At 30.2% G+C, this 72,089-nt stretch overlaps 2 protein-coding genes and 1 pseudogene across 2 annotated transcripts; 2 read left to right on the forward strand and 1 right to left on the reverse strand.

Moving 5' to 3' along the window:
- Nucleotides 1–25,027: 25,027 nt before the first annotated feature.
- Nucleotides 25,028–26,117, reverse strand: LOC130939701 (protein FAR1-RELATED SEQUENCE 5-like). Its single transcript, XM_057867791.1, has 3 exons — nt 26,103–26,117; nt 25,570–25,951; nt 25,028–25,344 (listed from the first exon to the last, which is right to left on the reverse strand). Exons 1-3 carry the CDS (start codon nt 26,115–26,117, stop codon nt 25,028–25,030), a joined length of 714 nt encoding a protein of 237 aa, XP_057723774.1.
- A 24,020-nt stretch (nt 26,118–50,137) lies between these two features.
- On the forward strand, nt 50,138–52,282 carry LOC130939702 (uncharacterized). The gene is made up of 6 exons (XM_057867792.1): nt 50,138–50,869; nt 50,972–50,995; nt 51,085–51,154; nt 51,254–51,648; nt 51,929–52,058; nt 52,104–52,282. The coding sequence occupies exons 1-6, from the start codon at nt 50,138–50,140 to the stop codon at nt 52,280–52,282; spliced, it is 1,530 nt and encodes a 509-aa protein (XP_057723775.1).
- A 29-nt stretch (nt 52,283–52,311) lies between these two features.
- Nucleotides 52,312–54,364, forward strand: LOC130939704 (uncharacterized; annotated as a pseudogene).
- The last annotated feature ends 17,725 nt before the right edge of the window (nt 54,365–72,089 follow it).

Here is a 72,089-nt window from a genome sequence, read left to right on the forward strand (position 1 = left end):
GTTCATGATGAGATGATGATGAGTGTCCGGATCATCACATTCATCAAGTTGAAGAACAAGTGATATCTTGGACAAAGAACAAGCGGAATTGAATAGAAAAACATAGTAATTGCATTAATATTCGAGGTACAGCAGAGCTCCACACCTTAATCTATGGTGTGTAGAACTCCACCGTTGAAAATACATAAGAACAAGGTCTAGGCATGGCCGTGAGGCCAGCCTCCCAATGATCTAAGAACTAGATGTCCAAAGATGAAAATACAATAGTAAAAGGTCCTATATAGAAAACTATAGCCTAGGGTGTACAGAGATGAGTAAATGACATAAAATCCACTTCCGGGCCCACTTGGTGTGTGCTTGGGCTGAGCAATGAAGCATTTTCGTGTAGAGACTTTCTTGGAGTTAAACGCCAGCTTTTATGCCAGTTTGGGCGTTTAACTCCCATTTAGGTGCCAGTTCCGGCGTTTAACGCTGGAAATTCTGTAGGTGACTTTGAACGCCGGTTTGGGCCATCAGAAAATACCTGAAATCACAGAAAAACACACAAACTCATAGTAAGTCCAGAAAAGTGAATTTTAACTAAAAACTAATAAAAATATACTAAGAACTCAAACTAAAACTACCAAAACATACTAAAAACCATGCCAAAAAGCGTACAAATTATCCGCTCATCAGTAACCCTTCATTCAATTATGAGGTTGAAACGTTTCATTTTTATTTTACATTTTTAGTAAATTAATAGAACAACATAATACTACCGAAAAAATGACAGGATTAGAAACAAATAAATGGAAACGGTTTTAATATAAAGTCTTACTAAAATAAAATAACAAACACTCTCAATGTATGAAATTCAAAATATCTTAAACTTAGACAAATTAATAAAACTCATATCATGAACATAATTATATGTTGCTCTGTCTCGAAGTATTTCTCAGTCAACAACAAAAATTTTAGTCAAAGAAGGAAAAATAGATGGAACAAGTGGAGAATTTACCAGAAATGTAGTTTTTAAAGAAATATTATTACCTTCACCACAGGTAATTTATGTTCTTAGTAAGTGTGTGTGTAGTTACTTCTTAGTACAATTCAGTCTACATACGGCTCCAACAATATACAAGGTAATGCAATTATCGTAATTAGAATGTTATTGATATGCCTATTATCTATCCCCTTCTTTGTTCTTCTTTTACTATTAAATAAAGGGAAAAAGTATATGCCTAAAATATTAAAAGGTTACTCTGAGATTGTAACGGAGATTATGTTTTCCATATTGAATAAAGTTACAAAAAATAATTTTAAACCAATGATAATAAATTAAACATTTTTCCTATATTCCAACAACAAACTCACAGGAGCGGAACCAACTGATGTTAGTAAAGAACAACATTGCAGGTACCTATCATTAGATTAAGAAACCGCACAAAATAGAGATAATATTGGATAATTATATATTTGAATGCTCTACAAAGGGTTTAATGGCTTCTTTTGTTATGCATGTGTAGGAAATCCAATCTCAAATAAAAAAATTTCAATTTTACATGTTTTATTTTTTTATTGTTAAATTGTCTTTCAAATATAACGAAATTTGTATTAGCATATGGTATATATTATTGATTTCTAAATTTTGTAGCTCTTCAAGGCTCAAAAATTTATTAATAAGGAGATGTATGAGGAATCGCTAAAGATTTTTACTCGGTACAAATTCGAAAATTACTTTAGGCTTATCTTAAAGTTTTTACTTATAGTTTGATCTATAATTTCCAAAAAAAAAGACATAATTATTTTTCTTCTTTACACTTTTTGCATGCAAACAAAGATTCTTCAAATATAGATCCGTACTTTGGCTCACCACTTAAAAAAAAGTCCCTAAACAAAGAAAAAAATAATTAATTATTGTAGAGGGTGGGGAATAATTAATTACATATACTTCATGCTACCACCGTGGTGTAGGTTTTAAAAAATAAAAGGTTACACATGCTACTAAACAAATTATATACAATTTAGAAACTTTTTTCATAATTTGTGGTTTTAATCAGGAATACATAATTGAGATTTACCTAGAAGATACATCACAAACAACATCTTGTGCGGTGATGATTTCATTCTGCGTGGTTTTCTTTTCCATCTCTTTCTTTTATGTTGGATTTAATCTTAAAAAAAACACATGAATAATGTCAGATTCAGTTTTAAATAAGTTAACAATCAGTTAAAATTTTATAAATAATTGCTAACACGTAGACATAAAAAAGGTATGGTATGGAAGGAATAAATGTAAAAAAAATTAAAATAAAATAAAATTAGTCACCAAAAAAATTATTAAAAAAATGACGTTACGAACCTCTTTGAACTACTCCTAGTTGCACAACCAGTCATGGTGCTGCATTATTCGTAACGTGAGTGCTGAAAAGGGTGGATAACAAAAAAAGATAAAACAAGTTAATGGGAAGGTTGAATAGTACCGACATTACTCTAACAGTTATTTATAATGTTTTCCATACTCGTTTGAAATTTAAAAAGTAATACTCTCTGAACAATAGGAGGTTTAAGTTAGATTTTTTTAAAAATTAATTTGACCACACATGCAAAATTTGTTACAAGATTTTTTTGGTGGCCTTTAACAATATTCAAATTAGAGTTACTTTTTGCACAAGGTGGCAAACCATTAAAATTTCAATTTAAAAACGTTGCCTTTCTTTCAAATTTTAATTTAAATTTTAAATATAATTTAGATGAATTAACTGATTAATTTCACCGTAAATTAAAATCTAAATTGATCATTTAATAAAAAAAGTTAAACATCCGTTTTTTATAATTTTTATCCTTTCTGAAAAATATATTCTATTAATTAACAAACGACTTAATTACAATATTATTATTATGTTTACAGATTACTGAACCTTTATAATGAATTCTATTTTGTAACTTTTTTTCTATTTATCCAATTTGTTCAAATCCTGTACTTGTTATTACTTAAAAAAACCACTGTTGAAAAACAAAAGTGTATACTATATTTAAAAGAGCATGATAACTCTAAGTACTTTTGAACACATGGCTGAATGCAAGTGGCATTCAAACTAAATTAGAAGAGCATTATAGCTTCAACTGCTTCATAAAATGTTTTTAATGAAATAATTTAATGTCAACTAATTTTAGCTGAATGAACTGAATTAATTTTTTTAAAATTTTAAAACGACGATTAAGTTATTATTTGATAACAATAGAAATTGATATATTTAATTTTTAGCATGAATATTTTTGGCATGAGTATTTAATTTTTTTGTTTTTTGTTTATATTTTCTGTTGTTGGTAGAACAAACAAAGACCCTTGGATCATAACTAACTAATAGGAGTTAGAAAAAATTGTAGCATATATACATTTACTTAAGAAAATAAAAAAATTTAACCCAATGAACCCAAAAAAATATGAAAGCAGGAGTTGGAGAGCACGGACGGCGAGCGAGATCGACGGACGGGCGACCGTAGTGGCTCGAAAAGAGGCTAGGGTTGGAGAAGGAGTGGCTGAAATCAATAAATCATTCACAAAGTTAAAAATAGCAACATCAGCACAGCCAAATATCAATTAATCAACCATAATTCCATAGCTAAAATCAATAAGGCAACACACAACCATAATTTGGAGGTTTCACACGTTGGATCGGATCGTTTTATTCGCCGATTCCCGGTTAAACAGAAAATAATGTAAACGTCGCTTTAAAAATAATCAACATACTTTTACCAAACTGCAATATTTGAATAAGATATTTTTAAATAAATTAAAAAAAACTGTCACTTAAATTAAAAATTGAGTGTATTTTTCAAGTGTGGAAAACATTATATAGATTGAAAACAAGTTGAATTTTGTAACTTTAAATTTGATTTGTACAAAATTCAATATTTGAAATTATAATTTTTGAATAAACGCAATCATTAGCCCTTATAAATTCAGCGTACGTAGATCATAGATAGTCAAAATTTTTATAACTTAGCTATTTATACGAGAAAATCTTAGTTAATTTTAACGTGAATTAACTATTATCACAAAAACATGGCTTCGAAGGGGAGAGGTAGGAGGCCGAGCAAGGGAAGAGATAGATCTACCATCAATGTCCAAAGCAAATCAACAGAGCCTTGTATAAACATCATGGACAAGAATAGGACAAAGCAGAGGAAAAGAACGCTGAAACAAACGATAGATACATCATCAAGGTAACCGGTCCAATTTTATTGTACAACTAAATATGATCGTTATATTATGATCGGTCTATGTGAATAACAGATCTATGCCAAATTTTGTGTTTTTCTTAACATTAATTTAATTCTTAATTATTATCCCATACTATTTAATATAATAGAAAAAAATTGTTTTATTATTTATTAGTACATATCTTTAGTACAAGATTTTAAACATTTTCCGAAATTTTGTAGATTATTTTTAATTACAATTTTTAAAACCTGAATCATTCTTTCCTGTGTAAATAATTATTTTGCAACATAACTCATGGAAAAATATATTAGATTAATATTTCAGTGTATATTTCGTAAAGAACGATGTAATCATTTTTTCAACTTCAAAAAGCTACACTACTCATATATGTTCCATGTTTATGACTACGAATATATTAGAATAAAAACTATTTATATGTTTATGCTTTCAATTTTATTATTTTCGATATTGTAATGCCTAAAAGATATAAATTGTATTTTTTAGTTAAAAAGAAAAAAATAAAGTACATTCTTTGTGATAAATTTTTTATACAAATTAATTTTCATTAAATTTTATGTATTCTTTGGAATACGATATTAAAGCTTATTAATTATTTAGTATCTGTTGATGCTTTAAATATATGTTCGTAATTTGTGTGTTATGTGCAACATTTAAAATACAGCTTTCATGGAAGTTTAAATATGAATAACAAGAAACAAAAGGAGGTGAACTTGCCCCTTAACAAGAACCAGTCTCAATATGTTGAAGCTCACTCACCACCAAACTACAACCAGTACGACCACCAGCATGAAATTATTTTTTCTAATGCAGTTGATAAGATGACAACAGCCATAACCTCTCCGACGAAAATCCTTGAAAAACAAAACCAAATTGCTTATCCATTGTACGCTGTTAATAGAACTAGATCGAAAAATTCATACATAAAAAATTTAGCTATTAATAATACGACAAATATTAGTAATTCAAAAACTTATAACAAAGTTGACATAGATAAATAATGAGCAAATTCATTCAATCCCAAGAATGTCATAAAACAGTCGTATAACCCACCCTACACAAATTCTTCCCTGGCAACAATTCGGATAACAACGCAAACGATGTTACTCTCAAGGAGCTCTTCAAACCAAATGTCTCCCTACGAAGATCATCTGAATTAGATTGGAATTCAAATACAGAAATATATATTGGTAAAAAGGGTACCTCATCATTTGCGTTGCCGCGGCGTTCATGTGGCCCAAAAATTCCACAGGTATGTATATAAAAACATGAACTTGTATTGTGATGACAGTGTTTAGTATTACTATTTTTAATTTTATTGTTTAATTACACATGATGATGGCTTTGTGTTTGCAGTAGATACCTATTAGTTATAGACCACTGGAGGACATGATTCTAACGACGGATGAGCTTGCTTGTGCCGCTTATATTTTTGGCCCGGATTTAAGGTTCCAAGTAAATCAGTAAATCCTTATAACACTATTCGATTTGATGCAAGTCTATTTTATACTTTGGTAACAATTTTCTGAACTAAATATTTGCATGTGTATTCGTAAAGGGATGAAGTACTAGTGTCAACTCGTACCTCATATGCAAATAAAGAAAGTTTAGTCACGTTAATTCCAGGAGAACAAGTCATTCAAGATGTAAATATTTATTTTTTATTATTTAACATGAAAAGTACAAAATGTTAATGTTATGTATCGTAAAATTAAAAATATACTAATGTATTTGTTTGTTGGTTATAGATTCCCTTATTTGCATTCTCACACAAGGGCATAAAAAGCTTAACAAATTGCCATCCTTATGGTTTCTGCCAACAACCTTTTTGGTAAGTTTCAGTACAAAAATACCCCTAAAAAATTTGTATTTGATATTTTATTTGGTTTAAGCTTCAAGCAGCATATGAATAATTTAATGTCATATTTTTTTATGATAATATAGTAAGCAACTAGCACTTACATGATCCAGACCACCCAATCAACTAAGGGAACAATATGCAGATAACTACATGTATAAGATTGAGTACTTGTTAAGGGTAAGTCCTTTAATTTTTAATAAATAAAATATGATTTATTTTAATCCAAATTGTATGTTTATCTTAATAGTATAGACTCACAATCCTTATTATTTTGTAAATAAGTAGATTTTTGTCCCCATCAACGACCTCAATGAGCATTGGTTCCTAATGATCGTAGACATGAAAAAAGAAAAAATCTTTGTGCTTGATTCTTGTAAAATACCAGACAGAAACTATGGTAGGCTATTATCTGTTGAAACCATGGTAAGTGGTTCAGTTTGATTTTTTTAAAAGTAAAATTAGTTTTTCAACTTTTATTCTTTATTAATTTTGAATGTTTTGTATATAACGAAAAAAACACCACATCGTTGAAATTACGATTTGAATTTATATTTTAATATCATTGCTATATTTGGTTTGTAAGTGATTTAGTAGTTTGTTTAATTTAAAATTAAGGCTCGTAAGTAATAATATTTGAATTGGTAGCTCAGACGGTTCCACGATACGAAACTTAGAAATCTGAGGTATAGTGATTTTACTAGAGTTATAGAAAGATTTGTGTTCTAACATTCGTTCAATGAATATAGCCTGTGTGACATAAAATATGGTTGGATACTGTGTAGTGCAAGCAATGTAACGGGTTAATTTTTATTACCTGTCTAAAATGGTTAGATTATAAAAAATTTATAAACTATTAATTCGATATTAGTGTTAACAAATGAACCTTAATTTCAAATTAAACAAACTACTAAATCACTTACAAACCGAATATAGCAGTGATCTTAAAATACAAATACAAATTCAAATTGTAATTTCAAACGATGTGGTGTTTTTTTAGTTATATACAAAACATTCAAAATTAATAGAGAATAAAATTTGAAAAACTAATTTTACTTTTAAAAAAATCAAACTGGATCACTTACCATGGTTTCAACTGATAATAGCCTACCATAGTTTCTGTCTGGTATTTTACAAGAATCAAGCACAAAGATCTTTTCTTTTTATCTCTACGATCATCAGGAACCAATGTTAATTGAGGTCGTCGAAGAGGACAAAAATCTACTTATTTACAAAATAATGAGGATTGTAAGTCTATGCTATTAAGATAAACATACAATTTGGATTAAATAAATCATATTTTATTTACTAAAAATTAAAGGACTTACCCTTGACAAGTACTTAATCTTATAGATGTAGTTATCTGTATATTGTTCCCTTAGTTGATTGGGTGGTCTGGACCATGTAAGTGCTAGTTGCTGATTATATTGTCATAAAAAAATATGACATCAAATTATTCATATGCTGCTTGAAACTTAAACCAAACAAAATATCAAATACAAATTTTTTCGGGGTATTTTTGTACTGAAACTTACTGAAAAGGTTGTTGGCAGAAACCATACGGATGGCAATTTATTAAGCTTTTTATGCTCTTGTGTGAGAATGCAAGTAAGGGAATCTATAACCTACAAACAAATACATTTGTATATTTTTAATTTTACGATACATAACATTAACATTTTGTACTTTTCTTGTTAAATAATAAAAAATAAATATTTACATATTGAATGACTTGTTCTCCTGGAATTAACGTGGCTAAACTTTCTCTATTTGCATATGAGGTACGAGTTGACACTAGTACTTCATCCCTTTACAAATACACATGCAAATATTTAGTTCAGAAAATTGTTACCAAAGTATAAAATAGACTTGCATCAAATCGAATAGTGTTATAAGGATTTACTGATTTACTTGGAACTTTAAATCCGGGCCAAAAATATAAGCGGCACAAGCAAGCTCATCCGTCGTTAGAATCATGTCCTCCAGTAGTCTAAAACTAATGGGCATCCACTGCAAACACAAAGCCATCATCATGTGTAATTAAATAATAAAATTAAAAACAGTAATACTAAACACTGTCATCACAATACAAGTTCATGTTTTTATACACATACCTGTGAAATTTTCGGGCCACATGAACGTCGCGGCAACGCAAATAATGAGGTACCCTTTTTACCAATATATATTCCTGTATTTGAATTCCAATCTAATTCAGATGATCTTTGTGGGAAGACATTTGGTTTGAAGATCTCCTTGAGAGTAACATCGTTTGCGTTGTTATCCGAATTGTTGCCAGGGAAGAATTTGTGTAGGGTGGGTTGTAGGACTATTTTATGACATTCTTAGGATCGAATGAATTTGCTCATTATTTATCTATGTCAACTTTGTTATCAATTTTTTAATTACTGAAATTTGTCGTATTATTAATAGCTAAATTTTCTATGTACGAATTGTCCGATCTAGTTCTATTAATAGCGTACAATGGATAAGCCATTTGGTTTTGTTTTACGAGCATTTTCATCAGAGAGATTATGGATGTTGTCATCTTATCAAACAGCATTAGTAAAAATAATTTCACGCTAGTGGTGGTACTGGTTGTAGTTGGGTGGTGAGTGATCTTCAACATGTTGAGGCTAGTTCTTGTTAAGGGGCGAGTTCACCTCCTTTTGTTTCTTATTACCCGTATTTAAACTTTCATGAAAGCTGTATTTTAAATGTTGCAAAAAAACACAAATTACAAATATATATTTAAAGCATCAACAGATACTAAATAATTAATAAGCATTAATATCGTATTCTAAAGAGTACATAAAATTTAATGAAAATTAATTTGTATAAAAAATTTATCACAAAGAATGCACTTTATTTTTTTCTTTTTAACTAAAAAAATACAATTTATATCTTTTAGGCATTACAATATCGAAAATAATAAAATTGAAAGCATAAACATATAAATAGTTTTTATTTTATTGTATTCATAGTCATAAACATGGAACATATATGAGAAGTGTAGCTTTTTGAAGTTGAAAAAATGATTACATCGTTCTTCACGAACCATACGCTAAAATATTAATCTAATACATTTTCCCATGAGTTATGTTGCAAAATAACTATTTACACAGGAAAGAATGATTCAGGTTTTAAAAATTGTAATTAAAAATAATCTACAAAATTTCGGAAAATGTTTAAAATCTTGTACCAAAGATATGTACTAATAAATAATAAAACAGTTTTTTTCTATTATATTAAATAGTACGGGATAATAATTAAGAATTAAATTAATGTTAAGAAAAACACAAAATTTTCCATAGATCTGTTATTACATAGATCGATCATAATATAACGACCATATTTAGTTGTAAAATAAAATTGGACCGGTTACCTTGATGATGTATCTATTGTTTGTTTCAGCGTTCTTTTCCTCTGCTTTGTCCTATTCTTGTCCATGATGTTTATACAAGCCTCTGTTGATTCATTTGTGACATTGATGGTAGATCTATCTCTTCCCTTGCTCGGCCTTCTATCTCTCCCCTTCGAAGACATGTTTTTGTGATAATAGTTAATTCACGTTAAAATTAACTAAGATTTTTCTCGTACAAATAGCTAAGTTATAAAAACTTTTGACTATCTATGATCTAGGTACTCCGAATTTATAAGGGCCAATGATTGCGTATATTCAAAAATTATAATTTCAAATATTGAATTTTGTACAAATCAAATTTAAAGTTACGAAATTCAATTTGTTTTCAATCTACATAATATTGCCCACATTTGAAAAATACACTCAATTTTTAAATTAAATTGACAGTTTTTTTAATTTATTTAAAAATATCTTATTGAAATATGGCAGTTTGGTAAAAGTATGTTAATTATTTTTGAAAGCTACGATTTATTTTCTGTTACATTATTTTCTGTTCAACCGGGAACCGACGAATAAAATGGTCCGGTCCAACGTGTGAAATCTCCAAATTATGGTTGTGTGTTGCCTTATTGATTTTAGCTATGGAATTATGGTTGATTAATTGATATTTGGTTGTGCTGATGTTGCTGTTTTTAACTTTGTGAATGATTTATTAATTTTAGCCACTCCACCTTCTCCAACCTTAGCCTTTCTTATTTTTTTGGTTTCTTTGAAGATAAGATTGGGTTGAATTTTTTTATTTTCTTAACAAATGTATATATGCTGCAATTTTTTCTAGCTCCTATTAGTTAGTTATGATTCGAGGGTCTTTGTTTGTTCTACCAACAACAAAAAATATAAACAAAAAACAAAAAAAATTAAATACTCATGCCAAAAATACTCATGCTAAAAATTAAATATATCAATTTCTATTGTTATCAAATAATAACTTAATCGTCGTTTTGAAATTTTAAAATAATTAATTCAGTTCATTCAGTTAAAATTAGTTGACATTAAATTATTTTATTGAAAACATTTATGAAGCAGTTGAAGCTATGATGCTCTTCTAATTTAGTTCGAATGCCACTTGCATTCAGCCATGTGTTCAAAAGTACTTAGAGTTATCATGCTCTTCTAAATATAGTATACACTTTTGTTTTTCAACAGTGGTTTTTTTAAGCAATAACAAGTACAGGATTTGAACGAATTGGATAAATAGAAAAAAAAAGGTTATAAAATAGAGTTCATTATAAAGGTTCGGTAATCTGTAAATATAATATTAATATTGCAATTAAGTCGTTTGTTAATTAATATAATATATTTTTTGAAAAGGATAAAAATGATAAAAAATAGAGGTTTAACTTTTTTTTATTAAATGATCAATTTAGATTTTAATTTATGGTTGATGAGCGGATAATTTATACGCTTTTTGGCATTGTTTTTAGGTAGTTTTTAATAAGTTCAAGCTACTTTTAGGGATGTTTTCATTAGTTTTTATGTTAAATTCACATTTCTGGACTTTACTATGAGTTTGTATGTTTTTCTGTGATTTCAGGTAAATTCTGACTGAAATTGAGGGACTTGAGCAAAACTCTGAAAAAGGCTGACAAAAGGACTGCTGATGCTGTTGGATTCTGACCTCCCTGCACTCGAAATGGATTTTCTGGAGCTACAGAACTCCAAATGGCGCGCTCTCAACGGCGTTGGAAAGTAGACATCCAGGGCTTTCCAGCAATATATAATAGTCCATACTTTATTCGGAAATTGACGACGTAACTTGGCGTTGAACGCCAAGTTCATGCTGCTGTCTGGAGTTAAACGCCAGAAAAACGTCATGATCCGGAGTTGAACGCCCAAAACACGTCATAACTTGGAGTTCAACTCCAAGAGAAGCCTCAGCTCGTGGATTGATCAAGCTCAGCCCAAACATACACCAAGTGGGCCCCGGAAGTGGATTTATGCATCAATTACTTACTCATGTAAACCCTAGGAGCTAGTTTATTATAAATAGAACATTTAACTAATGTATTATTCATCTTTTTTTGACCACTCTAAGTCTTTTATCATTCGGTCACTTGATCATGGAGAGGGCTGGCCATTCGGCCATGCCTGAACCTTCTTTCACTTATGTATTTTCAACAGTGGAGTTTCTGCACACCATAGATTAAGGGTGTGGAGCTCTGCTGTACCTCAAGTTTCAATGCAATTACTATTATAATCTTATAAACTTCATTTATTCTTATTCCAAGATATTCATTCGCACCCAAGAACATGATGAATGTGATGAGTTAGATAACCCTCATCATCATTCTCACTCATGAACGCGCGTGATTGACAACCACTTCCGTTCTACATGCAACAGAGCTTGAATGCATATCTCTTAGATTCCCCAACAGAATCTTCGTGGTATAAGCTAGATAGATGGTGGCATTTATGAGGATCCAGAAAGTCCAACCTTGTCTGTGGTGTTCCGAGTAGGATCCTGGGAATCCGGAAAGTCTCACCTTGTCTGTGGTATTCCGAGTAGGATTCCGGTAATGAATGACTGTGACGTGCTTCAAACTTGCAACCTGCTGGGCGTTAGTGACAGACGCAAAAGAATCAAGGGATTCTATTCCAGTAGGAGCGGGAACCAACCGGTGATTGGCCGTACTGTGACAGAGTGCGTGAGCATTAGCTTTCACTGCGAGGATGGGATGTAGCCATCAGCCATGGGTGATGCCTCCAGACTGGTTAGCTGTGCGAGTGACAGCCGCATAGGATATTTCCCCGAGAGGATTGAAAGTAGCCACAGCTGATGGTGAACCCCTATACAAAGCTTGCCATGGAAAGGAGTAAGAAGGATTGGAAGAGAGAATAGTGAAGCAGAGTTTCAAAGAGGAGCACAGCATCTCCATACGCTTATCTGAAATTCCCACTCTTGATTTACATAAGTATTTCTATCCTTTTTATTTTCTTTTTATTATTAATATTCGAAAATCCATAAACCAATTTAATCTGCCTAACTGAGATTTACAAGGTGACCATAGCTTGCTTCATACCAACAATCTCCGTGGGATCGACCCTTACTCACGTAAGGTATTACTTGGACGACCCAGTGCACTTGCTGGTTAGTTGAACGGAGTTGTGAAACAGACTGTGAAGTTGATTTTAACCCATGGTATTGTGCACCAAGTTTTTGGAGCCATTACCGGGGATTGTTTCGAGTTGGAAAAGAACAGTGATCACAATTTCGTCCACCAAGTTTTTGGCGCCGTTGCCGGGGATTGTTCGAGTATGGACAACTGACGGTTCATCTTGTTGCTCAGATTAGGTAATTTTTATTTTATTAAAAAAAAATTCGAAAATCTTTTCAAAATCTTCTCCCTATTTTCGAAAATTATTCAAAAAAAATTTTTAATATGCATTCTAGAGTTTCATGAAGCATGTTGAAGCCTGGCTGGCTGTAAAGCCATGTCTAAATTCTTTTGGACTGAGGCTTCAAAACCATCTTCATAGAGGCAAGTTAATTTGATTATTAGCTGTATGCTAAAGCTTGGCTGGCCATTGGCCATGTCTAGTATTTTGGACCGGGGCTTTCACAAAAGCTTGGCTGGCTATTAAGCCATGTCTAATTCCTGGACTGGAGCTTTAAACTAACATTGCAAAGATTCCTGGAATTCATATTAAAAATTTTGAATTTCTTATTTTATTTTTCCTATATTTTTTACGAAAAAAATCAAATAAAATACAAAAAAATTAGAAAATCATAAAAATCAAAAATATTTTGTGTTTCTTGTTTGAGTCTTTTGTCAAGTCATAAGTTTGGTGTCAATTGCATGTTCATCTTTTTCTTGCATAAAATTTTCGAAAAATTCATGCATTCATAGTGTTCATCACGATCTTCAAGTTGTTCTTGATGAACTTTCTTGTTTGATCTTCATATTTTCTTGTTTTGTGTTGTATGGTGTTTTTCATATGCATTCTTGCATTCATAGAGTCTAAACATGAAAAATTTCTAAGTTTGGTGTCTTGCATGTTTTCTTTACATTGAAAATTTTTTCAAAAATATGTTCTTGATGTTCATCATGATCTTCAAAGTGTTCTTGGTGTTCATCTTGACATTCATAGTGTTCTTGCATGCATCATGTGTTTTGATTCAAAATTTTCATGCATTGAGTATTTTTAGTGTTTTTCTCTCTCATAAAAAAAAAATTCAAAAATAAAAAAAAAATATCTTATCTTTTTAAATCTTATCTTTTTAAAATCTTTTTCAAAAATCATATCTTTTCCATTTTTTCATCATTTTCGAAAATTTCAAAAATCTTTTTCAAAATATTTTCAAAATCTTTTTCTTATCTTTACATCATATTTTCGAAAATTGCATCAAAAATTAATGTTTTGATTCAAAAATTTCAAGTTTGTTACTTTCTTGTTAAGAAAGATTCAAATTTTAAGTTCTAGAATCATATCTTGTGATTTCTTGTGAGTCAAGTCATTAATTGTGATTTTAAAATTCAAATCTTTTTCAAAACTAATTTCAATCTTATCTTTTCAAAACCATATCTTTTTAAATCATATCTTTTATATCATATATTTTTCAAAATTTTATCTTTTTCAAAAATTTGATTTTAAAATATCTTTTCTAACTTCTTATCCTCTTATCTTTTCAAATTTGATTTTAATATCTTTTTCAACTAACTAATTAATTTTTTGTTTGTTTCTTATCTTTTTCAAAACCACCTAACTACTTTTCCCTCTCTAATTTTCGAAAATACCTCCCTTTTTTTCAAAAATTCTTTTTAATTCATTAATTGTTTCAAATTTTAGTTTTAATTTTCGAAAATTACTAACCCATTTTTCAAAATTATTTTCGAAAATTCTCCTTCTCTTTTCTTATTTTATTTAATTAATTATTTACTAACACTTCTCTTCACTTCTCTTCATCTAAAAATCCGAACCATTCTCCTTTCCTTATCCCCTTTCTTTCTTCTACTAACAATAAGGAACCTCTTTACTGTGACATAGAGGATTCCTCTTTCTTTTCTTGTTCTCTTCTTCCCCATATGAGCAGGAACAAGGAAAAAGGCTTTCAAAAAAAAAAAAAGACAAAAATGAAAGACAAAAAGCTTCCACCTCTAAGTCATGGGAGATGGAAAGACTAAAATATAAGCCGTCATAGCTCAGTGGTAGAACATGTGGCTGCAAATCAAGAGATTCCTGAGATACCTCAGGGGATAAGTGGTCCTCCACACAAATATTGGAAGCAACTAAGGGGAGGAACACCAAAATTACTATGAATCATTCAACAGAAGCAAGGAAGAGACATAAAGGAGCTCAAAAAAAAAAAAAAAGCACCATTGGATCTTCAAGAAGGCGCCACCCTCACTCAGGTGGACTCATTCCTTGTTCTAAATTTTTTTTTTCTTTTTCCTACTTTTCGTTTTTTTTCATATATATATGTTTATCTATTACATGATCATTAGTATGTAGTAACTATGCCTTAAAGATTATGAATAATTCCATGAATCCTTCACCTCTCTTAAAAGAAAAATGTTTTAATTCAAAAGAACAAGAAGTACATGAATTTCAAATTTATCCTTGAATTTAGTTTAATTATATTGATGTGGTGACAATACTTTTTGTTTTCTGAATGAATGCTTGAACAGTGCATATGTCTTTTGATCTTGTTGTTTATGAATGTTAAAATTGTTGGCTCTTGAAAGAATGATGAACAAAGAGAAATGTTATTGATGATCTGAAAAATCATGAAATTGATTCTTGAAGCAAGAAAAAGCAGTGAAAAAGAAAGCTTGTGAAAAAAAAAATTAGCAAAAAAAAAAAAAAAAAAAGAAGGAGCAATAGAAAAAGCCACGAGCCCTTAAAACCAAAAGGCAAGGGTAAAAAGGATCCAAGGCTTTGAGCATCAATGGATAGGAGGGCCCAAGGAAATAAAATCCAGGCCTAAGCGGCTAAATCAAGCTGTCCCTAACCATGTGCTTGTGTCATGAAGGTCCAAGTAAAAAGCTTGAGACTAAGTGGTTAAAGTTGTGATCCAAGGCAAAAGAGTGTGCTTAAGAGCTCTGGACACCACTAACTGGGGACTTTAGCAAAGCTAAGTCACAATCTGAAAAGGTTCACCCAGATATGTGTCTGTGGCATTTATGTATCCGGTGGTAATACTGGAAAACAAAATGCTTAGGGCCACGGCCAAGACTCATTAGTAGCTGTGTTCAAGAATCAACATGCTTAACTAAGAAAGTCAATAACACTATCCGAAATTCTAAGTTCCTAGAGAAGCCAATCATTCTGAACTTCAAAGGAAAAAGTGAGATGCCAAAACTGTTCTGAAGCAAAAAGCTACAAGTCCCGCTCATCTAATTATAATTAATATTCATTGATATTTCTGAATTTATAGTATATTCTCTTCTTTTTATCCTATTTGATTTTCAGTTGCTTGGGGACAAGCAACAATTTAAGTTTGGTGTTGTGATGAGCGGATAATTTATACGCTTTTTGGCATTGTTTTTAGGTAGTTTTTAATAAGTTCAAGCTACTTTTAGGGATGTTTTCATTAGTTTTTATGTTAAATTCACATTTCTGGACTTTACTATGAGTTTGTGTGTTTTTCTGTGATTTCAGGTAAATTATGACTGAAATTGAGGGACTTGAGCAAAACTCTGAAAAAGGCTGACAAAAGGACTGCTGATGCTGTTGGATTCTGACCTCCCTACACTCGAAATGGATTTTCTGGAGCTACAGAACTCCAAATGGCGCGCTCTCAACGGTGTTGGAAAGTAGACATCCAGGGCTTTCCAGCAATATATAATAGTCCATACTTTATTCGGAAATTGACGACGTAACTTGGCGTTGAACGCCAAGTTCATGCTGCTGTCTGGAGTTAAACGCCAGAAAAACGTCATGATCCGGAGTTGAACGCCCAAAACACGTCATAACTTGGAGTTCAACTCCAAGAGAAGCCTCAGCTCGTGGATTGATCAAGCTCAGCCCAAACATACACCAAGTGGGCCCCGGAAGTGGATTTATGCATCAATTACTTACTCATGTAAACCCTAGGAGCTAGTTTATTATAAATAGAACATTTAACTAATGTATTATTCATCTTTTTTGACCACTCTAAGTCTTTTATCATTCGGTCACTTGATCATGGAGAGGGCTGGCCATTCGGCCATGCCTGAACCTTCTTTCACTTATGTATTTTCAACAGTGGAGTTTCTGCACACCATAGATTAAGGGTGTGGAGCTCTGCTGTACCTCAAGTTTCAATGCAATTACTATTATAATCTTATAAACTTCATTTATTCTTATTCCAAGATATTCATTCGCACCCAAGAACATGATGAATGTGATGAGTTAGATAACCCTCATCATCATTCTCACTCATGAACGCGCGTGATTGACAACCACTTCCGTTCTACATGCAACAGAGCTTGAATGCATATCTCTTAGATTCCTCAACAGAATCTTCGTGGTATAAGCTAGATAGATGGCGGCATTTATGAGGATCCGGAAAGTCCAACCTTGTCTGTGGTGTTCCGAGTAGGATCCTGGGAATCCGGAAAGTCTCACCTTGTCTGTGGTATTCCGAGTAGGATTCCGGTAATAAATGACTGTGACGTGCTTCAAACTTGCAACCTGCTGGGCGTTAGTGACAGACGCAAAAGAATCAAGGGATTCTATTCCAGTAGGAGCGGGAACCAACCGGTGATTGGCCGTACTGTGACAGAGTGCATGAGCATTAGCTTTCACTGCGAGGATGGGATGTAGCCATCAGCCATGGGTGATGCCTCCAGACTGGTTAGCTGTGCGAGTGACAGCCGCATAGGATATTTCCCCGAGAGGATTGAAAGTAGCCACAGCTGATGGTGAACCCCTATACAAAGCTTGCCATGGAAAGGAGTAAGAAGGATTGGAAGAGAGAATAGTGAAGCAGAGTTTCAAAGAGGAGCACAGCATCTCCATACGCTTATCTGAAATTCCCACTCTTGATTTACATAAGTATTTCTATCCTTTTTATTTTCTTTTTATTATTAATATTCGAAAATCCATAAACCAATTTAATCTGCCTAACTGAGATTTACAAGGTGACCATAGCTTGCTTCATACCAACAATCTCCGTGGGATCGACCCTTACTCACGTAAGGTATTACTTGGACGACCCAGTGCACTTGCTGGTTAGTTGAACGGAGTTGTGAAACAGACTGTGAAGTTGATTTTAACCCATGGTATTGTGCACCAAGTTTTTGGAGCCATTACCGGGGATTGTTTCGAGTTGGAAAAGAACAGTGATCACAATTTCGTCCACCAATGGTGAAATTAATCAGTTAATTCATTTGGATTATATTTAAAATTTAAATTAAAATTTGAAAGAAAGGCAAATTTTTTAAATTGAAAATTTAACGGTTTGCCACCTTGTACATAAAGTAACTTAAATTTGAATATTGTTAAATGCCACCGAAAAAATCTTGTAAGAAATTTTGCATGTGTGGTCGAATTAATTTAAAAATAAAAAAATTGAACTTAAACCTCCTATTGTTTAGAGAGTATTACTTTTTAAATTTCAAACGAGCATGAAAAACGTTATAAATAACTGTTAGAGTAATGTCGGTACTATTCAGCCTTTTCATTAACTTGTTTTATCTTTTTCTATTATCCACCCCTTTTCAACACTCACGTTAAGAATAACGCAGCACCATGACTGGTCGTGCAACTAAGAGTAGTTCAAAGAGGTTCGTAACGTCATTTTTTTAATAATTTTTTGGTGACTAATTTTATTTTATTTTAATTTTTTTTATATTTATTCCTTCCATACCATACCTTTTTTATGTCTACGTGTTAGCAATTATTTATAAAATTTTAACTGATTGTTAACTTATTTAAAACTGAATCTAACATTATTCATGTGTTTTTTTTAAGATTAAATCCAACGCAAAAGAAAGAGATGAAAAAAAAAACCACGCAGAATGAAATCATCACCGCACAAGATGCTGTTTGTGATGTATCTTCTAGGTAAATCTCAATTATGTATTCTTGATTAAAACCCCAAATTATGAAAAAAATATCTAAATTGTATATAATTTGTTTAGTAGCATGTGTAACCTTTTATTTTTTAAAACCTACACCACGGTGGTAGCACGAAATATATGCAATTAATTATTCCCCACCCTCTAGTATAATTAATATGTAACAACCTATCTCACACTACCAAAGCACAAATCAAAAGAATATGCGTACTTTTGTGATAAAAACAATCCTATTATTTTTAAATTAAAATGTTGTGGTTCTAAAACATGATAAAAAAAAGTATATTATATTCAGTTCTAATATTACTAATGAATGTACTTGTATTGCTTTCAAAATGATTTACAATAAAATAAACGTTAATCATAATTTCAAAAATTTACGAAAAAAGAATAGGAAATTTATTCAAAATATTATAATCTAAATAATTTAAATACATGTACTTGTGTTCATTAATACGAATACATTTATTTAAATTAAACCATCAAACTAATAAGAGTACATACTTTTAAAAAATTTTAATATAAAAAATTCCATCGTGTTTATTGTGCAGATAAAATTTAACTGTTTCAAGCCGTTATTTTTTTTAAATCGACTAAATAAAATTAATGAAATGAATATAATAATACGACGATAAACAACTTTATAAAACTAAATTAAATTTATTAATTTGAAGTATATCTATTTAAATTCTAGATAATACAATAAAAAATAAAATCCTAAGAAAAATGTGATAAAAGAGTGATATGTTGTTCAAATGTAATAATATTTGTAATATTATATCAATCTAATTAATTAATTAAAATTTTTTTAAATATCAATTACGTATAAAAGAGTGATATGTTGTTCAAAAAATCTTATAAACTATCTCTTTATTCTTTTAAAAATGTAAGATGTTTCATTCCACTAGTCATTGTTCAAGAAATACTTGATATTAATCAACTACAACATTTCAATTAATCAAGCTGGAGCGGACAGGTTTACTAGTTACATCTTGGTTAAAATTTGTACTGTATTAATAATTTTTATGCATAAAATAATTAAGTAACCATGACTAAATATTTAAAATTAACAACTATATAATTTCACAATAGTAAAAGTCAATTGTCTTAAAATTATTTTTTTAGTATTCGTTTATTAGTTTTATTTTTTACATATTAAGATTGTGTAAAGTAAATTATTATTAAATAGATTCTTCTTATGCTATTTTTTTTGTATTTTCTCACAAGAAGAGACCTGTATGACAGTCTAAAACAAAAAAAAACTGTTAACTATAATTTGATTTCGCACTTATGTAGCCAAACTCTTTCCAAGGAGAACACGCAAGCCTCCTTCGACAATTTATTTGTCAGCAATCAACATTTAAATTTACTCTCAGATCCTATGTATCAGTGTTTAACTGAATACAATGATTAAAAGATTTTGAGGGTGAAACAAGAGGTCCAAAGAACGATACGCCAAAAGTTTTAGAATTTGGCCCAAACATTAACTCCTCTTGCAAATAGGGTAATGTCTACTGCTGGAGGTGAAGAAGGAAATGGCAATAAGGTAAGTAACAAAAATTAGTTATCTCTATTTTAAGTATTTTTTAAAGTTTGCCAACTGTGAATTTCATGGTTAATAGTAAGTGAATATAGTAACATATAAACAATAAAAAATTGTGTTTAATAAAACTGAAAAATGATCAAAATAAATATTTGTAATGTATACATTTAATATGCAAGTAACTAATCGTGATGGACAACTGTATGAGTTGGATGTTGTCAAATGTGAAGTTAAAAGGTTGCGTTCATTGACAATACTAGTAAGTAAAAATTATTTTATTAGGATTATGTTCAGTATGAATAATTTGCCTATGATTTCATAATTATTTATATTTCAGTTGATGTTTGAAATCCTCAAAGAAATGCTCGTCACTGAAAAAGAAGCAATGGTAACTATATATTTATATAATGCTAATGCCTCCCCCGAGTAAGTATCTTGTTAATATACATATAGATAAAAGTTGTTAGACATTTTATTTCATGGGGTCAGATTATTTATTTATTTATTTATTTTTACAACAGCGAGGAAATACTTGTACACAAAGGTGTAGATGGTTGTAGAAGATCATTCGATGCACTTAAGCCTATGCGATAGATAGATGCTAATGTAAAACTCTAAATTGCACTTAAAATTTTTTTTCTTAAACCTCTAATATTAATTTTATTTGTTATCTTTAATCTTGCTAGATATTAACAATGGTTGCATGCACAATGACTCATGAGGAAAAAATTCATTCCGGAGGTCCAAAGATATGGTTTCTTCCGCCTAGGGTCTCAGTAAGTCATATGAAGTCAAAGTTTACTATATGTTGTCATAAAAAAAACCAATTTGAATTGCAATTTTCCTTGATTGTAAAACTTGTTAGGAACAAGCATTTTCGTTTTGCTACCCACCAATAGCTGTGGTAATAGACCATTCAGTATATTTATCTGATGTTAGCAGCTTATCAAAGGTAGCTAATGTATTTGTTTTAAATTTGAAATCTACCAATTTACTATCATTTGCCACAATATGTTTTTTATAATCTTAAGTTTTTGTGATTTTTATATTTATGTACCAATTAAGGACAACTATAAACATTGGTACTTATTATGTGTTGACGTGAAGAAGAGGAAGTTGATATGTGTAGATCCGATGCAACAAATATCAAGAAAAACCATAAGGGAGCGACAGATTCGACAACTAGTGAGTCATTCATGCTTCTAAATTAAATTTGTTGCCCATAACTCATTTAATTTTCAGTAACAATTACTTATAATTATATTTCGTGTCAATGTAGTCAAATTTCATTGACTGGGTGATTCATGAACAATTTCTCGATGAGAGATTAGAGGGCAAGTCAGATTTGGATGAAGTTGCATATCAACTCAGTGAATTTCGGATCTACTATCCACAGAATCTTCCACAACAAGAAAACTCGTAAGACAAGTTACTATATGAATTTAAGCAAATTCAAATAACTGTCTAAGGAAAGTGAAGCTAATATTTTAATACGTATGCCTCAGGTTTGATTATGGAATATGGGTTGCTTGATGGCAACTATATACTGAGGCCAGAAATTCATTTATCATACCAGTGAGTATAACGTTATAATTGCTAACATTGTATCCTTATTAAATAGAATCTTCACTTATTTATTAATTTTACAACATGCATGCTGCCAGTGGATGATACTGCACGCATGCGATTGGCCTTAGATTTAGTGTTGAGTAATTACAATAAGGCCAAAGAAAACACCATCGATGCCGCAAGAAAATTGGTCACCAAAATAAATTGAAATGCATCCATTTATTATGTTCATGATATGAGTTTTATTAACTTGTCTAAATTTAAGATATTTTGAATTTTATACATTGATAGTGTTTGTTATTTTATTTTAGTAAGACTTTATATTAAAACCGTTTTCATTTATTTGTTTCTAATCCTGCCATTTTTTTCGGTAGTATTATGTTGTTTCCATTAATTTTACTAAAAATGCAAAATAAAAAGATGAAACGTTGCAACCTCATAATTGAATGAAGGGTTACACGACAAAAAATTACAATTTTACAGAAGTTATATATCAGAGGTTTTAATAAACTCCCGCACATTAACCCAAAAACTCTTTACGCCCTTTGTAATTTAATTGATAGGGGTTTTTGTTCTAAATAGTAGGGATTCTAGAAACCCCCAAAAATTAAAATCTATGAGACTCAAATTATTCTCTCACGCACAAACCCGCCAAACCAAAACCCCAAAAGCCCCAAACCCGCCAAACCAAAAGCACCAACCCAAATTTGTGACCCTCTCTTCAGCCTTACCTGCAAATTGGCCATGACTTCTACTCCCCCAAGGCTCATCGCTGTTCATAGTGGCCCTCTTCTCCAACTGCTCTTCAGGTTAATGGGTTTGGTATTCTCTTCCTTCAATTGCTTTTGTTATTAGCTTTTGCTTCATATTCGCATCGCTAAGATTCTTCTCTATTTGTATCGCTGCTATTGTTCGCATTAGGTTGATGTTCATTGCTCTGTTGTTCGCTGCTCGTTAGTGTTTGCTGCTTCATTGTTTATTGTTCGATATTCACTATGGTTCTTCATTGTTCACAGCTTTTCCTTTATCAATCAAGGTAAATAATCGCTATTTTTTTGGTATATGCTATCTTAATTAGATTATTCTAGTTTTTTAACCATGTTTTGATGTGTATTCTTACCTTTCAACTAATAAAATACTAAGATTTGGGATATTGAACTAGAACAGAGTTATGTTGTTCATGAATTAGAGAAGAGTTGTTCATCCCAATAATTAGGTTATGTATATAGTTTTTGGCTCAATAATAACAGTCTGGTCTAATGTTATGCATTATTTTCTTGCAAGGCTCCACAATTTGCATGTCTTGTTTATCTATGATTCCAAATCTGATATCTTTCAAGCATGGTAATTGTGAAGAATTACCTTAATTGTCTAATATTGAACTTCTATGACAATCTACAATAAAGGAACATATTGTGCTCCTAATTTTATATATATTTATTGTAGTTGGCATAGGATCAGTCTCAAAGAGTAGTACTAGTATATAGTTTTGTTATGGAAAGTGCTTTAAATGAACTAAAATTAAGTTCAAGTTCTGTTATTGATAGGATAAGTCAAAAAGCAATTTCAAAAATTTAATAGTAAATGAGTAAAATGACATAATCTTCCTAGTTCAATAAATGTCAATTCAATCAATGAATGCAAACTGTACAAAACATCAATAAAAGGTAATTAGTAAATGGTACAAAATTACCAATCATCCCAAAATCTGAATTATCTTCAATCTGCCATTCTAGTTTCAAAGGCCACAATAGGAGACTCAGCTGGTCTGGAACTCATCCCGGACTCTTCGTTACTTGTAGATGCACAAACGGGATATCGGGACCAGGACTTGATGTTTTCACTTGATTACTAAAAGCCGATTTAGCTGCTGAGGTTGGTGCTGTTCCACCACCAATGTTCCTATCTTTTTCCATTTTCTGCTGATTTTTCACACTATCATGTCGTTTGCACTTATCACAAACCGAACATCATCTTCCGTTACAAAAGCATAAAAATAACATAGTTTATAAATCCAAAACACAATATGCCGAATCACCATACAACGAAATTCTAGACATAATTGTAGTATGAAATACCTTAGTGAGGATGTCAAGATGGCTGCTGATATTCTTTTCTGTATCATTGTCTATCGGCTCTTTTGGAATTCTACCAGGAATATTAGGACAACTTTTGTTGTAGTGCCCTCTCACACTGCAGTTTGAACACCTTCTCTGTTGCTTAAATTTTGTGTTTTTCTTGGGAGCTCCCTTACTCTTCACTACCAATGGGTCAACAACGTAGTCATCGTCTAAATTACCATTGCGTGGATATTTACCTCACTTTTGGAGTTTTGAAATTGTGTTGACAACATCATTCATTACTTCGACAAAATCACTTGAGTTCTTACATGCAATATCCATCAACCTAGAATATTCAACACCCAACACACCCAAACGACACTTTAGTACTTTATCATAATCACTTGGATCATCGACATTTGACTTCATGAAATCACTCTTGGCATTCTTCGTCCAACGCTTGCGCACTAAGCATTCTGGAATAACTTCAACGTGTTGGTGCTTTAGGCATGCGATATGTGCATGTAGGGAATCCCTCTATTTTCGAACCACAGACACTCACAACGAAGCATCCCCCCAACTCTGTCAAACTCAACCACATGATCAATCTCTGGCACTCCAAAACTGTTTCACTTGAAGTATAGTTTTCCACCATCCTGAATGACCAACTATATATTCATAGCACAAGCACCCTAAATTTCCTTCCTGACCTCCCGGAACATGTTACGAGTGAAAGTCTTTGCAGCAAAATCTTCAAGTGTCGGTAAAGAAGTCACAAGTACTGGATCGGTATATTTACTGTTGAACTCTGCAACTCTTTCATTGTTCCTGTAATGGCTAACACCGGTCTCAATGTTATTGATAAATTTAAGAAGGGTATCTTTCTTTCTCACATATGCTTTTATTAGAGAGTTAATCCCTTCACACTAGGATGTTGTCCTGATTTGCCTAAAAAATTTGTCCCTCAAATATGTAAGATCCCATAAATTCCTCAACTAATACGTTTAGATGACCCAAGAGTTGCTTGATAAGTTATACCTCGCCACCATGTCTCCCCACATGACCTGAAACTCTTCAACACTCACATTAGCATAAATCAATTTCTTGAAGTCATATAAAAATCCATTGTTCTTAACCTTCTCACATGCATTCCTATGTAAGTGCCATGCACATAGTCCATATGTTGCATAAGGAAAGACCTGTTTAATGACTTCTCTCATTGAAAGATCTCCGTCGGTGACAACTGCCATAGGGTATTTATTCTCCATTGCTTCCAAAAAAGTTTTTAAGAGCCACTTGTATGAACCAATATCCTCATTAACAAGAAGACCACATCCAAATATGACGGTCTACCCATGATGATTGCTACCAAAAAATATCACAAGTGGTTTATTGTAGACGTTCCTATTATAAGTCGAATCAAATGTCAAGACATCCCCAAAGCACTCATAATCAATACGGCTAGTCTCATCAGCCCAAAACAAATTTTCCAATCGATTCTCATTACTTAATGTGTACTTTCCAAAGAAAGAAGAATTATTCCCAGCTTTACCTCTCAGGTAACTTATTACAGCATTTGCATCACCACCCTTCACCTTTTCCTTCCTATGTTGAGTAATGAGGATGTACATATCCTTTTGGTTGAATGACAAGTTTGCATATCCACCTTTTTAAGCAGCCAAATATCCCAAGATGTGACAGGTCCTAATGCCTATGTCGTGCAAATTCTTTGCCTGAGCTTTATCCGAGACACTGAATGTGCGATACTTAGGCATCATGCTAATGTCGAGTGGATCAACTAATCTATGAGAGTGCTCTTCGTAAAACAAAACAACCTTCTATTTATGAATTTTTCTATCTAGTCTTGCACGAATTCTCGCTTGGCAACAACTTCGAGTTAGGGGTCGGTGGTCCCTGATTCTTTCGTCCTTTTCAACCTCTTCCTTTCTTGAGCCCGCCCGATTGCAAACAATTTGGCGCATAATTACGCAACCATCGCTATCGCGTCTGACTTCATCCAACCTCACTGTAAAACCGTGCATAATTGCATAAGTCTTGTAGAATCGATAAACAGCTTCCTCATCTGTAAACTTAAGTTGCATGATATTTTCTCGTGACAGCTCTCCTATTCTCTTATCTTGAGGTCTATCTTCATCAGCCTCCGAATCGTCGTCTAAAAGATCTAGATCGTCTCCTTTTGGGAACTCCTCATCGGAGTCTGTTTCAAAAAAATCGCTATCCGACGGCTCCATCTCCCAGAAATCAACATACACCTACAATTTATAAAAAAACAAACACATCACCACACAATTAACATTTCACAGATATGTAGACTAGAAAAATTACCACTAATTCACATTAAAAATACAACAACACCTTTAAAAAACTAAAATATTTTAATACAATCCATCCAATTGTATTTACTTTTATGTCCCCCATTTGGTTGACTAGTTTCTTTGTATCTTAAAGACCTAAGCAGAACAACATATATTTAGATTAATTTTTTTTTAAAATGATCATCAATGATTTCATCACTTTAGAATTTCATTTGTCATGGTCTGTATAAAGTAGAAATGACATTCTCACCAAAGATAAAATAAAGGAAATGTATGTAACAATGAAAACATGTGATAGTAATACTTGCACCTGACCAGAACTATGTCATGCACGTTATGTTTATAGAAACAATATAGATAATAAATATTAGAAATTGATTCAAATGAGGTGTATAAAGGAAGACAACACTGAGTTGGATGTATTTTAATCCAATGTTTAAGAATCATGAGGGCATGCACAAGGAAAAGCATTCAGCTTCTTTTTATTTTTGGCTGGCTACTACCCATTTTTATTTGTTTCATAATCATTCAATAGATATACATAATTAATATCATACAATTTGTTAAGGCCTTCTCTACTTCATGACTTCTATTTCACTTCTTTCGAAGGGAACGAGCAAAGTAAAAATTAGTTTAGAAAGTAAGCAGCACAATTAAATAAAATAGAAATAATTCAGATTAAGTAAATACTTTTAGGAGATTATACACCAAAGCTAAAGCAGTAAGCATCCTTTTCCATATGAAAGTGAAAGTGAAAGAGGCATTGTGTGTAACAGAAGAACACCAGCAAACAGGGACATTGCAAGAAGATAAATTAAAAAAATAAAACACAACAACAACAACAACAACACAATATCAGCAACTATAACAAGATGAAAGGTTCAGAAAAATAAGACAACAACATCTAAGGTGTTTCTGATCAAAATTAAAGTTACTCTTGTTCTAATTACCTATTTCAATTCCAATTAACTCGGTTCAGAACAAAATTAAAAGGCATAAAGCAAAGAAAAAGATATAACAAAATTAGTGGCTTATTTTAGTATATGCCTAGCATGGTTAAATTGAGATATAGTGATAAATTACCACATAAGAAGAAAAATATATAAATGTAAATAACCAATGAGGATAAAATAAAAATAAATGGGTGGTATGATTTCTTCAATATGGTAGAAATCACTTTCTCATTTATCAAACCAACTTATATTCAATAAGGACAAAATGCTATCATTACATTCGTTTTTCAAAAGTTATGTTTGGGTGTATAAAGATGGCAAGACCCATATTTGATGAAACGTTTGAATGGAGGAAAGGATCTAGACATCCACCCCAAATTTAATCAAGTTGGTCTAGTAGCTTATTAATACAATAGAAACCATTAAAAAAAGAAAAAAATAAATTATAAACCTGATATAAAGAGAAAAGTATATCCACTTGACTACTCAAGTGATCAATGATAAAAAAACTATAAACAGAGACAGGAAACCAAAAATTACTAATAGTTATAAACAAATTAAAAATAAACTGATCTAGCATGATAAATAAAGAAATACCATCTTGAATATTACCTATTTTGTGAAAAAGTCACACTAATTTTTTTCTAAATGAAAAGTTAAATTTTCATTTAAAATGAAAAAAGGTCACCTTTGGAGTTGAGTCTCTATACCTCTAAATAACATACATAACACATTTTTATAATATCATATTTTCAATCAGGCTCGTCCATATCTAGATCCAAATCATTTATACATATATACGTAATGGAGTTTTATTAAACAAGATCATTACATATTTATACTTTTAGTATACATAGCCATATGCAAATAAACTGTATCATCCACATTCATGCAAGTTTTTTTTTTCAATCTTACCCATCTCTGCATCAAATTAGAGTAATAATTTGAGTAAACAAGTAACACATTCACTTATCTACATGATTATATCCTTTCCTTTAAATTTAAAATACTAATAAAAATATATAATGATTTCCATAAGTGTAGAAAAATTAATCCATCAATTTACATCATGTTTCAAAGGTGTCTATACTTGTATAAGAGAAAATGAAGACACAAAGTAAGTATCTAATTGGTAAGATAAATAAAGTCCTATTTTGTTTTGAAATTTTTATATTTTTAATTTATGTTTTGGTTGTTTTTTTTCTTGTCTTTCCTTTTTTTAAGATTTAATGATTAAAAAAAATCTGGTGTTCATTGTTTTATTTACAAAATCTAAAATTAGAAACAAAATACAGACAGTGTAGGCAGAAATTTAACCCCAAAAGACCCAAAGCATGCCAAATATATTGAAGGCAGAACTAAAATATTATTATTAAAGAATTAAAAGATTTTAGTACAATCCATCGAATTGTATTTACTTTTATGTTTTCCATTTGGTTGACTAGCTTCTTTGTATCTTAAAGACCTAAACAGACATTCTTATTTTTACTTGGAACATGCTTCTGCTTGCAACATATTTTTAGATTGTTATTTTTCTCCAATTGCTAAGTAGTATCCATCAAATTTGTTAAAGTAGATTATGCAAATACATAGACATGAACAATAAAGTAGTCAATTTAGTTCTAAAAATCTTAGTTGTAAAAGAGCCATCAATAACCAGTACCAGAATAAAAAAGAATTAACTTCAGGTTATGCACGCATATGTTAAAAGAACTTACTCTTGGTGTATATTATTTCAATTTTTTCAAACCAAATATAGTAATAACTTGGAGAATGCAGTACAATTGCACTTGGTGCGTGCTAATAAACTAAATACAAATCAAACAATGATAAAACTATAAACATAATAAAAAGTAATATATGATACGACTTTGACGAATTAGCTTATTGATCTTGACATAGAACAAGTGCCTATAACTCTATTCCTTCTCCAACTATACAAAAAAGTATGAGGGCCTAACTAGTAGAAGATATAACTCTAAAAAAGATATAAAATAGTTGGCATGTTCTTTTTAAAATTTATCTTATTAAAAGGTTAATTTACATTACATAGGTTGTGAAGTAATGCAATAAATTGTCCTCCTTTTTGTGCCATACTACATAAAAGAAAAAAAAGGATATATCACTGTGTATTTAGGAGTATGTGTTAGTATTTTCTCTAAGAATGATGTTGAAACCTCCAGGGTAAACGAAAAGAGCAAAATTATAAAATCAAGTCCGTAAAGTCACCCAAAAAAAGATAACTATAACAACAAGAAAAGATCAAAGCAATTTAAAGTTTCAAGAATGAAAAGGGAGGTTTTTTTTGTGACTAATGAAAAAGGGAGGTTTTAATAATAAACTTAACATTTGAAAACATATTTTTTTCTAACATCCAGTATTAGGCAATAAAATCGGATTCAATATACTAATGCATGTGCATCTTAGTTCAAAATAGAATAAGCAGAACCCAAGATTTTGACAATATAAATAAAAAAGAATAATAAATAAACAATAGGAATTAACATTTGAGAAGCAGAGGCTACAATCAAAGATACAGTGAATAAAAAATGAGGGAAAGATAGAAGCCTATAATTGTTCAGGAAATTAAACATGGAGGTTATCTCTTTCAAAAACACTAAAATGCAGCAGGACCGAATGCAACATTAACTCTAGTGACAATTTTTCTGAAGGATTATGTTGGCTATTTTGAATTAATTAACCAAAAACAAATGCAAAAATGGTTATATCCTCAAGTAACAGAAGAATACAAGCAAACAAAGGGGATCATCTCAAGTCCTTGGGATAAATTACTATAAGTGGATTATATTAATTTCATTGTTTCGAAGTCAAATTCTATCTGCTTGGACAGGGTCCTAATTCAACAAAGCAACCGTTGCTTACCTACTTTTCTTTTTTCTATTCAGCCACTCTTTGACAAATGCTCTCCATAATCCCATATAATCATCTTTAAATATTTGATACACCACACTTACTCTTTCTATCACTAATTAATTGCAAGAAGATAAATTAAAAAAATAAAACAAAACACCAACAACAACACAACATCAGCAACTATAACAAGATGAAAGGTTCGGAAAAATAACACAACAACATCCAAGGTGTTTCTGATCAAAATTAAAGCTACTTTTATTCCAATTACCTACTTCAATTCCAATTAACTCAGTACAGAACAAAATTAAAGGACATCAAGCAAACAATGAACAGCACAAAATTCAGGTTAGAATACACAAATAAATACTATAAAATGATTCCAAGTTACAGCAAACAAAATTCAAAATCCAACTAACAAATCATGAACAAAATTAAGTAATTAACCAAAATAAATTATTCCTATTTTCTAGTTACAGAAGATAAGATATTCAGAACCAAAAATCATGAACAACTTAAAAATTCCAGAATCAGTAATCACAAGAATCAACTGCGCAAAACTCAGGCTAAAATACACAAATAAATGAATACTACACAATGGAGAAAAAGAAAAAACCTACCTGAAGCATGAACAGAATGAACGGAAATGTCAGTGGCGAGGGAAGGTTCCAGCTAATGAATGAAGACAGAACGAAGAGAGATGTCAGGCGGCGAGGGAAGCACGAAGAAGTTCTTGACAGTGACGGTTACGATGACGGTGACGGAGGTACGGTGAACATAGAGAGAGCACTCTCGAACAGAGGAGACGATTTCAAGCTCCTGCAATGGCACCAAGCTACCACACGTGATGCCTGTACATGCGACGGGGCTGTGGGGTTGAGGTGGCTGCGGTGGTTGGCATGGCTGCTGGCTGCGGGCGGCGGGGCTGGGTCAATGGGTGGGTACAGGTTGAGTTATTTTTTCTTTCAATTCCAGAGAGGAATGGGGCAAAAGTGCATTGAGTTTTTGAATAATGATAAGAAATATAACTTTACTTTTTAATGTTTATAAAAATTATATATTCATCCCTCTTATAAAAATATTTAATTATAAAGTTTTCCTACTTTAGTTAAGATATTAGTTCTTATTGAGTTAAATTAACTCAAAATAAAACTAAACATCCAATTAAAATGTGCCACGTCACAAGGAGTAATTTATTATTGATTTAGAGGAGGTTAGGTAGAACTCACCTAAATTATAATAAATTATGTGATATTTAAATATCTAATCAAATTAATTAGTTAATATAATTAGTTTATCATAATAACTTATATTTAATAAATTAAAACAAATAAATTAAAAAATACTCTCAAAAATATACTACGTCAACTTTATCATTAAATACAAAAATTTAATTTTTATATAATAAAATAGATACCAATAAAAATCATGTTCCAACTCATCTTTTGGGATACACACTCACATAGAGCAAGGTAAAATTAATAAGCTACTATAAGGTTATAATATGCCCTACCATTCTTTCAAAGGGTCCATGGTGGACGAAATTGTGATCCTCAAAGTTAGTCTCTTTGTACTTGTATGAAATTTAAATATTGGCTCTATCAAGAATACCCTAAAGAGATCATGGTATGATGAATTGGGATCTTAATAATCCCTGGTAATGGCACCAACAGCTTAGTGTTGTTGTTGGACCAAAAGAGTTACAGGCACTATTAGAGAATCTCACAACTCCGTTCAACTAACCAGCAAGTGCACTGGGTCATCCAAGTAATACCTTACGTGAGTAAGGGTCGATCCCACGGAGATTGTTGGTATGAAGCAAGCTATGGTTACCTTGTAAATCTCAGTTAGGCGGATTAAATTGGTTTATGATAAGTTTGAAAATTAATAATAAACAGAAAATAAAATAGGATAGAAATACTTATGTGAATCAATAGTAGGAATTTCAGATAGGCGTATGGAGATGCTGTGCTCCTCTTGAATCTCTACTTTCTTATTACATTCATCCAATTTCTTCTTACTCCTTTCCATGGCAAGCTGTATGTAGGGCATCACCGTTGTCAATGGCTACATCCCATCCTCTCAGTGAAAATGGTCCTATGCTCTGTCACAGCACGGCTAATCATCTGTCAGTTCTCAATCAGGTTGGAATAAAATCCCTTGATTCTTTTGCGTCTGTCACTAACGCCCAGCCTTCAGGAGTTTGAAGCTCGTCACAATCATTCAATCCCGGAATCCTACTCGGAATACCACAGACAAGGTTAGACTTTCCGGATTCCCGGAATCCTACTCGGAATACCACAGACAAGGTTAGACTTTCCGGATTCCCATGAATGCCGCCATCTATCTAGCTTATACCACGAAGATTCTGCTGGGGAATCTAAGAGATATGCGCCCGGCCTAAGGTAGAACGGAAGTGGTTGTCAGTCACGCGCATTCATAGGTGAGAATGATGATGAGTGTCACGGATCATCACATTCATCAAGTTGAAGTGCAACGAATATCTTAGAATAGGAATAAAAGAGAATTGAATAGAAAATAATAGTAATTGTATTGAAACTTGAGGTACAGCAGAGCTCCACACCCTTAATCTATGGTGTGTAGAAACTCCACCGTTGAAAATACATAAGTGAAAGGTTCAGGCATGGTCGAATGGCCAGCCCCCATGGTCTAAGGACTAGGCGTCCAGAGATGTCTAATACACTAGTAAAAGTCCTATTTATAATAAACTAGCTACTAGGGTTTACAGGAGTAAGTAATTGATGCATAAATCCACTTCTGGGGCCCACTTGGTGTGTGTTTGGGCTGAGCTTGGTCTATCCACGAGCTAAGGCTTTTATTGGAGTTGAACGCCGAGTTATAGCGTGTTTCTGGCGTTCAACTCCGGGTCGTGACGTGTTTCTGGCGTTTGACTCCAGACAGCAGCATGTACTTGGCGTTGAGCGCCACTTTACGTCGTCAATTCCCAAATAAAGTATGGACTATTATATATTGCTAGAAAGCTCTGGATGGCTACTTTCTATCGCCGTTGAGAGCGCGCCATTTGGAGTTCTGTAGCTCCAGAAAATCCATTTTAAGTGCAGGGAGGTCAGATTCCAACAGCATCAGCAGTCCTTTTGTCAGCCTTTTTCAGAGTTTTTGCTCAAGTCCCTCAATTTCAGCCAGAAATTACCTGAAATTAAAGAAAAAGACACAAACTCATAGTAAAGTCCAGAAATGTGAATTTAACATAAAAACTAATGAAAATATCCCTAAAAGTAGCTTGAACTTACTAAAAACTACCTAAAAACAATGCCAAAAAGCGTATAAATTATCCGCTCATCAGTCCATCTAGTGTACAGATGTAGATGTACAGATTTTTGTCTTTTATGGTTGTTTATTGATTTAAAAGCGTATCACTAAAAGTGTTGCTTAAAGAGAAAGTGTTACCCTTAATCGTTAACTTGGCTCTGATACCAATTTTTTACTTCGAATTTTCTTTTAATTTCTTTTTCGAAATTTCTATTAACTCTTCATATTTTACTTTGAATAAGTTTATAATTTGTATAGGTGCTTTATTTGAAGGATTTTGATAAAAAGTATTGACCATTTCTACTATTTCTCTTGCATTTATTACTAGTCTTTGATGTTTTGATTTATAACTTTTCAATCTTGTTTTAGTTTATAATATTCTTTTTTGCATGGATTATTGTATATAAAATCTTTTATCTGTTTGTTTTTTTCTTTAATATAATTTCTCAAATCCTCAATAACTTCTTTTATTTCTACACTTTCTCCTGTTTCTAAATATCTGTTTAATTTTTCAATTTCATTCTCCATTTTTTCTTTCAACAGCTTTAATTCTTTTAAGTCATAATATGGTTTTCCAGGCATTTATAAATTTTTTAAGTTTAATTCCAACTTGTTTATATTTATTCTTATTTCTATCCTTTTTATTATAAGATCATCAATTTCAATATGAAGATTGTTTAATTCCCTATTATACTCCTTTATTTTACCTTTTAATTTTCTCGTCCTATTTCTTTTTATTTTATTTTCTGGTTTTTCAATCTTTTTATGCTTTATTATTTATTTTAAAATTTCCGCAAACTCTATCATTGATTCATCACTATTTTTTAGAGATTCTATTAATTTCTCTAGCTCTTCAACTCCACCCATTGACCAAGCCCCGCCGCCTGCAGCCAGCAGCTATGCCAACCACCGCAGCCACCTCAACCCCGCAGCCCCGTCGCATATACAGGCATCGCGTGTGGTAGCTTGGCACCGTCGTAGGAGCTTGTAGTTGTCTCCTCTGTTCGAGAGCACTCTCTCTATGTTCGCGGTGCCTCTGTCACCATCACTGTAACCGTCTCTGTCAAGAACTTCTTCATGCTTCTCTCATTGTCTGACATCTCTGTTTGTTCTGACTTCATCCATTAGCTGGAACCTTCCTTCGCCGCTGACATCTCCGTTCATTCTGTTTGCGCTTCAGGTAGGTCTTCTCTTTTTTTTTTTATTGTGTAGTATTCATTTATTTGTGTATTCTAGCCTGAGTTTTGCGCTGTTGATTCTTGTGATTACTGATTCTAAAATTTTTAAGTTGTTCATGATTTTTGGTTCTGAATATCTTATCTTCTGTGACTATGAAATAGGAATAATTCATTTTGGTTAATTATTTTATTTTGTTCATTTTGTGTATTTATTTTGTCCTAGCCTGAATCATTTTTGATTTTTATTGCCTGAATTGTTAATTGGAATTGAAGTAGGTTTGAATAACAGTAGTTTACTTTTGTATCAGAAACACCTTGGATGTTGTTGTGTTATTTTCAAATTTCTTGTTATAGTTGCTGATGTTTGTTGTTGTTGTTTTATTTTGTTTTTTAATTTATCTTCTTGCAATTAATTAGTGATAGAAAGAGTAAGCGTGGTGTACCAAATATTTAAAGATGATTATATGGGATTATGGAGACCATTTGTCAGGGAGTGGCTGAATAGAAAAAAGAAAAGTAGATTAACAACGGTTGCTTTGTTGAATTGGGACCCTACCCGAGTAGATAGAATTTGACTTCGAAACAGTAAAATTAATATAATCCACTTATAGTAATTATATCCCAAGGACTTGGGATGATCATTTCTGTTTGCTTGTGTTCTTCTGTTACTTGAGGATATAGCCATTTTTTGTAATTGTTTTTGGTTAATTAATTCAAAATAGCCAACATAACCCTTCAGAGAAATTGTCACTAGAGTTAATGTTGCATTCGGTCCTGCTGCATTTTGGCCTTCTTGAAAGAGATAACCTCCATGTTTAATTTCCTGAATAATTATAGGATTCTGTCTTTCCCTCATTTTTTATTCACTGTATCTTTGATTATAGCCTCTGCTTTTCAAATGTCAATTTCTATTGTTTATTTATTATTCTTTTTTATTTATATTGTCAAAATCTTGGGTTCTGCTGATTTTATTTTGAACTAAGATGCACAAGCATTAGTATATTGAATTCGATTTTATTGCCTAATATTGGAAGTTAGGAAAAAATATGTTTTTAAATGTTAAGTTTATTATTAAAACCTCCCTTTTTCATTAGTCACAAAAAAAATAATCTCCCTTTTCATTCCTGAAACTTTTAATTGCTTTGATCTTTTCTTGTTGTTATAGTTATTTTTTTTGGGTGACTTTACGGACTTGATTTTATAATTTTGCTCTTTCTGTTTACCCTGGAGGTTTCAACATCATTCTTAGAGAAAATACTAGCACATACTCCTAAATACACAGTGATATATTCTTTTTTTTCTGTTATGTAGTATGGCGCAAAAAGGAGGACAATTTATTGCATTACTTCACGACTTATGTAATGTAAATTAACCTTTTAATAGGATTAATTTTAGAAAGAACATGCCAACTATTTTATATCTTTTTTTATATCTTCTACTAGTTAGGCCCTCATACTTTTTTGTATAGTTAGAGAAGGAATGGAATTATAGGCACTTGTTCTATGTCATGATCAATAAGCTAATTAGTCAAAGTCTGATCATATATTACATTTTATTATATTTATAGTTATATCATTGTTTGATTTGCATTTAGTTTATTAGCACGCACCAAGTGTAATTGTGCATTCTCCAAGTTATTACTATATTTGGTTTGAAAAAATTGAAATAATATACACCAAGAGTAAGTTCTTTTAACATATGCGTGTATAACCTGAAGTTAATTCTTTTTTATTTTGGTACTGGTTATTGATGGCTTTTTTACAACTAAGATTCTTAGAACTAAATTGACTACTTTATTGTTCATGTCTATGTATTTGCATAATCTACTTTAACAAATTTGATGGATACTACTTGGCAATTGGAGAAAAACAACAATCTGATAATATGTTGCAAGCAGAAGCATGTTCCAAGTACGAATAAGAATGTATGTTTAGGTCTTTAAGATACTAAGAAGCTAGTCAACCAAATAGAAAACATAAAAGTAAATACAATTCGATGGATTGTATTAAAATTTTTTAATTCTTTATTAATAATCTTTTAGTTCTGCCTTCAATATATTTAGCATGATTTGGGTCTTTTGGGGTTAAATTCCTACCTACACTGTCTGTATTTTATTTTCTTATTTTTTATTTTTGTGAATAAAACAATAAACACCATATTTTTTTTAATCATTAAATCTTAAAAAGAGGAGAGACAAGAAAAAAAACAATCAAAACATAAATTAAAAATTTCAAAATTTCAAAACAAAACAGGATTTTAATTATCTTACCAATTAGATACTTGCTTTGTGTCTTCATTTCCTCTTATACAAGTATAGACACCTTTGAAACATTATGTAAATTGATGGATTAATTTCTCTACATTTATGGGAATCATTATATATTTTTATTAGTATTTTAAATTCAAAGGAAAAAATATAATCATGTAAATAAGTGAAGGTGTCACTTTTTTACTCAAATTATTACTCTAATCTGATGCAGAGATGGGTAAGATTGAAAAAAAAAACTTGCATGGATGTGGATTATGCAGTTGATTTGCATATGGCTATGTATACTAAAAGTATAAATATGTAATGATTTTGTTTAATAAAACTCCATTATATATATATGTATAAATGATTTGGATTTGGATATGGACGAACCTGATTGGAAATATGAGATTATAAAAATGTGTTAGGTATGTTATTTAGAGGCATAGAGACTCAACCCCAAAGATGACATTTTTTCTCTTTGAATAAAAATTTAACTTTTCATTTAGAAAAAATTAGTGTGACTTTTTCACAAAATAGGTAATATTCAATATGGTATTTCTTTACTTGTCATGCTAGATCAGTTTATATTTAATTTGTTTATAACTATTAGTAGTTTTTGGTTTCTGTTTTTATTTTTTTCTTTTTTTAATGGTTTCTATTCTATTAATAAGCTGCTAGACCAACTTGATTAAATTTGGTTACAAAAATAATGAGTATTTTTTGCCACAAGAATTTTTTTCTATTTTATCAATTCATATATTATTTATATCAGATGATATTATGTCTCTTGTATGGGAAAATATATAGCTTGTCCTCCAAAACTGATACCCCTGGAAAACTTTTTTTATAACACTAATGACTAGGCTCATTAGTTATAAAAATTTGCTTATCTATTTAGAGTAAGGATCTCAACAAATACAGGACTTGAATTGATAGTTTCAATGTTTCACCTTGAAGAAAGCTATTAGAATTTTCTACTTTAGGATGGATTTGAATCTTAACAAAGTGGAGGGTGCATTCAGTTATCAATTGAATGTATATGATTATGTAGGTAGAATGGTGGATTGTCCAATGTCATTCTAAATCCAATTTTAATGTGGAACAATAGAGAATTGGGGTGGATGTCTAGATCCATTCCTCCATTCAAAAGTTTCATCAAATTTGGGTCTTGCCATCTTTTTACACCCAAACATAACTTTTGAAAAATGAATATAATGGTGACATTTGTCCTCATTGAATATAAGTTGGTTTGGTAAATGAGAAAGTGATTTCTACCCGATTGAAGAAATCATACCTCCCATTTATTTTTATTTTATCCTCATTGGCTATTTACATTTATATATTTTTCTTCTTCTGTGGTAATTTATCACTATATCTCAATTTAACCTTGTTAGGCATATACTAAAATAAGCCACTAATTTTGTTATATATTTTTCTTTGCTTTATGCATTTTAATTCTGTTATGAACTGAGTTAATTGGAATTGAAATAGGTAATTAGAACAAGAGTAGCTTTAATTAGAACTGAGGTAATTGAAATAGGTAATTGAAATAGCCACTAAATTTCTTTTCTTTTTATATTATCACCTTTTTTGTTTACTAAAATAGGATAAAATAAGACATTTAGAATAAAAATACGATGTTTAAAATGTTACTGAAAAAATTATCACGCACAATACCACAAAAATGGAATTTAGCCACCAAATTTTAACTACGAATGCTAAATCGTGTCTTCTATTTATCACCAAATTGGCTCACATTTACATGCCATAACCGACATGTCTTTAATAGATTTATTAAGCTATAAAATTATTTTTTTAAAATATTCTAACATTAACACAAATTTTTAAAATTAAATATAAAAATATAAAAAATTACATTTAGATAAAATAAAAAATTATAAAGTTAATTCAAATATTCTAATATTTGAGCTACTTAAAAAGATAAAATTTATTTAGCTAAAATAATATAATTTGGATAGATAATAAAAAGTTCAGTAATTTTTAAGTAGAAAAAAAATTTTCAGTAAATCTTTTAATAAAAATAAATTGTTTTATCATTTGTTAGATTTTAAAAATGATAATAAGTTAAAAAAATAGTCTTTATTTACATGATTTAGTACTCACTATATATCTTTGTGAGTACTGTACTCTTAGTATATACATAATTATCTTTTTAAAATTTATTTTATGAAATTATAAATTAAATTTTTATTTATACAATTATTTAATTGGTATATATTATTAATTAGTTATTTTATAACTATTTTAAGTCATAAGAAAATTAATACTAATTAATTTATGAGTAATTACTCGCTTGTATAAAAGTTCATAATTTTATTAAAGGGCGGAGCAAGAAGCTACGTTTGTAGGTGCTGAGTGAATTGTCGGAGCAAGAATTGGAGTCTCAATGGATTTAGGGTTTATCTTGACGTGAGTGGTACAATTTGGGAGGTGAAATATAGTGAGACTTGAGAGTAACGAAGAAAGGCGGAATGCATTCGAATAGCCTCTTCTTTTCTTGCAATTACCAGATATTTTTCATGGAAGATTGTCTTGTTAGTGATGAAGATCACCAAAACTTCAATTTTTCTTTTTGTTGCTTTTTTGCTGTCCAGTCCCCACACGTAGAAGAAAATTGGAGAAGAGAGGATATTGGATTTTGACAATGCATTCTTGCCAAAAAATTCCTGTTTTGGCTCTCTGAGGGAACCAAAACAATATCGGATATTTAAAGAAAGTTTTTCTTTCACTTTGTGTGCTTCTTTTTTCCAACTTTTTTCACCACCAACAACTCACAATACATACAAAAACTTTAATTAAAAAAAATAGGTACAATCACTAATCCATATTCTTTCAACCACACATATCAATCCCACAGGCACTCAACTTTTACTTCTTGTATTCAACCGCTATCATCAGCGACCCAATATTAAAAAAATCACAACAAATTTAGACATACATTATATCCAACAAACTAGCCAAATACACCCATTTAAAAATAATCTGCTTTCATTCTCACAATTAGTCATGAAATTACATTTATCAAAAGATTGATGAAAAAATAAAACCAATTTAATAAAGAACAAGAAGAAAACAGATAATAGAACATGGGAGAGAAGCAAGCCCTCTTAACATTTTAATTTTTACTTTAGATGTCCATCCCATGAACCATTTTTAAGCCAGCACGTTTTGAGATTATCTCTCACTCTACACCCATTAAAATAAAGTAGTAAACACTGTTTCAAGTTTTAACTCCTTGAAGCTAGACAAAGATGCTGCATATCATCAATAATAAAGATCTTTTACCTCTTTACAAATTCAATGGATGCTTCTCATGGCTTCTAATTCTGTGGCCTCGAGTACCAAATATCACAGACGACAGCTCAAGATATCATTAATTGCATCAGATGCTTAGTGAATGATTACTTGGAAATGCATGAAAACTAGAAAGTCTAAAACAAAAATACAAAAAAGTTGAAAGATCAGAATGATTAACCCCTCGAGTATATGTTCTTACTTGTGATTATTCCAAAATGCATCTACAAAAATTTTATTGTACTTAATGGTTATTGGAAAAACTGTGCATCCAAGTTTGAATGCACCCTTCAAGTTATTAAAATTAATAATCTTCCATTAAAGCTTTCGGCATACAGGAATTAGAATGCAAGTCAATGGAATTAGAATATAAGAGTTTGTACTAGAATTATCACTATTATGTACGTTTTGATGCACAATTTTATAGCTTTGTAAAAGAGGAACATTATCAATAGCTTGTAAAAGCTAATTGATATTATTACATCTCCAATTATACTGCAAAATACAAACACGAATATTGTATGCAAATAAACAATTAAGCAAACTAACATAATCAACTATGAGTTTGATGAATAAAATAATGATAAAGCATAAGAACTCATTGCATAAAGTTGTGGAGGGTACAAATTGATCCACTTATGTCCATCTTAACATGTATGAGTACGTCAGAGAGCAAATTATTGATTCTTTTTTAGTTCTGTGGAAGAGTCTACTCAATTTCAACTATTTTGATTTGATGTATAATTCATTATGAGATAAATCTCTTTAAAATATGTTTTTCTTCATTATATTTTTCCATCACTAAGACTCAAGAATGATTTAAACCAACAAAAAAAATGACACAAAGCAATTTCCTTATTCATATGCATTAGTATATTTGTTATTCCATGTCAAAATTGAACAAGTGGTACCTTCCAATGTGTAGAGTATCACCAAGGAACACAACTTCTATGGCAGTAGCAATAACAATTGAGAGTGGCTTAAATGTTAGCTACATACACAACTCCTTTTAAGTGCAATGCCCAGGCATTAACAGTATTGCTCATGAGCTTTCCAAAAATTTTCTATGAATAGAACTTTATCATTCCACCAATAGATTAAATCCATCCATAGTTAAGTTAGAGTAAAATACCTCTTTGGTACTTAAAAGATTAAAATCATTCATAATTTAGCGCCAAAAGACATTATATTCTCATATGCTATCTGAAGAAGAATTCAAGAAGCACGGAAAGAACTCAAGAAGAAACAATGCAAGATGGATTCCCGTTATTGGCTCAAAATTCTAAACCACTAATACTAGCTTCTTTATTTGGATTATATCTCAAAATTCAATACTACTAATACTGTCAAAGAAACTCATTAAGTCTTTAACTTATACACTATTAAAGGCATTAAAATCAATGAAGCAGCAAACACTAATGAGCAGCTAACAATGAAGCAACGAACATCAACCTAATGCGAACAATAGCAGTGATACAAATAGAGAAGAATCTTAGCGATGCGAACATGAAGCAAAAGTTAATGACAATAGTAATTGAAGGAAGAGAATACCAAACCCACTAACCTGAAGAGCAGTTGGAGAAGAGGGCCACTATAAACAGCAATGAACCTGGCCAATTTACAGGAAAGGCTGAAGAGAGGGTCACAAATTTAGGTGGGTGCTTTTAGTTTTGCGGGTTTGGGGCTTTTGGGGTTTTGGTTTGGCGGGTTTGTGCGTGAGAGAATAATTTGAGTCTCATAGATTTTAATTTTTGGGAGGTTTCTAGAACCCCTACTATTTATAACAAAAACCGCTATCAATTAAATTACATAGGGTGTAAAGAGTTTTTGCGTTAATGTGTGGGAGTTTATTAAAACCTTTGCTATATAACTTCTGCAAAATTGTAATTTTTTTGTAGTGTAACCCTTCATTCAATTATGAGGTTGCAACGTTTCATCTTTTTATTTTACATTTTTAGTAAAATTAATAGAAACAACATAATACTACCGAAAAAAATGACAGGATTAGAAACAAATAAATGGAAACGGTTTTAATATAAAGTCTTACTAAAATAAAATAACAAACACTCTCAATGTATGAAATTCAAAATATCTTAAACTTAAACAAATTAATAAAACTCATATCATGAACATAATAAATGGCTACATTTCAATTTATTTTGGTGACCGATTTCTTTGTGGCATAAATGGTGTTTTCTTTGGCCTTATTGTAATTACTCAGCACTAAATCTAAGGCCAATCGCATGCGTGCAGTATCATCCACTGGCTTCATGTTGTAAAATTAATAAATTAGTGAAGATTCTATTTAATAAGGATACAATATCAGCAATTATAATGTTATACTCACTGGTATGATAAATAAATTCCTGGCCTCAGCATATAGCTGCCATCTAGCAACCTATATTCCAGAATCAAACGTGAGGCATACGTATTAAAATATTAGCTTCACTTTCCTTAGATAGTTATTTGAATTTGCTTAAATTCATATAGTAACTTGTCTTACGAGTTTTTTTATTGTGGAAAATTCAGTGGATAGTAGATCTAAAATTCATCGAGTTGATATGCAACTTCATCCAAATCTGACTTACCCTTTAATCTCTCATCGAGCAATTATTCATGAATCATCCAGTCAATGAAATTTGCCTACATTGACAGGAAATATAATTATAAGTAATTTTTGCTAGAAATTAAATGAGTTATGGGCAACAAATTTAATTTAGAAGCATGAATAACTCACTAGTTGTCGAATCTGTCGCTCCCTTATGGTTTTTCTTGATATTTGTTGCATCGGATCTACACATATCAACTTCCTCTTCTTCACGTCAACACATAATAAGTACTAGTGTTTATAGTTGTCCTTAATTGGTACATAAATCTAAAAATCACAAAAACTCAAGATTATAAAAATATATCATGGTAAATGATAGTAAATTGGTAAATTTCAAATTCAAAACAAATACATTAGCTACCTTTGATAAGCTGCTAACATCATATAAATATGCTGAATGGTCCATTACCACAGCTGTTGGTGGGTAGCAAAATGAAAGTGCTTGTTCCTAACAAGTTTTACAATTAAGAAAAATTGCGATTCAAATTGGTTTTTTTATGACAGCATATAGTAAACTTTGACTTCATATGACTTACTGAGACCCTAGGCGGAAGAAACCATATCTTTGGACCTCCAGAACGAATTTTTTCCTCATGAGTCATTGTGCATGCAACCATTTTTAATATCTAGCAAGATTAAAGATAACAAATAAAATTAGTATCAGAGGTTTAACAAAAAAAATTTTAAGTGCAATTTAGAGTTTTACATTAGCATCTATCTGTCGCATAGGCTTAAGTGCATCGAATGATCTTCTACAACCATCTACACCTTCGTGTACAAGTATTTCCTCACTGTTGTAAAAATAAATAAATAAATAAATAATCTGACCACATGAAATAAAATGTCTAACAACTTTTATCTATGTATATATTAACAAGATACTTACTCAGAGGAGGCATTAGCATTATATAAATATATAGCTACCATTGCTTCTTCTTCATTAACGAGCAATTCTTTGGGGATTTCAAATGTCAACTGAAATATAAATAATTATGAAATCATAGGCAAATTATTCATACTGAACATAAACCTAATAAAATAATTTTTATTTACTGGTATTGTCAATGAATGCAACCTTTCAACTTCACATTTGACGACATCCAACTCATATAGTTGTCCATCACGATTAGTTGCTTGCATATTAAATGTATATATTACATATATTTATTTTGATCGTTTTCAGTTTTATTAAACACAGTTTTTTATTGTTCATATGTTACTATATTCACTTACTATTAACCATGAAATTCGTAGTTGGCAAAATTTAAAAAATACTTAAAACAGAGATAACTAATTTTTGTTACTTACCCTATTGTCATTTGCTTCTTCACCTCTAATAGTAAACATTACCCTATTTGCAGGAGGAGTTAATATTTGGGCCAAATTCTGAAACTCTTGGCGTATCGTCCTTTGGAACTTTTGTTTCACCCTCAAAATCTTTAAATCAATGTATTCAGTTAAACACTGACACAGAGATTCTGAGATTAAATTTAAATGTTGATTGCTGACAAATAAATTTTCGAAGGAGGCTTGCGTGTTCTCCTTGAAAAGAGTTTGGCTACACAAGTGCAAAATCAAATTATAGTTAACAGTTTCTTTTGTTTTAGACGGTCATACAGGTCTCTTCTTGTGAGAAAATACCAAAAAAAATAGCATAAGAAAAATCTATTTAATAATAATTTACTTTACACAGTGTTAATATGTAAAAAATAAAAATAATAAACGAATACAAAAAAATAATTTTAAGATAATTGACTTTTACTATTGTGAAATTATATAGTTGTTAATTTTAAATATTTAGTCATGGTTAATTAATTATGTTATGCATAAAAATTATTAATACGGTACAAATTTTAACCAAGATGTAACTAGAAAACCTGTCCACTCCAGCCCGATTAATTGAAATGTTGCAGTTGATTAGTATCAAGTATTTCTTGAACAATGACTAGTGGAATGAAACATCTTACGTTTTTAGAAGAATAAAGAGATAGCTTATAAGATTTTTTGAACAACATATCACTCTTTTATACGTAATTGATATTTAAAAAAATTTAATTAATTAATTAGATTAATATAATATTATAAATATTATTACATTTAAAAACTTAACGTGTTAACTAATTAATTAATTAATATTATACTAATATAAAATGATGTATTTTGATCAAAATCAAATGTTATGATAAAATACTACATAGTATAATCCATTATAAAAAAAATTTCATAAAATAAAATATTTTGATAAATGAGCCATAAAAATTGTAATAAAATAGAAAATAATTACAATATTATATAAATTAAAAATACTCTTAATGTACTCAAACATATGATTACTTATTTAACATGGCTTAAATTGTAACATATTTACTGAGATTACCATATTTTAATTTTTGATTGACCGTACAAAACTTGAAAGTACTCTATTAAAAATTATTATTACTGGAGTTTAAAAGTAAAGAAAAATTGGTGAATAAGTTTTTTAATGTAAAATAACTAATGTACAAAGTAAATTAAAATAGGAAGCCATAGTTGTGGTTAAAAAACATTGATTCTAAAATAAAATTTAGGAAAATTTGTTTACGTAAGATAAGTGATCAATATACATATGTCGTGCTAAGTTGAGGTTGAGGTTAGGTTTTAAACATAAATCGTGCTAGATTGGGATGGATTGATTAGTTGCACATAGATCATGATAGTCTATGCTGATTTAGGATGAAAAAAAAAAGATAAAACTCCACGTCTCATATACATCTTGATGTACAATATAATATCTAACAAATATTACCCTAACATGATTTAAATATAAATTAATTTAGGGGATTTACGTTTTCAATTTTCATTTAGAAAAATCAAGTAAATTTGATAATCTTTTATTTTAATTAAATAAAAGAACTTTTAGGATCTATGTATAGCCATCATGTTAAATTAAGCGCTTCGGATATATTTTTTATTATGAAAATAAACTGATCCATTTAAATTAAGAAAATGTATTTACATATTTATTTTAATTGTGCTTAAACCTATATTATAATTTAAAATTATTAAGAATAAACAAAACAATATAGTTTATTGAACCAGCTTAATCAGCAGTTTTTATTCCATCCTAAAAGTTAAAAAAAATTTAAATCTCGAAACAAAGTAAAATCCCATTTTTCTTAGGATTTTATTTTTTATTGTATTATCTAGAATTTAAATAGATATACTTCAAATTAATAAATTTAATTTACTTTTATAAAGTTGTTTATAGTCGTATTATTATATTTATTTCATTAATTTTATTTAGTCAATTTTAAATAAAAATAATGGCTTGAAACAGTTAAATTTTATCTACACAATAAACACGATAAAAATTTTTTAAATTAAAATTTTTTAAAAATATGTACTCTTATTGGTTTGATGGTTTAATTTAAATAAATGTATTCCTATTAATGAATACAAGTACATATATTTAAATTATTTAAATTATAATATTTTGAATAAATTTTCTATTCTTTTTTGTTAAATTTTTGAAATTATGATTAACGTTCATCTTATTGTAAATCATTTTGAAAGCAATACAAGTACATTCATTAGTAATCTTAGAATTGAATATAATATACTTTTTATCATGTTTTAGAACCACACAATTTTAATTTAAAAATAATAGGATTGTTTGTATCACAAAGATACGCATATTCTTTTGATTTGTGCTTTGGTAGTGTGAGATAGGTTGTTACATTTATAACAATATATAATGCTGAAACTCATTTTGGGGTCCAATATTTTTTTTCATTTTTATCCTTCCTAATAACTTACTCGTAGTTACAAAATTCCCACTATTTAATTTTCATTCATGTTCACGTTCACGTCAACGTAACTTCTATAATTATTTCACTAATAGGATATCAGTTTCTCCCATTAATTTCTCTCACTTCATGTTACTGCATAATACTCTAGTATAGGTCAATTACAAAATTTCCACTACTTCATCTTCATCTATAATAACAAATAGGATACCGATTTCTCCTCTTAATCTTTCTCACTTCACATTACTGGTTACTCCATAATAGAAAAGATTTCCTTCAGGCTTCTCCTGCATCCTTCTCACTTTGCCTAAATATAACGTAAAACCTACTGTAATTTGCTTTTCGTCATTAAATAAAAGTATAAAACTATATTTATATGTTTCTTTGATTAATTACAGTTGACAACATACTAATGAAAGATTCACGTGGAAGTGGTCGACGAACTTGGCAAGACTATGTCAGGCAACGAAGACAAAATATGAGCGAAGAACAGAGGCAGCAACACCTTGCCAGAAGGCGTGCCAGTTACTAGATGAAGAAAACAAATCGATACATCAAGTGTAACTAACATGACAACACCATTACAAGATATCACAAATACACCCGCTCATTAATATTCTGTATCAGGTACTCTAAGTTATACTTCCCATAAATAAATTTATGTTGTTAGTTTATCATTTAATATGAATTATTTTTTTACGATATATCTATGTTACTTTACTGTACTTAGTACCAATTATGTATAATTTATCTTTTGAGTGTACCCTTAAATTATCAAATTACATTATTTTCATCTTAATAATAATTTTTCTAAATATACCGATACTCATAATAACAGCGGAGCTGGTTCAAGTAATATACCAAATGGTCCAAATATGGGTAGGAATCCTGTATATTTATTTAATTAATAATAATTTATTTTTCTTTAAATTTTGATTCAATAAATCTTTTATTATTGGCTTAAATAATATTACTATAGATATTATTATATTGTCTTAATGTACTTGACATAATTATAATCTCAATTATTAGATAATTTAATAATTTTTTAATATAATATTATATACATATAAAATTTTTATAACTGTATTATTATAAGAAAAATATATATGTTCAATGTTTAATAATATATTTGTTATTAAATTTTCTGATTCTGTAACAAAAAAACTTAGTGGATATTTTTTTTAACTTTTTTTCTACAATTTAGTTTGCCATTTAATTTGAATTATTTCTACAATATCTCTATGTTAATATACTCTTAGTACTATTTATCTATAATTTATCTATTGAATGTACTCTTAAGTTCTCAACATACATTATTTTTACTTTAATAATAAATTTTTTAAATATTTAGATACTCATAATAAAAGCGAAACTGATTCAAGTAATGGACCGAATGATAATAAATATGGGTAGGACTCCTGTATATTTATTTAATTAATAGTAATTTATTTTTTCTTAAATTATGATTCAATAAACCTTTCATCATTATTGTCCTAAATAATATTATTATAAGAATAAATAAAATGTTCTCACCGTATTATTAAAAAAGTTATATTAGATATATGTTTAATAATATAATTGTAACTTAAAATTTTTCACTGTACAATAAAAAAAATTTGCATATAATTTTGATATTTTTTATACTTTTTCTTCTAAAAAATAGATATATCAGAAGTGGCAATTTCTTCACTACACTAATTTAAATTGATAAATTTACTATTTTTAATATAATTATTATGCTACCAGTTTAATATAATTTTTATATTCACAAATTACTTATCTCTAAAGAATAATTATACACGATAAAATATAATCATTTAAATACACTATTGTCATTCCAATAATATGATTGCTATTATTCATATGCTCATAATAATAGTGGTCCAATTAATATCTAATAGAATTTTACACTTCATATCTTTTTTAATATTCTACAATTCTTTTAAACGTTTTATTTAATACATAAAAAAGGTTCAAATATTTTTAATAAATATATATAACATTGTAAATTATAAATGATAATTTTTTCACGTAATAAATCTATTATACGGTTACACTTGATTCATTTTTCAAATGGTAACTTTTTACAGGAACTCAAACAGCCTATCATGTATTTATATTTTACGTTCACTATCTATTTCTTTTAGTAATTCAGAGTTTGGATAATTATGATATTAATGGGTATTCTACGTATTCTAGTACTTCCAATCAATTTAATTTTGTATGATTTGTTTCTTATAAAGTAACTTCTCAATTACCATTGATACTGTACAAACTTAATTCATTGAACAATTTTATAATTTTGTTAATGTGTTCTTTTTACATACTATCAGAAATTCATGGAAATAGATCTAATTAAAACAGTAGATGTGAAGAAAATATAACTGGTTAGTATTCTACTTTTTTTCTTTATATATTTAGTATTGTGACATAATTTTAATAGGTAAATAAATTTATAAAAAATTTATAATTTTATCCTTATATGTTAGCATATTAATGTATTCATAGTAAACATTAAGTATGAGCATAATTGATGTTAAAATATTTATTTATTTAAGATCATTACAAGAACCAATTATAAAAAAAGAATGACAGTGCCTAACAAAAAAAATTAAAATCTATATACAAAAAATTTTATAAAAACCAAAATGATACTTAAAATATTTATTTGCCAATTAAAATGAAAAATATGTAAACTTTAGCAAAAATGACAAAATAGTTAATTTAAAAAACTTTATATTTTGTTAAATCGTTTTGTTATAATTCACACAAATATGACAAAATAAAATAATTAAATAAAATATATTTTAGGAAATAAAATTCATAGTAAAAATTAAAATGATAACTCTAGGCGAAAGCATACAAAATAAAAATTATTAGAAGTAATAAAATAAATAAAATATGAACCAATATTATCTTTAATTGTATTACTTCGACCAGTAATATCTAAATACTTAAAATATGAAACAAAACATACAAACTAAAAAATTTAGCCAAAGGCAAAAAGCGTCATACCCTATATAAGATAACTAACTAAAAAATGCTATAAGACAGCTGATGCAACTGAGAACTTTATACAAAAAAAAATTATGATATATAAAGATAACATTTAAAAAAAACTTTTATTTATTTCAGACTCAAACTATATTGTATTGACTATTTAATCTAAAAAAATAGTCCATAACAAACATAATGTTAACATATAACTCAAAAACATATAATGGAACAAGGAAATAATAAATATTTAAAATAATATAATGTTGTTATAGATCGTATGTGGTTTTAACTTGGTTATAACAGTTTCGAATAAAAGGTTTTAAACAAAATAATTTTATTAAAAAAAGAATAAAACTATTTTGCTACACAATAAATAATAATTTTTATAATTAAATGAATAAAAACATTTATTTAACGAATACAAAACATCTTTATAAAGAATGAAATAAAATATTTTATAATTAAGGTTGTTAAATACATACAAAATTTGAAAAAAATAAAGTCAAACAACGTCACAATATTATACAGTGTAACAAAATTAAAAAAAAATATTGAAACATCACTTAAATATTTGATAGTTACTTATCTTTTTTTTTATGATCACTATAATGGAAGTAATTCTTTGTATTTATAATAAACAAAGTACTATTTTTTTAGTTGTTACAAAATTAATCATTTTTTGATTTTCATTAGGAATGTAACCAAATATATGTAAATTTAATACGAGTACAGAAATCAGACAAAATATTTGAGCATCCCACAATTGTGCTCGAAATTTCAAGAGGATGCAACAATAATTCAAACTTCGCTACCAATCCCAACGACATGTAATTACTGTAACGCACGTTTATTTCACCATGAGACGTTCAAGATGTGTGGTAATGGGGGAAAAGTCTCTCTTCCCCGAGTAAATGCTCCTCAAGAATTGCTTGAAATCTTCCTAGACCCCTCTACAGAAGGAAGCCATTTTAGAAAACATATTTGTAGATACAATCATGTATTTTCTTTTACTTCATGTGGTGTGCACATAGACAAACAACTAGCTATAACAGGTCGTGGTATATATACATTTTGTGCTCAAGGCTCAATATATCACAGTATAGGGGGATTTTATCTGGATCAGGGCACGCGACCACGTTTTTTGCAACTGTACATATATGATACTGAGCACAAGTTGCAGAATAGGATGCTAGAGAACACGCAACTACATAAAATATTGGTTTTCAAGTTACAACAATTGCTATACCGGTATAATCCTTTTCTCCATGTGTTTCGCCAGCTTGCACAATGGTCAAATGTACATGAGTGTAGTTTGGTCATTAGAAAGAGGCCTGCTAATCAGCCACAATATAGTCTTCCAACTACGTCGCAGGTAGCAGCTATAATTGTTGGTGATGACATTGAAACAATGATTCGTGGGCAAGATATTAAGGTGCAAACTCATACTGGTAGCCTACGAAGGATTCAGAAATTCGTTGCCTATTACGATCCACTACAGTATCCTCTTCTTTTTCCATTTGGAACTCATGGATGGGATATCAATACTCGAAGTCAAAGTGGCGGCAAAGTATCATGCCGAACATATAATAGCTATATGCTCCAGGTACAAATACCTATTTCCTATGCAGTATAGACTTTAATAAAATTCTGCCAAAAAATTGTTCAATGTATCTAATCTTTTGTGCAAATTCTTAAAAATTTGTAGATCTGTCCCGATGATCATTCCACCGTATTGCAAGAAAGGTGACTACTACAACAATATGTTGTTGATAACTATGTGAAAATTGAAACCAAAAAGTTAAGATGGGTTCGAACTAGACAGAAGAAATTACGGCTGAATTATACCAAGGCTTACAAGATGCCTTGCACACAGGAGAAATCAATGCAAGTAAATATAGTTGTATCTAATTGCTACTTCGTAAATCATTAAGAATTACCCAAAATAATTATTAAAACTAATAATATTTCTCTCTATATTTGTCTCCAGAAAATGTTGGAAGAAAAAGAACAATATTACCATCGTCGTTCATTGGTAGCCGTCGTGATATGACCCAACAATATGAAGATGGAATGGCAATTGTTCTTAAAGAGGGCAAGCCAGATATTTTTCTCACAATGACATGCAATCCATCTTGGACTGAAATAACTTCAGAACTCAACCCAGTTCAAACTCTACAAGATCGTCCAGATCTAACAACAAGAATTTTTCGAGCCAAATTTGAACAGCTGAAAGAGGATGTAATTACTAAGGGTGTCTTGGGAAAGGTGAAGAGCTATATTTATGTCACTGAGTTTCAAAAAAGAGGGTTGCCACATGTACATATGTTACTAATCTTAGAAAATAATGTCAAGTTAATTGACCCGGAGCATTATGATAGTTTGGTAAGTGCAGAGATACCATCTAAAGAAGTAGAACCACACCTACATGATGCAATACTAAAACATATTATTCATGGTCCTTGCGAAACACTTGATCAAAGAGTTCGCAGTAAAAACACAAAGAAGTGACTACTCATATCCGCAATATAAGCGACGATTCGACACACCAATACCAATTAACCAAAATATCACAGTTAACAATAGATGGGTAGTTCCATACAACCCTTGGCTACTACTAAAGTATGATTGCCATATTAATGTTGAGATATGTAATAGTATCAAGAGTATAAAGTATCTTTACAAGTATTGCTACAAAGGTCCAAACCGGGTTGCAATGGAAGTTCACAACGGTTCTAATGTTGACGAGGTCCAACAGTTTGTTGATGCAAGATGGATCGCTGTTCCAGAGGCATGTTGGAGAATATTTAAATTTAACCTTTACTGAATGTATCCATTAGTGGAAATGTTACAAATTCATTTGCCAAATCAACATCAAGTGAGCTTCTATGATCACCAAACCATTCCTGAAATACTTAATGATGATTATTTCTCTAAAACAATGCTCACTGAGTTCTTTGCCCTAAATCGTGAGGAGGACCAACAATCTAGGCATCTTCTGTACAGGGAAATTCCATAGTATTACACTTGGCACAACAAGGAAAAGGAATGGCGTCGACACAAGACACAGAGGAGATCATTGGTCAAATTTATACCGTATCACCTTTAGAAGGAGAAAAATTTTGTTTGCGTATTCTGTTATCTAATGTTAGAGGACCAATCAGTTGGGATGACTTGATAACAGTGAATGGGGTCCAATATTCATCCTTCAAGCAATTTGCTCAACACCGAGGATTGCTAGAGAATGACAATAGCATCCGTGCGTGTTTGGTTGAGGCTTCTGTTTTACGATTGCCATGTGCTTTACGAAGGTTGTTTGCAACCATCTTAATATTTTGTGAGCCTACATATGTAAGAAGCTTATGGGATGAATTTTTTTCATATATAGTGAATGATTATCCATCAACCAGCACTACAACAGCCTTAGTATTCACAAATCGGCTACTCAGGGATATAAATGATATACTCCTTCAGCATGAAAAACAGATTACACAATACAATTTGCCAGCTCTAACTCATGAAAATGACAATGAAAACTCGATACCCAGAGTTATCCAAGAAGAACTGTCGGTCGAAGTACCCTGGGAAGACCTGTGTTCCATAGAAAAATTGAACAATAACCAATCTAAAGCTTTCAAGTGCATTATGAATACAATTGATCGAAGAGAAAGTGGAGTGTTCTTTGATGATAGGCCACGAGGAGCAGGCAAAATATTTTTTTACAGTGCTATAGTTGCATAATTGAGAAATAAGGGTCATATTGTGTTGGTAACTGCATCATCAGGAATAGCTGCAACATTATTGCCTGGGGATCGAACAACTCATTCTAAGTTTAAGATCCCAATTAATGCAGAACCATCATACAGTTGCAACATAAGCAAACAGTCAGATCGTGCAAAGCTGATTAGACAAACAATGGCAATCATCTGGGATGAAGCACCAATGGCAAATAAAGAATCAATGCAATCATTAGACCACACTTTGAGAGACATATTAGGAAACGATTTGCCACTTTGAGGAAAAGTTATGGTGATAGGAGGAGATTTTCGCCAAGTACTGCCTGTCATACCGAAAGGTAGTAAGTCACGAATGATTTCAGCTTCTATAGTTAAGTCTCATTTGTGGGCTTCCACTAAAATTCTCCATTTGCGACAAAATTTGCGATCTTCTAATAATCATGTTTTTGCTGAATATCTTATGCGAATTGGTGATGGAATTGAGCCCACCATACATGAAGACTTTGTACGGATACAAGAAAATATGGCAATTCCGTGGGAGGGTGAAACATCGTTACACAAGTTAATAGAAGAAATATTTCCAAACTTATAATCTCATGGGTGGGACGCATCTTACATGGTAGAAAGAGAAATATTGACGCCAAAAAATCATGATGTGCAACAGCTTAATGATATAATTATCAACCAGTTTTCAGGAGAAGAACAAAATTTAGTCTCATTTGATGAGGTAAAAGGAGATGCTAATAATTTATATCAACAAGAATACCTTAACTCATTTTCTACAGGTGGGTTGCCACCTCATATGTTGAAGGTAAAAAAGGGGCACCTTTAATGTTATTGAGAAACATAGACCCTAAGGCTGGCTTATGCAATGGTACAAGGTTACTGTGTCGTGAACTTTTCAAAACATGTTGGATGTAGAAATTTTAACCGGCCATCACTGTGCAAGAAGAGCTTTCTTGCCTCGAATAAAACACAAAACCACAGAGAATTCAGGACTTCCTTTTATACTTATCCCGAAGCAATTTCCTGTAAGGTTGAGTTTTGCAATAACAATAAATAAATCACAAGGACAAACCATTCCTAAAGTAGGGATCTATCTCCCTAAACATGTGTTTAGCCATGGCCAATTATATGTTGCTCTGTCTCGAAGTATTTCTCAGTCAACAACAAAAATTTTAGTCAAAGAAGGGAAAATAGATGGAACAAGTGGAGAATTTACCAGAAATGTAGTTTTTAAAGAAATATTATTACCTTCACTACAGGTAATTTATGTTCTTAGTAAGTGTGTGTGTAGTTACTTCTTAGTACAATTCAGTCTACATACGGCTCCAACAATATACAAGGTAATGCAATTATCGTAATTAGAATGTTATTGATATGCCTATTATCTATCCCCTTCTATGTTCTTCTTTTACTATTAAATAAAGGGAAAAAGTATATGCCTAAAATATTAAAAGGTTACTCTGAGATTGTAACAGAGATTATGTTTTCCATGTTGAATAAAGTTACAAAAAATAATTTTAAACCAATGATAATAAATTAAACATTTTTCCTATATTCCAACAACAAACTCACAGGAGCGGAACCAACTGATGTTAGTAAAGAACAACATTGCAGGTACCTATCATTAGATTAAGAAACCGCACAAAATAGAGATAATATTGGATAATTATATATTTGAATGCTCTACAAAGGGTTTAATGGCTTCTTTTGTTATGCATGTGTAGGAAATCCAATCTCAAATAAAAAATTTCAATTTTACATGTTTTATTTTTTTATTGTTAAATTGTCTTTCAAATATAACGAAATTTGTATTAGCATATGGTATATATTATTGATTTCTAAATTTTGTAGTTCTTCAAGGCTCAAAAATTTATTAATAAGGAGATGTATGAGGAATCGCTAAAGATTTTTACTCGGTACAAATTCGAAAATTACTTTAGGCTTATCTTAAAGTTTTTACTTATATTTTGATCTATAATTTCCAAAAAAAAAGACATAATTATTTTTCTTCTTTACACTTTTTGCAGGCAAACAAAGATTCTTCAAATATAGATCCGTACTTTGGCTTACCACTTAAAAAAAAGTCCCTAAACAAAGAAAAAAATAATTAATTATTGTAGAGGGTGGGGAATAATTAATTACATATACTTCATGCTACCACCGTGGTGTAGGTTTTAAAAAATAAAAGGTTACACATGCTACTGATCAAATTATATACAATTTAGAAACTTTTTTCATAATTTGTGGTTTTAATCAGAAATACATAATTGAGATTTACCTAGAAGATACATCACAAACAACATCTTGTGCGGTGATGATTTCATTCTGCGTGGTTTTCTTTTCCATCTCTTTCTTTTGTGTTGGATTTAATCTTAAAAAAAACACATGAATAATGTCAGATTCAGTTTTAAATAAGTTAACAATCAGTTAAAATTTTATAAATAATTGCTAACACGTAGACATAAAAAAGGTATGGTATGGAAGGAATAAATGTAAAAAAAATTAAAATAAAATAAAATTAGTCACCAAAAAAATTATTAAAAAAATGACGTTACGAACCTCTTTGAACTACTCCTAGTTGCACAACCAGTCATGGTGCTGCGTTATTCGTAACGTGAGTGCTGAAAAGGGTGGATAACAGAAAAAGATAAAACAAGTTAATGGGAAGGTTGAATAGTACCGACATTACTCTAACAGTTATTTATAATGTTTTCCATACTCGTTTGAAATTTAAAAAGTAATATTCTCTGAACAATAGGAGGTTTAAGTTAAATTTTTTTTAAAATTAATTTGACCACACATGCAAAATTTGTTACAAGATTTTTTTGGTGGCCTTTAACAATATTCAAATTAGAGTTACTTTTTGCACAAGGTGGCAAACCATTAAAATTTCAATTTAAAAACGTTGCCTTTCTTTCAAATTTTAATTTAAATTTTAAATATAATTTAGATGAATTAACTGATTAATTTCACTGTAAATTAAAATCTAAATTGATCATTTAATAAAAAAGGTTAAACATCTGTTTTTTATAATTTTTATCCTTTCTGAAAAATATATTCTATTAATTAACAAACGACTTAATTACAATATTATTATTATGTTTACAGATTACTGAACCTTTATAATGAATTCTATTTTGTAACTTTTTTTTCTATTTATCCAATTTGTTCAAATCCTGTACTTGTTATTACTTAAAAAAACCACTGTTGAAAAACAAAAGTGTATACTATATTTAGAAGAGCATGATAACTCTAAGTACTTTTGAACACATGGCTGAATGCAAGTGGCATTCAAACTAAATTAGAAGAGCATTATAGCTTCAACTGCTTCATAAAATGTTTTTAATGAAATAATTTAATGTCAACTAATTTTAGCTGAATGAACTGAATTAATTTTTTTTAAATTTTAAAACGACGATTAAGTTATTATTTGATAACAATAGAAATTGATATATTTAATTTTTAGCATGAATATTTTTGGCATGAGTATTTAATTTTTTTTGTTTTTTGTTTATATTTTCTGTTGTTGGTAGAACAAACAAAGACCCTTGGATCATAACTAACTAATAGGAGTTAGAAAAAATTGTAGCATATATACATTTACTTAAGAAAATAAAAAAATTTAACCCAATCTTATCTTCAAGGAACCCAAAAAAATATGAAAGCAGGAATTGGAGAGCACGGACGGCGAGCGAGATCGACTGATGGGCAACGGCAGTGGCTCGAAAAGAGGCTAGGGTTGGAGAAGGAGTGGCTGAAATCAATAAATCATTCACAAAGTTAAAAATAGCAACATCAGCACAGCCAAATATCAATTAATCAACCATAATTCCATAGCTAAAATCAATAAGGCAACACACAACCATAATTTGGAGGTTTCACACGTTGGATCGGATCGTTTTATTCGCCGGTTCCCGGTTAAACAGAAAATAATGTAACAGAAAATAAATCGTAGCTTTAAAAAATAATCAACATACTTTTACCAAACTGCAATATTTGAATAAGATATTTTTAAATAAATTAAAAAAAATTGTCACTTAAATTAAAAATTGAGTGTATTTTTCAAGTGTGGAAAACATTATGTAGATTGAAAACAAGTTGAATTTTGTAACTTTAAATTTGATTTGTACAAAATTCAATATTTGAAATTATAATTTTTGAATAAACGCAATCATTAGCCCTTATAAATTCAGCGTACATAGATCATAGATAGTCAAAAATTTTTATAACTTAGCTATTTATACGAGAAAAATCTTAGTTAATTTTAACGTGAATTAACTATTATCACAAAAACATGGCTTCGAAGGGGAGAGGTAGGAGGCCAAGCAAGGGAAGAGATAGATCTACCATCAATGTCCAAAGCAAATCAACAGAGCCTTGTATAAACATCATGGACAAGAATAGGACAAAGCAGAGGAAAAGAACGCTGAAACAAACGATAGATACATCATCAAGGTAACCGGTCCAATTTTATTGTACAACTAAATATGATCGTTATATTATGATCGGTCTATGTGAATAACAGATCTATGCCAAATTTTGTGTTTTTCTTAACATTAATTTAATTCTTAATTATTATCCCATACTATTTAATATAATAGAAAAAAACTGTTTTATTATTTATTAGTACATATCTTTAGTACAAGATTTTAAACATTTTCCGAAATTTTGTAGATTATTTTTAATTACAATTTTTAAAACCTGAATCATTCTTTCCTGTGTAAATAATTATTTTGCAACATAACTCATGGAAAAATATATTAGATTAATATTTCAGTGTATATTTCGAAAAGAACGATGTAATGATTTTTTCAACTTCAAAAAGCTACACTACTCATATATGTTCCATGTTTATGACTATGAATATATTAGAATAAAAACTATTTATATGTTTATGCTTTCAATTTTATTATTTTCGATATTGTAATGCCTAAAAGATATAAATTGTATTTTTTAGTTAAAAAGAAAAAAATAAAGTACATTCTTTGTGATAAATTTTTTATACAAATTAATTTTCATTAAATTTTATGTATTCTTTGGAATACGATATTAAAGCTTATTAATTATTTAGTATCTGTTGATGCTTTAAATATATGTTCGTAATTTGTGTGTTATGTGCAACATTTAAAATACAGCTTTCATGGAAGTTTAAATACGAGTAACAAGAAACAAAAGGAGGTGAACTTGCCCCTTAACAAGAACCAGTCTCAATATGTTGAAGCTCACTCACCACCAAACTACAACCAGTACGACCACCAGCATGAAATTATTTTTTCTAATGCAGTTGATAAGATGACAACAGCCATAACCTCTCCGACGAAAATCCTTGAAAAACAAAACCAAATGGCTTATCCATTGTACGCTGTTAATAGAACTAGATCGAAAAATTCATACATAAAAAATTTAGCTATTAATAATACGACAAATATTAGTAATTCAAAAACTTATAACAAAGTTGACATAGATAAATAATGAGCAAATTCATTCAATCCCAAGAATGTCATAAAACAGTCGTATAACCCACCCTACACAAATTCTTCCCTGGCAACAATTCGGATAACAACGCAAACGATGTTACTCTCAAGGAGCTCTTCAAACCAAATGTCTCCCTACGAAGATCATCTGAATTAGATTGGAATTCAAATACAGGAATATATATTGGTAAAAAGGGTACCTCATCATTTGCGTTGCCGCGGCGTTCATGTGGCCCAAAAATTCCACAGGTATGTATATAAAAACATGAACTTGTATTGTGATGACAGTGTTTAGTATTACTATTTTTAATTTTATTGTTTAATTACACATGATGATGGCTTTGTGTTTGCAGTAGATACCTATTAGTTATAGACCACTGTAGGACATGATTCTAATGACGGATGAGCTTGCTTGTGCCGCTTATATTTTTGGCCCGGATTTAAGGTTCCAAGTAAATCAGTAAATCCTTATAACACTATTCGATTTGATGCAAGTCTATTTTATACTTTGGTAACAATTTTCTGAACTAAATATTTGCATGTGTATTCGTAAAGGGATGAAGTACTAGTGTCAACTCGTACCTCATATGCAAATAAAGAAAGTTTAGTCACGTTAATTCCAGGAGAACAAGTCATTCAAGATGTAAATATTTATTTTTTATTATTTAACATGAAAAGTACAAAATGTTAATGTTATGTATCGTAAAATTAAAAATATACTAATGTATTTGTTTGTTGGTTATAGATTCCCTTATTTGCATTCTCACACAAGGGCATAAAAAGCTTAACAAATTGCCATCCTTATGGTTTCTGCCAACAACCTTTTTGGTAAGTTTCAGTACAAAAATACCCCTAAAAAATTTGTATTTGATATTTTATTTGGTTTAAGCTTCAAGCAGCATATGAATAATTTAATGTCATATTTTTTTATGATAATATAGTAAGCAACTAGCACTTACATGATCCAGACCACCCAATCAACTAAGGGAACAATATGCAGATAACTACATGTATAAGATTGTGTACTTGTTAAGGATAAGTCCTTTAATTTTTAATAAATAAAATATGATTTATTTTAATCCAAATTGTATGTTTATCTTAATAGTATAGACTCACAATCCTTATTATTTTGTAAATAAGTAGATTTTTGTCCCCATCAACGACTTCAATGAGCATTGGTTCTTAATGATCGTAGACATGAAAAAAGAAAAGATCTTTGTGCTTGATTCTTGTAAAATACCAGACAGAAACTATGGTAGGCTATTATCTGTTGAAACCATGGTAAATGGTTCAGTTTAATTTTTTTAAAAGTAAAATTAGTTTTTCAACTTTTATTCTTTATTAATTTTGAATGTTTTGTATATAACGAAAAAAACACCACATCGTTGAAATTACGATTTGAATTTATATTTTAATATCATTGCTATATTTGGTTTGTAAGTGATTTAGTAGTTTGTTTAATTTAAAATTAAGGCTCGTAAGTAATAATATTTGAATTGGTAGCTCAGACGGTTACACGATACGAAACTTAGAAATCTGAGGTACAGTGATTTTACTAGAGTTATAGAAAGATTTGTGTTCTAACATTCGTTCAATGAATATAGCCTGTGTGACATAAAATATGGTTGGAAACTGTGTAGTGCAAGCAATGTAACGGGTTAATTTTTATTACCTGTCTAAAATGGTTAGATTATAAAAAATTTAAAAACTATTAATTCGATATTAGTGTTAACAAATGAACCTTAATTTCAAATTAAACAAACTACTAAATCACTTACAAACCGAATATAGCAGTGATCTTAAAATACAAATACAAATTCAAATTGTAATTTCAAACGATGTGGTGTTTTTTTAGTTATATACAAAACATTCAAAATTAATAGAGAATAAAATTTGAAAAACTAATTTTACTTTTAAAAAAATCAAACTGGATCACTTACCATGGTTTCAACTGATAATAGCCTACCATAGTTTCTGTCTGGTATTTTACAAGAATCAAGCACAAAGATCTTTTCTTTTTTATCTCTACGATCATCAGGAACCAATGTTAATTGAGGTCGTCGAAGAGGACAAAAATCTACTTATTTACAAAATAATGAGGATTGTAAGTCTATGCTATTAAGATAAACATACAATTTGGATTAAATAAATCATATTTTATTTACTAAAAATTAAAGGACTTACCCTTGACAAGTACTTAATCTTATAGATGTAGTTATCTGCATATTGTTCCCTTAGTTGATTGGGTGGTCTGGACCATGTAAGTGCTAGTTGCTGATTATATTGTCATAAAAAAATATGACATCAAATGATTCATATGCTGCTTGAAACTTAAACCAAACAAAATATCAAATACAAATTTTTTCGGGGTATTTTTGTACTGAAACTTACTGAAAAGGTTGTTGGCAGAAACCATACGGATGGCAATTTATTAAGCTTTTTATGCTCTTGTGTGAGAATGCAAGTAAGGGAATCTATAACCTACAAACAAATACATTTGTATATTTTTAATTTTACGATACATAACATTAACATTTTGTACTTTTCTTGTTAAATAATAAAAAATAAATATTTACATATTGAATGACTTGTTCTCCTGGAATTAACGTGGCTAAACTTTCTCTATTTGCATATGAGGTACGAGTTGACACTAGTACTTCATCCCTTTACAAATACACATGCAAATATTTAGTTCAGAAAATTGTTACCAAAGTATAAAATAGACTTGCATCAAATCGAATAGTGTTATAAGGATTTACTGATTTACTTAGAACTTTAAATCCGGGCCAAAAATATAAGCGGCACAAGCAAGTTCATCCGTCGTTAGAATCATGTCCTCCAGTAGTCTAAAACTAATGGGCATCCACTGCAAACACAAAGCCATCATCATGTGTAATTAAATAATAAAATTAAAAACAGTAATACTAAACACTGTCATCACAATATAAGTTCATGTTTTTATACACATACCTGTGAAATTTTCGGGCCACATGAACGTCGCGGCAACGCAAATAATGAGGTACCTTTTTTACCAATATATATTCCTGTATTTGAATTCCAATCTAATTCAGATGATCTTTGTGGGAAGACATTTGGTTTGAAGATCTCCTTGAGAGTAACATCGTTTGCGTTGTTATCCGAATTGTTGCCAGGGAAGAATTTGTGTAGGGTGGGTTGTAGGACTATTTTATGACATTCTTAGGATCGAATGAATTTGCTCATTATTTATCTATGTCAACTTTGTTATCAATTTTTTAATTACTGATATTTGTCGTATTATTAATAGCTAAATTTTCTATGTACGGATTGTCCGATCTAGTTCTATTAATAGCGTACAATGGATAAGCCATTTGGTTTTGTTTTACGAGCATTTTTATCAGAGAGATTATGGATGTTGTCATCTTATCAAACAGCATTAGTAAAAATAATTTCACGCTAGTGGTGGTACTGGTTGTAGTTGGGTGGTGAGTGATCTTCAACATGTTGAGGCTAGTTCTTGTTAAGGGGCGAGTTCACCTCCTTTTGTTTCTTATTACCCGTATTTAAACTTTCATGAAAGCTGTATTTTAAATGTTGCACATAAAACACAAATTACAAATATATATTTAAAGCATCAACAGATACTAAATAATTAATAAGCGTTAATATCGTATTCTAAAGAGTACATAAAATTTAATGAAAATTAATTTGTATAAAAAATTTATCACAAAGAATGCACTTTATTTTTTTCTTTTTAACTAAAAAAATACAATTTATATCTTTTAGGCATTACAATATCGAAAATAATAAAATTGAAAGCATAAACATATAAATAGTTTTTATTCTATTGTATTCATAGTCATAAACATGGAACATATATGAGAAGTGTAGCTTTTTGAAGTTGAAAAAATGATTACATCGTTCTTCACGAACCATACGCTAAAATATTAATCTAATACATTTTTCCATGAGTTATGTTGCAAAATAACTATTTACACAGGAAAGAATGATTCAGGTTTTAAAAATTGTAATTAAAAATAATCTACAAAATTTCGGAAAATGTTTAAAATCTTGTACCAAAGATATGTACTAATAAATAATAAAACAGTTTTTTTCTATTATATTAAATAGTACGGGATAATAATTAAGAATTAAATTAATGTTAAGAAAAACACAAAATTTGCCATAGATCTGTTATTCACATAGATCGATCATAATATAACGACCATATTTAGTTGTAAAATAAAATTGGACCGGTTACCTTGATGATGTATCTATTGTTTGTTTCAGCGTTCTTTTCCTCTGCTTTGTCCTATTCTTGTCCATGATGTTTATACAAGCCTCTGTTGATTCATTTGTGATATTGATGGTAGATCTATCTCTTCCCTTGCTCGGCCTTCTACCTCTCCCCTTCGAAGACATGTTTTTGTGATAATAGTTAATTTAAGTTAAAATTAACTAAGATTTTTCTCGTACAAATAGCTAAGTTATAAAAACTTTTGACTATGATCTAGGTACTCCGAATTTATAAGGGCCAATGATTGCGTATATTCAAAAATTATAATTTCAAATATTGAATTTTGTACAAATCAAATTTAAAGTTACGAAATTCAATTTGTTTTCAATCTACATAATATTGCCCACATTTGAAAAATACACTCAATTTTTAAATTAAAGTGACAGTTTTTTAAATTTATTTAAAAATATCTTATTGAAATATTGCAGTTTGGTAAAAGTATGTTAATTATTTTTGAAAGCTACGATTTATTTTCTGTTACATTATTTTCTGTTCAACCGGGAACCGACGAATAAAATGGTCTGGTCCAACGTGTGAAATCTCCAAATTATGGTTGTGTGTTGCCTTATTGATTTTAGCTATGGAATTATGGTTGATTAATTGATATTTGGTTGTGCTGATGTTGCTGTTTTTAACTTTGTGAATGATTTATTAATTTTAGCCACTCCACCTTCTCCAACCTTAGCCTTTCTTATTTTTTTGGTTTCTTTGAAGATAAGATTGGGTTGAATTTTTTTATTTTCTTAACAAATGTATATATGCTGGAATTTTTTCTAGCTCCTATTAGTTAGTTATGATTTGAGGGTCTTTGTTTGTTCTACCAACAACAAAAAATATAAACAAAAAACAAAAAAAATTAAATACTCATGCCAAAAATACTCATGCTAAAAATTAAATATATCAATTTCTATTGTTATCAAATAATAACTTAATCGTCGTTTTGAAATTTTAAAATAATTAATTCAGTTCATTCAGTTAAAATTAGTTGACATTAAATTATTTTATTGAAAACATTTATGAAGCAGTTGAAGCTATGATGCTCTTCTAATTTAGTTCGAATGCCACTTGCATTCAGCCATGTGTTCAAAAGTACTTAGAGTTATCATGCTCTTCTAAATATAGTATACACTTTTGTTTTTCAACAGTGGTTTTTTTAAGCAATAACAAGTATAGGATTTGAACGAATTAGATAAATAGAAAAAAAAGGTTATAAAATAGAGTTCATTATAAAGGTTCGGTAATCTGTAAATATAATATTAATATTGCAATTAAGTCGTTTGTTAATTAATATAATATATTTTTTGAAAAGGATAAAAATGATAAAAAATAGAGGTTTAACTTTTTTTTATTAAATGATCAATTTAGATTTTAATTTATGGTGAAATTAATCAGTTAATTCATTTGGATTATATTTAAAATTTAAATTAAAATTTGAAAGAAAGGCAAATTTTTTAAATTGAAAATTTAACGGTTTGCCACCTTGTACATAAAGTAACTTAAATTTGAATATTGTTAAATGCCACCGAAAAAATCTTGTAACAAATTTTGCATGTGTGGTCGAATTAATTTAAAAATAAAAAAATTGAACTTAAACCTCCTATTGTTTAGAGAGTATTACTTTTTAAATTTCAAACGAGCATGAAAAACATTATAAATAACTGTTAGAGTAATGTCGGTACTATTCAGCCTTCTCATTAACTTGTTTTATCTTTTTCTATTATCCACCCCTTTTCAACACTCACGTTAAAAATAACGCAGCACCATGACTGGTCGTGCAACTAAGAGTAGTTCAAAGAGGTTCGTAACGTCATTTTTTTAATAATTTTTTGGTGACTAATTTTATTTTATTTTAATTTTTTTTACATTTATTCCTTCCATACCATACCTTTTTTATGTCTACGTGTTAGCAATTATTTATAAAATTTTAACTGATTGTTAACTTATTTAAAACTGAATCTAACATTATTCATATGTTTTTTTTAAGATTAAATCCAACGCAAAAGAAAGAGATGAAAAAAAAAACCACGTAGAATGAAATCATCACCGCACAAGATGCTGTTTGTGATGTATCTTCTAGGTAAATCTCAATTATGTATTCTTGATTAAAACCCCAAATTATGAAAAAAATATCTAAATTGTATATAATTTATTTAGTAACATGTGTAACCTTTTATTTTTTAAAACCTACACCACAGTGGTAGCACGAAATATATGTAATTAATTATTCCCCACCCTCTAGTATAATTAATATGTAACAACCTATCTCACACTACCAAAGCACAAATCAAAAGAATATGCGTACTTTTGTGATAAAAACAATCCTATTATTTTTAAATTAAAATGTTGTGGTTCTAAAACATGATAAAAAAAGTATATTATATTCAGTTCTAAGATTACTAATGAATGTACTTGTATTGCTTTCAAAATGATTTACAATAAAATAAACGTTAATCATAATTTCAAAAATTTACGAAAAAAGAATAGGAAATTTATTCAAAATATTATAATCTAAATAATTTAAATACATGTACTTGTGTTCATTAATACGAATACATTTATTTAAATTAAACCATCAAACTAATAAGAGTACATACTTTTAAAAAATTTTAATATAAAAAATTCCATCGTGTTTATTGTGCAGATAAAATTTAACTGTTTCAAGCCGTTATTTTTTTAAATCGACTAAATAAAATTAATGAAATGAATATAATAATACGACGATAAACAACTTTATAAAACTAAATTAAATTTATTAATTTGAAGTATATCTATTTAAATTCTAGATAATACAATAAAAAATAAAATCCTAAGAAAAATGTGATAAAAGAGTGATATGTTGTTCAAATGTAATAATATTTGTAATATTATATCAATTTAATTAATTAATTAAAATTTTTTTAAATATCAATTACGTATAAAAGAGTGATATGTTGTTCAAAAAATCTTATAAACTATCTCTTTATTCTTTTAAAAATGTAAGATGTTTCATTCCACTAGTCATTGTTCAAGAAATACTTGATATTAATCAACTACAACATTTCAATTAATCAAGCTGGAGCGGACAGGTTTACTAGTTACATCTTGGTTAAAATTTGTACTGTATTAATAATTTTTATGCATAAAATAATTAAGTAACCATGACTAAATATTTAAAATTAACAACTATATAATTTCACAATAGTAAAAGTCAATTGTCTTAAAATTATTTTTTTAGTATTCGTTTATTAGTTTTATTTTTTACATATTAAGATTGTGTAAAGTAAATTATTATTAAATAGATTCTTCTTATGCTATTTTTTTTGTATTTTCTCACAAGAAGAGACCTGTATGACAGTCTAAAACAAAAGAAACTGTTAACTATAATTTGATTTCGCACTTATGTAGCCAAACTCTTTCCAAGGAGAACACGCAAGCCTCCTTCGACAATTTATTTGTCAGCAATCAACATTTAAATTTACTCTCAGATCCTATGTATCAGTGTTTAACTGAATACAATGATTAAAAGATTTTGAGGGTGAAACAAGAGGTCCAAAGAACGATACGCCAAAAGTTTTAGAATTTGGCCCAAACATTAACTCCTCTTGCAAATAGGGTAATGTCTACTGCTGGAGGTGAAGAAGGAAATGGCAATAAGGTAAGTAACAAAAATTAGTTATCTCTATTTTAAGTATTTTTTAAAGTTTGCCAACTGTGAATTTCATGGTTAATAGTAAGTGAATATAGTAACATATAAACAATAAAAAATTGTGTTTAATAAAACTGAAAATGATCAAAATAAATATTTGTAATGTATACATTTAATATGCAAGTAACTAATCGTGATGGACAACTGTATGAGTTGGATGTTGTCAAATGTGAAGTTAAAAGGTTGCGTTCATTGACAATACTAGTAAGTAAAAATTATTTTATTAGGATTATGTTCAGTATGAAGAATTTGCCTATGATTTCATAATTATTTATATTTCAGTTGATGTTTGAAATCCTCAAAGAAATGCTCGTCACTGAAAAAGAAGCAATGGTAACTATATATTTATATAATGCTAATGCCTCCCCCGAGTAAGTATCTTGTTAATATACATATAGATAAAAGTTGTTAGACATTTTATTTCATGGGGTCAGATTATTTATTTATTTATTTATTTTTACAACAGCGAGGAAATACTTGTACACAAAGGTGTAGATGGTTGTAGAAGATCATTCGATGCACTTAAGCCTATGCGATAGATAGATGCTAATGTAAAACTCTAAATTGCACTTAAAATTTTTTTTCTTAAACCTCTAATATTAATTTTATTTGTTATCTTTAATCTTGCTAGATATTAACAATGGTTGCATGCACAATGACTCATGAGGAAAAAATTCATTCCGGAGGTCCAAAGATATGGTTTCTTCCGCCTAGGGTCTCAGTAAGTCATATGAAGTCAAAGTTTACTATATGCTGTCATAAAAAAAACCATTTTGAATTGCAATTTTCCTTGATTGTAAAACTCATTAGGAACAAGCATTTTCGTTTTGCTACCCACCAATAGCTGTGGTAATAGACCATTCAGTATATTTATCTGATGTTAGCAGCTTATCAAAGGTAGCTAATGTATTTGTTTTAAATTTGAAATCTACCAATTTACTATCATTTGCCACAATATGTTTTTTATAATCTTAAGTTTTTGTGATTTTTATATTTATGTACCAATTAAGGACAACTATAAACATTGGTACTTATTATGTGTTGACATGAAGAAGAGGAAGTTGATATGTGTAGATCCGATGCAACAAATATCAAGAAAAACCATAAGGGAGCGACAGATTCGACAACTAATGAGTCATTCATGCTTCTAAATTAAATTTGTTGCCCATAACTTATTTAATTTTCAGTAACAATTACTTATAATTATATTTCGTGTCAATGTAGTCAAATTTCATTGACTGGATGATTCATGAACAATTTCTCGATGAGAGATTAGAGGGCAAGTCAGATTTGGATGAAGTTGCATATCAACTCAGTGAATTTCGGATCTACTATCCACAGAATCTTCCACAACAAGAAAACTCGTAAGACAAGTTACTATATGAATTTAAGCAAATTCAAATAACTATCTAAGGAAAGTGAAGCTAATATTTTAATACGTATGCCTCAGGTTTGATTATGGAATATGGGTTGCTTGATGGCAACTATATACTGAGGCCAGAAATTCATTTATCATACCAGTGAGTATAACGTTATAATTGCTAACATTGTATCCTTATTAAATAGAATCTTCACTTATTTATTAATTTTACAACATGCATGCTGCCAGTGGATGATACTGCACGCATGCGATTGGCCTTAGATTTAGTGTTGAGTAATTACAATAAGGCCAAAGAAAACACCATCGATGCCGCAAGAAAATTGGTCACCAAAATAAATTGAAATGCATCCATTTATTATGTTCATGATATGAGTTTTATTAAATTGTCTAAATTTAAGATATTTTGAATTTTATACATTGATAGTGTTTGTTATTTTATTTTAGTAAGACTTTATATTAAAACCGTTTTCATTTATTTGTTTCTAATCCTGCCATTTTTTTCGGTAGTATTATGTTGTTTCCATTAATTTTACTAAAAATGCAAAATAAAAAGATGAAACGTTGCAACCTCATAATTGAATGAAGGGTTACACGACAAAAAATTACAATTTTACAGAAGTTATATATCAGAGGTTTTAATAAACTCCCGCACATTAACCCAAAAACTCTTTACGCCCTTTGTAATTTAATTGATAGGGGTTTTTGTTCTAAATAGTAGGGGTTCTAGAAACCCCCAAAAATTAAAATCTATGAGACTCAAATTATTCTCTCACGCACAAACCCGCCAAACCAAAACCCCAAAAGCCCCAAACCCGCCAAACCAAAAGCACCCACCCAAATTTGTGACCCTCTCTTCAGCCTTACCTGCAAATTGGCCATGACTTCTACTCCCCCAAGGCTCATCGCTGTTCATAGTGGCCCTCTTCTCCAACTGCTCTTCAGGTTAATGGGTTTGGTATTCTCTTTCTTCAATTGCTTTTGTTATTAGCTTTTGCTTCATATTCGCATCGCTAAGATTCTTCTCTATTTGTATCGCTGCTATTGTTCGCATTAGGTTGATGTTCATTTCTCTGTTGTTCGCTGCTCGTTAGTGTTTGTTGCTTCATTGTTTATTGTTCGATATTCACTATGGTTCTTCATTGTTCACAGCTTTTCCTTTATCAATCAAGGTAAATAATCGCTATTTTTTTTGGTATATGCTATCTTAATTAGATTATTCTAGTTTTTTAACCATGTTTTGATGTGTATTCTTACCTTTCAACTAATAAAATACTAAGATTTGGGATATTGAACTAGAACAGAGTTATGTTGTTCATGAATTAGAGAAGAGTTGTTCATCCCAATAATTAGGTTATGTATATAGTTTTTGGCTCAATAATAACAATCTGGTCTAATGTTATGCATTATTTTCTTGCAAGGCTCCACAATTTGCATGTCTTGTTTATCTATGATTCCAAATCTGATATCTTTCAAGCATGGTAATTGTGAAGAATTACCTTAATTGTCTAATATTGAACTTCTATGACAATCTACAATAAAGGAACATATTGTGCTCCTAATTTTATATATATTTATTGTAGTTGGCATAGGATCAGTCTCAAAGAGTAGTACTAGTATATAGTTTTGTTATGGAAAGTGCTTTAAATGAACTAAAATTAAGTTCAAGTTCTGTTATTGATAGGATAAGTCAAAAAGCAATTTCAAAATTTAATAGTAAATGAGTAAAATGACATAATCTTCCTAGTTCAATAAATGTCAATTCAATCAATGAATGCAAACTGTACAAAACATCAATAAAAGGTAATTAGTAAATGGTACAAAATTACCAATCATCCCAAAATCTGAATTATCTTCAATCTGCCATTCCAGTTTCAAAGGCCACAATAGGAGACTCAGCTGGTCTGGAACTCATCCCGGACTCTTCGTTACTTGTAGATGCACAAACGGGATATCGGGACCAGGACTTGATGTTTTCACTTGATTACTAAAAGCCAATTTAGCTGCTGAGGTTGGTGCTGTTCCACCACCAATGTTCCTATCTTTTTCCATTTTCTGCTGATTTTTCACACTATCATGTCGTTTGCACTTATCACAAACCGAACATCATCTTCCGTTACAAAAGCATAAAAATAACATAGTTTATAAATCCAAAACACAATATGCCGAATCACCATACAACGAAATTCTAGACATAATTGTAGTATGAAATACCTTAGTGAGGATGTCAAGATGGCTGCTGATATTCTTTTCTGTATCATTGTCTATCGGCTCTTTTGGAATTCTACCAGGAACATTAGGACAACTTTTGTTGTAGTGCCCTGTCACACTGCAGTTTGAACACCTTCTCTGTTGCTTAAATTTTGTGTTTTTCTTGGGAGCTCCCTTACTCTTCACTACCAATGGGTCAAAAACGTAGTCATCGTCTAAATTACCATTGCGTGGATATTTACCTCACTTTTGGAGTTTTGAAATTGTGTTGACAACATCATTCATTACTTCGACAAAATCACGTGAGTTCTTACATGCAATATCCATCAACCTAGAATATTCAACACCCAACACACCCAAACGACACTTTAGTACTTTATCATAATCACTTGGATCATCGACATTTGACTTCATGAAATCACTCTTGGCATTCTTCGTCCAACGCTTGCGCACTAAGCATTCTGGAATAACTTCAACGTGTTGGTGCTTTAGGCATGCGATATGTGCATGTAGGGAATCCCTCTATTTTCGAACCACAGACACTCACAACGAAGCATCCCCCCAACTCTGTCAAACTCAACCACATGATCAATCTCTGGCACTCCAAAACTGTTTCACTTGAAGTATAGTTTTCCACCATCCTGAATGACCAACTATATATTCATAGCACAAGCACCCTAAATTTCCTTCCTGACCTCCCGGAACATGTTACGAGTGAAAGTCTTTGCAGCAAAATCTTCAAGTGTCGGTAAAGAAGTCACAAGTACTGGATCGGTATATTTACTGTTGAACTCTGCAACTCTTTCATTGTTCCTGTAATGGCTAACACCGGTCTCCATGTTATTGATAAATTTAAGAAGGGTATCTTTCTTTCTCACATATGCTTTTATTAGAGAGTTATTCCCTTCACACTAGGATGTTGTCCTGATTTGCCTAACAAATTTGTCCCTCAAATATGTAAGATCCCATAAATTCCTCAACTAATACGTTTAGATGACCCAAGAGTTGCTTGATAAGTTATACCTCGCCACCATGTCTCCCCACATGACCTGAAACTCTTCAACACTCACATTAGCATAAATCAATTTCTTGAAGTCATATAGAAATCCATTGTTCTTAACCTTCTCACATGCATTCCTATGTAAGTGCCATGCACATAGTCCATATGTTGCATAAGGAAAGACCTGTTTAATGACTTCTCTCATTGAAAGATCTCCGTCGGTGACAACTGCCATAGGGTATTTATTCCCCATTGCTTCCAAAAAAGTTTTCAAGAGCCACTTGTATGAACCAATATCCTCATTAACAAGAAGACCACATCCAAATATGACGGTCTACCCATGATGATTGCTACCAAAAAATATCACAAGTGGTTTATTGTAGACGTTCCTATTATAAGTCGAATCAAATGTCAAGACATCCCCAAAGCACTCATAATCAATACGGCTAGTCTCATCAGCCCAAAACAAATTTTCCAATCGATTCTCATTACTTAATGTGTACTTTCCAAAGAAAGAAGAATTATTCCCAGCTTTACCTCTCAGGTAACTTATTACAGCATTTGCATCACCACCCTTCACCTTTTCCTTCCTATGTTGAGTAATGAGGATGTACATATCCTTTTGGTTGAATGACAAGTTTGCATATCCACCTTTTTAAGCAGCCAAATATCCCAAGATGTGACAGGTCCTAATGCCTATGTCGTGCAAATTCTTTGCCTGAGCTTTATCCGAGACACTGAATGTGCGATACTTAGGCATCATGCTAACGTCGAGTGGATCAACTAATCCATGAGAGTGCTCTTCGTAAAACAAAACAACCTTCTATTTATGAATTTTTCTATCTAGTCTTGCACGAATTCTCGCTTGGCAACAACTTCGAGTTAGGGGTCGGTGGTCCCTGATTCTTTCGTCCTTTTCAACCTCTTCCTTTCTTGAGCCCGCCCGATTGCAAACAATTTGGCACATAATTACGCAACCATCGCTATCGCGTCTGACTTCATCCAACCTCACAGTAAAACCGTGCATAATTGCATAAGTCTTGTAGAATCGATAAACAG

The sequence above is a fragment of the Arachis stenosperma genome, chromosome 7, assembly GCF_014773155.1.
Source record: "Arachis stenosperma cultivar V10309 chromosome 7, arast.V10309.gnm1.PFL2, whole genome shotgun sequence".
In the NCBI taxonomy this organism is placed as follows: domain Eukaryota; kingdom Viridiplantae; phylum Streptophyta; class Magnoliopsida; order Fabales; family Fabaceae; genus Arachis; species Arachis stenosperma.

Excerpts from the sequence above, each read along its gene's own strand:
- LOC130939701 (XM_057867791.1), bottom strand. Across the intron at positions 25,345-25,569 it reads CCACCGACCCCTAACTCGAA|GTGGATATGCAAACTTGTCA; the intron begins GTTGTTGCCAAG and ends CTGCTTAAAAAG.
- LOC130939702 (XM_057867792.1), top strand. The coding sequence starts at position 50,138 with ATGTGTGGTAATGGGGGAAAAGTCTCTCTTCCCCGAGTAAATGCTCCT. Across the intron at positions 50,870-50,971 it reads ATAATAGCTATATGCTCCAG|ATCTGTCCCGATGATCATTC; the intron begins GTACAAATACCT and ends AAAAATTTGTAG. Across the intron at positions 52,059-52,103 it reads GATCGCTGTTCCAGAGGCAT|TGGAAATGTTACAAATTCAT; the intron begins GTTGGAGAATAT and ends TGTATCCATTAG.